Source organism: Salvia miltiorrhiza, chromosome 3 (assembly GCF_028751815.1).
Source record: "Salvia miltiorrhiza cultivar Shanhuang (shh) chromosome 3, IMPLAD_Smil_shh, whole genome shotgun sequence".
NCBI lineage: Eukaryota > Viridiplantae > Streptophyta > Magnoliopsida > Lamiales > Lamiaceae > Salvia > Salvia miltiorrhiza.
This window is the reverse complement of record NC_080389.1, coordinates 45,327,610-45,388,557: the sequence shown is the minus strand read 5'-3', so window position 1 is coordinate 45,388,557 and position 60,948 is coordinate 45,327,610. Positions and strand designations below refer to the sequence as shown.

Here is a 60,948-nt window from a genome sequence, read left to right as displayed (position 1 = left end):
TCCGTTATCTATGAGCAAAAAAACTGTTGTGTATAGTGGTGTTATCTATGATACGTATCATAGACAACGGTTTAAAAACCGTTATGTATGTGAGAATAGATAACGGTACGAGACGCTCATACATAACGGTATGAAACCGTTATCTATAATGATTATACATAACGGTTTATACCGTTATGTATGAGGATTTTTCCGTTATGTTTTGTATTTTTTTTGTTTTTTTTCCTATCATAGTTAACAGTTTTTTTCTATACATAACGGTATGAAACCGTTATCTATAATGATTATACATAACGGTTTATACCGTTATGTATGAGGATTTTTCCGTTATGTTTTGTATTTTTTTGTTTTTTTTCCTATCATAGTTAACAGTTTTTTTTCTATACATAACGGTATGAAACCGTTATCTATAATGCTTATACATAACGATTTATTACCGTTATGTATGAGGATTTTTCCGTTATGTTTTGTATTTTTTTTGTTTTTTTTCTATCATAGTTAACAGTTTTTTTTACTTTTTATAACGGTTTTTACCGTTATCTTTGATAGAAATACATAACGATTTTTTTGTACTTTTTATACTGTTATGTATTTCAACTACAACTAGCATATTTAATATTTTTTTCTAGATTTTTATGTTATTTATCTCAAGAAATAAATAAATAACTTTAAAACAACAAAATGATAAAATCACCAATAACAATATTATATATCATCCAAAATATTCATACATTACCATCCAAATGAACCAAGTATCAAGTACATATGATCATTGCATATTTCGATTCAAAATTGAAAGTACCAACTATCTTATAGCTAAAACAAAAATCTATCATATTATGTGTTCTAACACCAAGTCCTCATGAACTAGTTGACCTGCTATGATGAATTTGCAGCAACTAACTTAGGAGAGAACCCGACACACAAGCTCAACCTGCCAATAGAAAAATAATCCAAATAAAATATGTGAAATAAAAGAAAACTGGACAAGAAAAAGATAACAAACAATATGTTGACTTTTGTTTCACACTACATCATGAATCACATTAGACGGTAAAGGCAAGAAAACATTTCTTTCAAAGTGTCATTCATGACTCCCCGTTCCCTGCAACTTCAAGCAGCAGCAACAATTAGATTTCCTTTACAAGATCCAAAATTGCAACAGCAAAACCAAGGCAAAATCAGTTTCTTGCCCTGAATTTTAAAGTTTATGTTGCTAAAACAAAATGTAAAAGTTCAGGGGCTTCATAAAACTGAAAAAAACTAAGGGTCTAGTGAACAGTTCAGCCAAAATACTTCTTAATAAGCTCCTTAGAATTAACAGAGAACATCAAGCAAAAACTAGAGTATATGCAGCAAATGTTACAGAAAGCAGAAAGGCAAAGAGATCAGAGATGGGTATATCCTAACTGCGTACAGACACATAGCTCAGCTAACCAGATTGCATACAGGACAGGAGTTAGCAAAAAAATGAGAAGCAACCCTAGATATGTCTTATTCAGTACTCCCTACTATTTAAAACAAGTAGTCTCAAAGAAGTCTTGCTTTCTTTCTTTTTTTGGCAAACAAGTGTAGTTATACAATTTCTACCAAACTTTTTTTTCTTTTCTTAATTTCCCATTTATCTCCATTAAAGTAATTTGTAAACATGTAAAGTGAGATTTTTTTTGAACAGGATAGAGTATATACCAGCTAAAGGATGTCAAGAATAAAACCTTTAACCTTACCTTCACTCGAAGATAGAAGAGACGAGGCTTGATCAATCTCGAGACTCTGATTATCATATGTTGTTTCTGGTACTTCTCCCGACATAGAGCAAATGGATTAAACAGGCTTGCCATCTTTCTGGCACAATTCACAAACATAAGACCGATTTATTTCCTGCAAATATTAGTTGCAAACTTTAAATTAGATCCTCCTTAAGCAAAAGTATTTGAAAGCAACGAAATACATAGTTACAATGTGAGTGGAACATACCCGACAATGATCACAGACTAACACAAGCATCCTACAGTGAGTACACCGGCAACGTGAAGTGTAGTTATCAAATGACACGCCACAGAGGAGGCAAGTTCCCAACACAATAGGATCTAAGCTCCCAACAGAAACCCTGAAAGCAGAAATCCATAAGAGTACCTTGTAATCAAAATTGATGTCTTAACGGATAGTCATATGTTGCCTAAACCAGACTAAATCTATTGAATCCTGCAAAAAATAGCAGTATTTGCAGATAAAACTGACATGATCTTCCCAAGCTGTGCGATGCAGAAATACGAAAGGCAACAAAAAAATCATGCTAAATGGAAGTAAATTAGATATATGAAAGCGTACCGATGGTCAAAAACAAAATTTTTTCCTTTGAAGAAGCCTCCATCTGGGAATTGTTCCATATATCTTTGGATTCCACCATATAACTGAAAAACAGTCACACCATGAGTAACATCAGCATTCTTGATCCTAACATAGTTTCATGATTTTCATCCCTCAGGGAAAATTTGATTTAGTATTCTCACAATCAGGCTTACACAGGAAGGATAACACAGACAACATAACCAACAGCAGCCATGTAAGCACTAGAAGTTCCCATTACCAAGGAAAACCAACCAAAAACTTTAAGGCAATATAATAAAATGTCTTGAAAATGTACGATATTGATATTTTATCAAACAAAATTGACTTTTCCAAATTAGCTTTGTATCTCAAATGACAAAAAACGGTAGATAATCTCGTTATATGGGTTTACAGGAAAATTCGTTTCTGGAATTGATTTTCTACTAAATGCAATGTGGGCAATGCTCCCGGCATATAAAGCTTACACATAATACTTCATCTTCCTCATGATGCCAGATAATGCAAGAGCTTCCTCAACAACAAAAAGCTGTTGCACCATGGCAAAGGACAAGAAGACTTTTCTACAAGGTAACTAGACATAGGTAATTCTGGTGCATAACTTATAAATCCAAATGGGCCATTTTCGATTTATTCAATATTGTGGAAACCAAAAGTGCCCATTTAGCTTCTCAAAAAAGGTAATTCCTGTTGTCATTCTTCTAGTGCATGAACTCAAGTGCTAGTGCCCAAGCAATTAACAGATCAGTTTAATAATGCAATGTATTATCATGATATGTATAAGAGAATAAAAAGATAAATTCACTTTATCCAATTCAAAACTGGTGGTTTCTTCAATTGGAGCTAGTACTACTTTTTCTTGCTATGATGGTAATTAAGGAAAGTCAACACAAAACAGAAAAGAACGGGCCAAATATAAGTAGCTGCATTTCCTACTCAGAGGAGCTCACCTGAAAAACATTTTCAAAACCAGCACCTTTAGATCTGATATAGGCTGATGCCATCTCACATCTAATTCCTCCAGTACAGTACCTTTAAATGCCAATAAACAAACAATCGAGATCCTCAAAAATGAGTTTGCCAATATAATCGAGGATCATGACGTAGCAAAAAATTGAAATACCCCATAATCACAGATTCACAGCAGTTCAGTGCAATTACGAGGATACACACAAGGAGATCAGGGAGTCGTACAAAAGGCTAACTAGAAGACAACAATGAATGATACTCCTGATATTCCAAACCATAGAGATTAATATGGTGGTAAAAGATCATAAAATATATTAGCCAAGTACCATCAATGAGAAGTTAATCATACTGAGGATAAGAAAGGGTGAAATTCTTTTTATAGAAAATGAGGGAAAGGAAAGGAAGGATTTAAAGGGAGAATGTTTTTTATCCCTCATTTTCTTGTGATAAATTTACAACCCAAGTGACCGCACCCTTACTGATAGCTGCAAAACCATCTACTCAGCAACAGCAAGATGGACATGCACCATGCAGTTAGTTAGAAAAGACAAGGATACAGTGTATGTAGAGATACACTGGAAGGTAAAGCAGGCAACAATGTCAAAGAAGCTTAAAAGTAGAAACCACAACTGACATCTGCTCAACTGGAATCAAAAGAGCTAGAATCTAGTACATTACTGGTACAGCACAAGTACTCACATAAGGATATTATTCCCCCACAATTGCTCGGAATTGTCATCAATCCATGAGGGTAAGTCACTATACTGCCTGATCGCTGGATCCAATGTTTTGATATCTGGAGCATGAAACTTGCCTATTCTCGTCTCGTACAAGTTTCTTGCATCTAACAGTATCAGTTCCTTGTTGGAGCCACTACTTAACTCTTGACATTCACCTGGGAAAATAACAAGAAATTCAATAGTAGAAGACTTGGCAACAAGAGCAGTATAATGTCAACAATAAATGAAAGCTCAAAGTACACAAACCAATAAAGAGAGAATACCAGCATTCTGAAGAACAGAGTGAAATTCAGCTGCCGAGAGATGTCTCCCAGCATTTGAAATCTCCGGAGACTTCAACAAGGGATGAGAGCTTAACGTCACCAGTTCCTATGGACAGTATGATAGCCCGTTTCAGCTTGAATGTGAGGGAACGAAAGCAGATGCCTTCTACAATCCCAATTGATTTAGATATAGTGAAACACGGAACAACCTAGGAAGTTTACTACTGTCTAGAAACAGAAAGACCCAACCAGTTCATACTTTTGCCTTTGAAGTCCCTATAGTGGGACCTGCTGCAACAACATGCTCATGACTCATCCTCATTCAAATAAATAATATTATCAGGCGAATTAAGTTGAGGCCAACCTTGACTATCCGGATACAATTTAATCCATAACAATGAAACAGATTACAAGAGTCTGATGATAGAAAAACAATTTATCTTATAACACAAATAAAGGTAGAAATATACATTCAGAGATAAATGATAAGTATGAAACACTGATACGTCCTGAAAATCATCCAAAATGAGAACAAGGACACAAAAATTATAAGAGATGCTACAAGCACACAGCCAACATCTATCCAGATGCCTCTCCCTTCAAAGCATCAGAATCAGCCTGGTGTAGAGCTCCCACTGTAAGGACCTAAGAGTAACTTTTCAGCTATACGAAGCTTACAATCAATGTCAAATAAAGGGGAAAGAAACAAGCATAATTGTCTTTTGATTATCAAACAGTTAGCTGTGCAAAGAGTTTCGAATAAGTAACTAGAAGTAACAACAAACACCCAATTCATTGATGAGATTAACTGAAACAAGAAAACAAAGCAACATTCACATACTTCTTTTCAGAAAGCAGTGTTCAATATTCTCAATTCAGAATAACCAAGAACAAAAAGATGAGATGAACTGAAACAAGAAAAAAAAAACTAGCGAAAATTCAAGCCATAAATCCCTAAAATTCGAGTCCAAAATGCCCTAAAATTTGCTACCTTATGCACTCTTCAATTTCATTTAGTTGTTACCTGAAGAATGAGGGCGACTGTTGTCGGAGTCAGAGGCCAGGGGCAGTGGTGGTGCGATTGGAGCGGTGGTGGGCGCTGAGCCGACGACGGAGGTTGCTCTGCCCAAATTCAAAAATTACGCAAAGATAGAAATACATATAGAAAATGGAGAGAGATAGAGAGAGTATACCGTGGTGGTGGAAGCGAAAGAGAGGTGATGGGGATGGGGGGCGATGCCAGGCTGGAGAAGGTGGCGGCTAGCGGCTGCTTGCCGGAGACAAAGGCGGCACAGAGAGGAGGTAGAGAGAGGGAGAAGGGCTTTAGGTAGGAGAATTATCAACCTCATCCGCTCTCGATTGCAAATCGGAGAATTAGGGCTTTCCCCCTTTCCTGCCTCGATTATGTGGAGTTGAGAAGAGAACCGGCCGTAGAACACCATCAGCTCGCCGATCCTCGGACCACCAGCAACGATGGGCGGGCTCTAGGTCGCGTAGCTCGCCGGTCTCCCTGAGATGGCGACGGCTGCGTTGTACCGAACAGAGAAGAACTAGGGCTCGACCAATCGAACAGAGAAGAACTAGGGCGCGGGGCAGCAGCGAGGGTGGGCGGCGACGGGCCGGCGTGGGGCAGCGGCGCCGGTGGCGGAGTCGAGAGGGGAGAGAGAGAGAGTCGAGAGACAGGGAGGAGACAGGGAGGGAGGACGAACTAGGGCTGGTAGTTTTGGGGTTAATTTCTAAATTTTCTAAATAAAATCTATTCCTTTTTTTTCTTTTTTCTTTTTTCTCTTTTTTCACTTTTAATATTCAAAAATTGGTATTTAGATTTCTAATTTAGATTTTATATAAGTGTTACTTAATGATAAAACAAAAAAAATGTTATGATTTTTTTATTTTTTAAAATCTATATCTAGGAATAAATTCAAATTTTAGGATAAACAATTTATTTGTTATTTTTAATATAATATAATATAATATAATATTTAAAAAATTAATAAAAAAAATTATACATAACAATTTTTATAGACGCTCATACATAACAGTTCAAAAACCGTTGTAAATGACTCTTATACATAACGGTTCTTTAACGTTATGAATAAACCGTTATAAAAGATGGTCATAGATAACGGTGGCACAACGGTTTTGTAATACCGTTATGTATGCAACTAATAGATAACGCAAAAACATAACGCATTTGTTCAAACCGTTATCTATGCATATAGACAACACTACATAGATAACGGATTTTTCCAAAACCGTTATCTATTCCTAAAAGTGCGCTCATACATAACGGTTTTTGAAAAAAACCGTTATCTATGCACTGTTATGTATGTAAACTTTTGTAGTAGTGTCTCACGGTTCCTATTTAATAGATTAGGTGGCAGCCGTTATTAATATTAAGGCTATATAAGTATTTTTTTTTTTTTTTTATGTAACCATATCTATTTGGATCGTGTTGACCGAATCTCCTTTTTTTTGGGTGGAGTTATGAGATATTCATCATTTATTATTTTTTTATTTCCTAATTTAGTTTTATTAGTCATAATTCGTTTATGATTCTTTTCTTATATATTTGTTTCCTCTTTATTTATTTTACAACAATAAATTATTTAAGTATCAAAATCTCTAGAATTTAGAAAAATTATCTTCTATTTTGCGCTTATTCGAAATATTTTATGCCAACAAGGAAAATTTGTATATTTTATTTAGTTTTTCGCAATTTTATTATGCTTATTCGAAAAGTTCTTTGTCAAATATTTAATGTCAGAAAAAAATACAAATATTTTATTTAAATATTCGTAATTTTATTACGTTTGTTCGAAATATTTTATATCATCAAGTAAAATTCAAAAATTTTATTTAGATATTCATAACTTTTGTACGCTTATTTGAAATATTTTTATGCAAAATATTTTTACAATTCTCAATCAGATATCAATATTACTTAGTGAATAATCACAATTTTTCAATGACTGAAACATAATTTTTCAATGAGCATAATACAATGTATACTATCAAAATATTTAACTTTCATCACGGAACAATCATTATAATTCAATGAACAAGTCCCATAAAAATTTTGAATAATCGTATAATTCAATGAATAAGTCACATAAATATTTTGAATAATCGTATAATTCAATGAATAAGTCACATGAATATCTCTAAAAAAAAGTCACATAAATATTTTGAATAATAGTACTGAATAATCATTATCCTATGTTGAACAAGCTACACTAATATATTGAAAAATCACACCTTGTATCTAACACGACAACACATGATTATAAACTTTAATCTGTTCTACTCTGTGAGTTTGTATGAATAGCTATATCATGTCCAACTTTTGCCTTTTTGCATGCCTGCACAACGTCTTCAGAGTGCTTACTCATTGGTTAAATATTTTCAATCATATATTCGCGATCTTCTTTGTGGGATCAGCAACAAATACAATTGTATTATCATCCACTTTCCAGAAATCCTTGATCGCTAGTCCTAACAAAAAGAGAAAACCACAAAAAAATTAAAAAGAAAAATAGGAGAGAGTGTTGTTAAATTTTTAAAAAATGAAGAAGTTATCTACGTCTGCAGCTGTACCAGGCGTATCAGGATAATTTTGCGCAAGAACTCTCAACTCATATCTCGTATCCTTTTCAAGGGCAGCTATCTCCTGCGACTGGTTCCCCATTAAATTTTCAACAAAATTCGAAACATTAAAACAAGAGGGCACAATTATACCACAAACTGACTATGATTGTATACAATAAACTAAAAGAACGAATATTCAACAAATTTTGCCTTTGTATAAAAAAATTAAACAACTAAAACACTAAATCTTACAAAATACATACCTTTCGATTGTTGCGCGAAGCGTGTTCTTTAAACCTTTATTCGATGAAATTTGCCTCTCTACAAAAATTAGAACATACCTCCGTCGTTTGCCTGAATATTCGAACATACCTCCGTCGATTGCCTGAAAATTTTGCCCAAAAGACGAAGATCTTCAACATTCTTCTTCAATCTGCAGAAGGTTTTCTGGAATATAGATTGTGTCCGTTTGAAAAGCCCTAATCTACACCATAAGAATCGGCGAGAAGTTGAAGAGTGAAAGTCGGAACTTCCACATTTACCTTCGTGGTGAATTTCCCTAAAAACCCTTTGTGCAGTCAATTTTTGAAGCATTTAATTTCACGTGTTTTTGTTTGCTTAATATTTCAGTTATTCGAATTTATTTGGAGCCGTCGGATCTTGTAGATCTAATGGTACATATTAATTCTCTATTCTCTACTAAACACCAATTCTCCATAGATCCCTCCCCTATATATATATATATATATATATATATATATATATATATATATATATATATATATAGGGTTAGGTTCAATGAAAAAGGCCTAAATGTAAGAAAGAAGAGAGAAGTAATCTCATCCGTTGATCTTATCTAATCTAACGGACATGATTTGTTCACGCCATGTTCAACGGATTTTTTCGTTGAACATTCGTGAACATATACAATATTTTTGGGGGTTCTGGGTTTAGACCCCCCATATGTTCAACGAAAAAATCCGTTGAACATGGCGTGAACAAATCATGTCCGTTAGATTAGATAAGATCAACGGATGAGATTACTTCTCTCTTCTTTCTTACATTTAGGCCTTCTTCAAAAAATCAGCATTTATTCACGCCATGTTCAACAGATTTGATGAACCTTCAACGGAATAACGGGTATGTTCAACGGATTTGATGAACGTTCATCAAATCCGTTGAACATGGCGTGAATAAATGTTGTTTTTTTGGGGGTTGTGGGATTCGACCCTGTTTATGTTCAACAAAAAAATCCGTTGAACATCGCGTGAATAAATGTTGACCGTTAGATTAGATAAGATCAACGAATGAGATTTAGTCTCTGTTATTTGAATATTTAGTGGTCTCCATTGAACTCTTCCCATATATATAGGGTTAGGTTCAATGGAGAACACCAAATATTCAAATAACGGAAAACATTGAACATGTTAGTAATTCTCATTGAACGTTAAACGTTCGTACAAATAATTTTACTAAACGTTTGGGGTTTATGGGTTTCGAACCATGATATAAATCCGTTCAATGTTCAATAAAATTATTTGTACCAACGTTTAACGTTCAATGGAAATTACTGACATGTTCAATGTTCTTCGTTCTTTGAATATTTGTCTTGGCTACTTGTCTATACTAGTGCGTGTAAACGTATTGATAGGATCACAGCGAGACGTATTCTTCTATCTGAATTAAGTGAAAAATCAAGAACTTGGTGACTTAACGAAACCTGAATTCTAATAAGATCTCAGGTGTACATATAATCTTGTGTATCACTTTGATTTACTATGAGTGAGAGTAATGAAGATGAAGCGGCGCTATTGTTCCTGGACAAATACGATAACCTTCTTCTTGATAGTTGCAAGTCTTAGTTTCTTTAAAACTCATTTATAAGTTTTTGTAATTACTTTTTCTTAATAATGATTGTGGGTAACTTCACAATTGATTTAAGGTGTATAAATAAGGTTGCATTTCAATTGCAGTAAATGATGGATTTCTTGTGAAAATAAAGTCTTTTGTCTTGTTCTTTGATGCTCATTTGGTGATGTTAGGTCCGGAGGGTCTCGAATAGGTGTATGGGGGGGGAATACACCTATGGGCTATTTTTCAATCAATCCTCAATCAGAGGGATCTCAGTCAGAGATCAAAACGAAACTTTGCATGCAAACAAAGACGCCTGTTTTACTGAAATCAGTTTTGACCAAACAGGGTTGACGACTGATACTGAAAGCTCTTCAGTAAAGAGTTATCAGTTAAGTTGCTGGAACTTAACTGATGCAAGTAAGGGCTTCAGTCGAGTTTGCTAAAACAGAGACGATAACACTCTTCCTGACTATCAGAAGATAGATCAGTCAGACTGATATCGTACGCAGCGGAAATTAAACTTAGTTTCGAAATAGCCTCGGTGGAGCAAGTTGTTGGTTATGGTTTCTCTTTGCAGTTAGTCAGTGTTCAGTTTTATCAATTGAAATAACACAAGTAAGAATGTAAAATTGAAAGCTGTAAACAACACAGAGACTTTTACGTGGTTCGGAAAAACCCTTTCCTACATCCACGGTTGGTTGATCAGACCAACAATCCACTCCGCAAGTGCTTAACAGGTGCACTGCAAACCGAACTGTGTGCTTGCCGGGTGCACACAACTAGGGATGTCAATCGGGCCAGCCCACCGGATTTTCGGGCTAGCCCTATCGAGTTCCGGGTTAGTCGGGTGCGGGCTAATCGGGTTGGAGATTTTTTCGGGTTATAAATCTTCAACCCTAATCCTAAACTTTCGGGTTTCGGGCTAGCCCATCGGGCTAATCAGGTTAAAGGCGTAAAAATAAAATTACCATTTGTATTTTATTATTCCTAATGATCTAATGTATAATGTATAAAATATACATAGATATTAAAGATATAAATTATATAGCAAAGCATGAAATGCAAAAATATAAGATATTCAAGATTACATAAACAAAATTATATTAAAATGAGATAGTAAAATTTAACATGTATCAATGCACTAGAATCAATCTGGATTATTACTGAATAATTAGTGGATTTGTCATGCACGTCTCATTGACAGAAAAAAAAAACTGGTATCACTTTAAAATGAGATACTAATAATTAATTTCTAACTAATGAGATATTAATAATCAATTTCTACAAAAAATCCGTAATTAATTTCACTTTTTCTAATGAGATTGCACACACACACACACACACACATATATATATTCTAACTAATTAATTTCACTTTTTTTAATGAGGCTACATATATATATATATATATTTAAACAAATACCATAGATCTAAACATAGCAGAAGTTGTAACTGGATGCATTAGTCACAATTCCGTCAGCCCACCGGGCCAGCCCATCGGGTTTTCGGGCTAGCCCTATCGGGTTCCGGGTTATTCGGGTGCGGGCTAATCGGGCTGGAGGTTTTTTCGGGTTGCGATTTTTCAACCTTAACCCTCTAATTTTGTCGGGTTATTCGGGCCGGCCCACGGGTTTCGGGCTGCATTGACATCCCTACACACAACCGTACACTGAAGAAAACCCTTCTCCAGTACCCACGCTTCACTCGCGTCGGATTTCCCTTGCTTAACACAACCTGTGCTAAGACTCTCAGAGTCAGAAAACCCTTCTGACCTCCGAATCACTCAAAACACTCTTATGGAGGGGAGGTTTGAACGAGTGCCAACTATACTTACAAAGAACAAGTTCTTTGAAGCAAGTTTGACCTTTGGCTTCTGGGTAAACAGATATATGCCTAGGGTCTAAGAGAATGTGTGTAATCAGCAGTGACTGATTTTGGCTTTGGAATTCTCTTATTCGATTCAAGCTTTGGGGAGTTTAAGCTTAAGGCTGAGTAGCAATTTCGGCAGAGCTTCAGCTTATGTTGTTGAATCGGTGAAGGTTGAAGTGATCCTCGAGCGCTATTTGTAGGAGAACTCTTGAATAGATCCGTTGGCGTAAATCATCCTCAAGATTTCTTCCGTTGGAGAGCAATTCGAATTTGGGCTGAGGCTTCAATCTTCGAGGTTCCTTGTCTGGGTGGAAACGGCTCTCTTTGATGGACAGGAGATGTGACGTCTCTGAAAAGTAACCACCAGATAGGAATGACCTCTGCAGAGATAAGATCCTGAGATCTCTGCATTTAATGCGGCTGTACTTTGTGAGTACGTGGCTTCCTCTGAACATTGGAAGATCAGTCCTAGGAGGAATGTTCAACTGATACTTGACTTTAGTATCAGTCCTTTGCGCGCATTAAGTAATCAGTCTTCAACTGATTCTTCAACTGACACTTCAGTTGGTATCTGCAGTCTTCAGTCTTCAGTCCTTCGTTCTTCAGTCTTCAGTCTTCGACACCGCAAACTAAACTAGAAACGAACTCTAACACTTGAGTTCAAAACAATTCTAGTCTATTACAATTAAGTCATATGATTTTTGGTATCATCAAAACAAGGGTTAGGATATTCCACAAGGTTCCCAACAATTTCCCCCTTTTTGATGATGCCAAAACCACACAGCAGTTCTAGACAGCAAAAAGACTGAACTCACAGTACAAGTTCTAAACATGGGGTAAAAACAGTTCCCCCTTAACAATAGAACCTAAAAACTTGTACTAAGAGTTAAGAACGAAAACAGTTCTAAAACAGAACAAGGAGAAGACAGAAAAACCATAATCAGAGCCTGGACAAAGAGTCATTGTCTTCAGGTTGAGATAAAAAAGAAGTTATTTTCATTAAAAAAAGACTGATAAGTCATCAGTCTAGGTACAGAGCAAGACTTACAATGGAGTAAAATGAAAAACAAAAACATCATGGGAAACCCATGGACTCCAGCAGTCTGTTTGGCTGCGCTTTGAACTTCTTGATCTTCATCTTCTGTCTTCGTGTCTTCATGTTCCTAAGCTTGTTCCACTCTCACTTGTGTTCCGTTGATTTGAGGTCTTTACTAGAACGTCGTCCTTACAACTTCTGGTGATCCTTTGTTGTCCCATCTACAGTCAAGAAATAGAGGACAGGAGCAACGTTATCGAAAAGGAAGGTTGCTCACTGACTCCATTTCTGACTTTTCCCCCTTTTTGGCAACATTAAAAAGAGAGTTGATGATGGAAGCTATGATCAAACGGTACCCAACTCCTAGTCTCAGAATCTCGTGAGAAGATTTGAGAACAGGGTGAGTCCAGAAATGCAGAAGAGGAGAACGCCAGTGATGAGGTGAGGAGATGAGAAGAGACAGAGAAGTGGAAGAGGACAAGAAAGCGTAGAATACGAAAGATAGAAGAAGGCTGCCTTGGAAGGAGACGAGGGCTGCCTTATGAGGAGACGATCAGGTTGATGAATTGGAAAGAAAGGTGGAGAGAAAGATGGACGTGAGAAGGAAGAATCGCAGCGGTGGCAGCTGAGAAGACTAACACCGTCGATTAGCCGGCACTGGGTCTTTGAAGAATAGACCAGGTGCAGCTGAAGATGCCGGCCAACAACGAGAGAGGTCTCATTGTTTGTTGCAAGCCAGGGAGGAGTGCAATATATGCGATAAGAAAGATCTCCTCCAGAAGCTGTGAAGCTTCTTGGCGCCAGGCATGAGAATGGAAGACACTTGCTTCGCTGGATACAAGTGAGGGTAGAGCAAACTTTGACGTCGGAGAGACGTTGAGATCCAGTGGAAGGGTCTGGTGAAGACCAGGTATGTGAGCGTCATTCTTCCACTCCATGACTTTGCAGTCATAGATTTCTCCTTTCGTCGGAACAATTTTTCTCTGCAACTTTGAAAATATTGAAAAAAAATTCTCACAGTGAAGGCTGTGGAGAGTTGTTAGTTGATACAGAAAAATTGAGAAGACAACATGGTATAAATAGACAAGATGTGAACCATGTAAGAAGATGAAAAGTTTTTCGAAAACTGTGCCTAAAATGCATTTGAAGAAAAATTCACGTCCGCCGTCACTGCGAGGGACTGTGTCTTCAAAAAGTTGAAAGGCATCATTGCATTCTGTCATGTCAATGAGCTTCTCAAGAAATTTTATTGCAGAGGCAAAAGGTTGGAAAGATTTTTGGTAAAAGATCAGGACAAGTTCCATCAAAACAGATTTTCCCTTTTTAAAGACTTTTGTCCTTCTCGGATATTCCATTTTCCAACAATCAGTTAAAGTTTTTGAAAGAAACTGATTAGTTTGAGAAAAGTTTTTGAAAGAAAAACATAAAACTCTAAACTGAAATAACTGATTTTAAAAGTAAGCTTTAAAAAAAACTTACTGATCAACTGAACATTGTAGTCAGTTGATACCACTTGATCCTGGTTGATTCATCAGGATGTCTTCTTCTTCAGATGAGCGTTCAGACTTCATTGCTTTCCACGTCGTAGAATCAGCAGTTGGTGACCACCAGTCAACATGACTGTTTGAGTAAGTCTTCAAACACAGCATCACTCTTCAGGGTTGATGAGGCCGATCTTTCCACATAGATCAATGAACCTCTCTTCTGGAAGAGCCTTGGTTAGTAGGTCCGCTCTCTGAACAGCAGTGGGAATCCATTCCACAGAGATATTCTTCTTTTCGACATGATCACGGATAAAGTGATGTCGAATAGCAATATGTTTAACTCTGGTGTGATGAACTGGATTCTGGGAGATTGCAATAGCACTGGAGCTCTCGCAATAGATAGGAACTTCCTTTTCGTCGATCCCATAGTCCTTTAATTGATGGACTAACCACAGGATTTGTGAGCAGCAGCTTTCGGCAGCAACATATTCAGCTTCAGTTGTAGAGGTGGCGACTGAAGTCTGCTTCTTTGAAAACCATGAAATGAGCTTGTTGCCTAGGAATTGACATGTTCTGGAGGTTGATTTGCGATCAAGCTTGCATCCACCGAAGTCAGAGTCTGAATATCCGGTGAGCTTGATGTCGTCGTCTGCTGGATACCACAATCCTAAATTGGGTGTGCCTTTAAGATATCTTAGAATCCGCTTTGCTGCATCCAAATGAACTTCCTTTGGATCTGATTGATATCTTGCACATACCCCAACTGCAAATGCGATGTCTGGTCTGCTCGCAGTCAAATACAGCAAAGATCCAATGATTTCTCTGTACTTCGTCGAAGAGACAGATTTTCCTTCTGAACCTGGATCAACTTTCCAGTTTGTGTTCATTGGGATCTTGACTGACTTCATGTGCTGAATACCGAACTTGACTATCAGTTCCTTGGCATACTTGGACTGACTGATCAGTATTCCTTCGTTGGTCTGCTTGACTTGCAATCCGAGAAAGAAATTTATTTCTCCCATCATGGACATTTGAAACTTGTTGGTCATGATGTCAGCAAACTTCTTGCACATGTGTTCGGATTTGGATCCAAAAATTATGTCATCGACATAAATCTGAACAAGCAAGAGATCTTCTCCTTCTTTGAGAGTGAACAGAGTTCTGTCCACAAATCCTTTCTTGAAACCTTGTTCAACAAGATACTATGAGAGAGTATCATACCATGCTCTTGGTGCTTGCTTCAATCCATAGAGCGCTTTCTTCAGCTTGTACACCTTTTCTGGTCCAGCAACCTCAAACCCAGGAGGTTGTTCTACATAGACTTCATCTGTGAGCACTCCATTGAGAAAGGCACACTTGACATCCATTTGGTGTACCTTGAAACCTTTGTGAGCTGCGAAGGCTAAGAAGAGTTTGACTGCTTCCAATCTGACAACTGGAGCGAACGTCTCATCGTAGTCGATTCCTTCTTCTTGACTGTATCCTTTAGCTACAAGCCTTGCTTTGTTTCTCACAACGTTTCCTTCTTCGTCTTCCTTGTTCTTGAAAATCTATTTCAAGCCAATCACCTTTGCATCGTCTGGTCGATCCAATAGCTCCTAAACTGAATTCCGGTTGAATTCATTTAGTTCTTCTAGCATTGCGATGACCCAATGAGTAGACTTCAGAGCTTCTTCAATATCCTTGGGCTCTGTAGATGATAAGAAACAGCTGAAAATCTTATCTTCGTTGATGCAGTTCTGGTTGATGTCGAAGACGAGGTTGCACATTGATCTCCGAGTCTTGACGCCATCTGAGTGGAAGGTTGAAGTGATCCTCGGGCGCTATTTGTAGGAGAACTCTTGAATAGATCCGTTGGCGTAAATCGTCCTCAAGATTTCTTCCGTTGGAGAGCAATTCGAATTTGGGCTGAGGCTTCAATCTTCGAGGTTCCTTGTCTGGGTGGAAACAGCTCTCTTTGATGGACATGAGATGTGACGTCTCTGAAAAGTAACCACTAGATAGGAATGACCTCTGCAGAGATAAGATCCTGATATCTCTGTATTTAATGCGGCTGTACTTTGTGAGTACGTGGCTTCCTCTGAACGTTGGAAGATCAGTCCTAGGAGGAATGTTCAACTGATACTTGACTTTAGTATCAGTCCTTTGCGCGCGTTAAGTAATCAGTCTTCAACTGATTCTTCAACTGACACTTCAGTTGGTATCTGCAGTCTTCAGTCTTCGACACCGCAAACTAAACTAGAAACGAACTCTAACACTTGAGTTCAAAACAATTCTAGTCTATTACAATTAAGTCCTATGATTTTTGGTATCATCAAAACAAGGGTTAGGATATTCCACAAGGTTCCCAACAGGTGATATCAACGATTTGAGTGTTCTTATTGTTCTTCATTTGAGTGTCACGCTCGCTGCATCAGTTGGTATCACGTTGTCGATATCTGATCCTTGCCATGCCGCCTCGTCGACCACCGCTCGAGCCTGAGATCTAGCGATTGGAACAACGGATGGATTAGTTTATACAAATGCTCACTCAACAGGGTCAACTTTTCCACCAGTTATCCACACAAACCAGGGGCAATGATTGCCATATGCAGAATCCAAACCCTTCGGCACGAAACGATGGGGAAGGTGCCCATCAACACCACGATTTTGTCGATTCGTCTGATGATGAAGACACGATTGATAATCCCTTCGCCCCCCTAATGGGCCGTCACAATCGTCGCCCTGAAGATAGTCACAGATGGGATTACAGTAGCAAGATTGATCTCCCTGAATTTCATGGTGGCATGGATCCACATGTTTACCTTGCTTGGTTAGTAGCAATTGAGGATGTCCTTGATTATAAGGAAGTTCCAACTTATATGTATCTTAGCTGATAGCAATATATATATGACATTTGGTGATCTGTATTAGATAACAATACCCGATATAGGATGATAACTTCCCCTTAAGGAGCTCGAAAGGTTTATTGTGCTAAACCTTGCAGATTTATTAAGTTCGGGTGCAATAATAAGGTGGAGTGTTACTACTTAATTATTAATAAGAAGTTAATTAATAAAAGTTGTCAGAAGTTTTAATTAATTAATGGATGGTGGATATCTTAAATATGTGGGGTCTGATAAGTCTAATAGAAGCCCCGATTCATCTTCGACAATAAAAGGGTTAGTCAATATTCATTCTCTAGTTGAATGAATTAATATTTATGAATTAATTATGATCTGGGTTGATCATAAGAATTAATTCATTTAAGGCCTATCTTTATTCCTTGTGTTTGATCCCTATACTGGCCCAACGTATGCTGAGTTCAGTAGGAGAAAATTAAGCATAGCCCATTAATCAGATTTAATCAAATACATTTGGGTTCATTTTGGACCGATAGAGCCATAATTAAATTATTGTGATTTTAATTTTAATTATTGTATTTTATGTTAAGTTTGTATTTTATTTTAATTAATGTAATGTTGAAATTTAATTTTAATGAAATGTTGAATTTTAAAATTGAAGAATTAAAATAGAATAAAATTTAAATGAAAAAATTAGAGCCCATTTTAGAGCCAATGCATTGGAGAGTGGTAGCTCTAAGGTGGGGACCACCTCCTTAAGAGCCTTGTTTTAGAGTCTTACATTGGTGATGCTCTAAGAAATTAGGGTCGGCCCTAGGCAGCGAGGGGTGTGACCGCCTAGGGCCCATGGTGATGAGGCAGGGCCGGCCCTGACATTCTGGGGGCCTTAGGCGAAAGGAAAAAAAAGGCCCCCTAGAAAATGAAGCTTCATAATTTTATAGCAAATTTGAGATAGCTGCATATATAACTAACATTATTATAAAGTGCAATAAATCATAAATTAATGATCAAATAATTATAGAAATAAAGTAGATTTTTAATATTTTGGGAACAAAATTATCAATAACCTCTTCAAGAATACCCCATGTTTAAAGTATAAAATTGCTAATACATTTAACCTTTTTTTTGAGATATAGTATAATGCAAATATATACTATAATTTTATTGATTTTAATTTTAAAAAACTTCTTTCTACTGAAGTTACAATAACCAGTATAGTCTTTTTTTAGGGGACAATAACCACATTATAATCAACAATATTCTATATGTAATAAAAATATTAGAAAAATAATCTAAAATTTTTAATAGGATTAATATTAGTGGACTTGTATTTATTTTGGGGCCCCCTAAATTTAGGGGGCCCTAGGCCCTTGCCCCTTTGGCCCTATGCAAGGGCCGGCCCTGTGATGAGAAGTAAAATATGCACCATCGTTATGCACAACTGATAGGCAGTGCTATCACTCAAGGAAAGTAGATGCTATGAACCAGAGCAGAATGCTATGCAGAGCACTCAGAGTACACATGATGACAGATGATCAAAATAATAAAAATTTGAAATAAAAACTGGCAAATAATCAAAACAAGGGATATTCATAACATGAAAACAGCAACAGAATCGTGCTTGACTTCTAAAGTACGCGCACGACACCAGGGGGGTAGCTAGTAGCTTTAAAAGCAGTTCTGACATATGGTCAAACTTTGAAGAGATTTGTTTGACCACACCAGGGGAGAGTAGCTGATGAGGAGTAAAATATGCACCATCGTTATGCACAACTGGACCGGAATATCTCTATTTATTCTTATTATTATTAATACTGCAATATGTTTATTTTAAATTTTTGGTGCAGCTCTGAACTTGACAGGGCTGATTTGGCATTGTTTGACCCCACTTTCCAGCTATGATATACACCAACTCTGACCACGTAAGGCTCTCTCGCCCTGGCCAAGCTCGGCTCTACACCAGCTCTGTATTACTCTCGATGGCTTAGCTCTGTAATAATGATCTAGGCTTAGTTATATGGGTTAATGGGCCCTAGATACTAAATGGGCCAAGGCTAATTAGATGCTTATAAATAGGACTTCCATTATTAGGTTAAGGACACTCTCTTCCATTCTAAAACAAGGTACAATGTAATCCCATCCGAGATATAATGAAACTCGGGCAACCCCGTTGACGTAGATCATTTATGATTGAACCACGTATATTCTTGTGTCGTTTATTGCTTTTATCTATTTTCCAATTATTAGAATTATTTCTGAACTCATCACACGGCAAAATGGGGCCTCAATTTTTTACTTTTACTTTTATTATTATATAAAACTAAGTTTTTTTCAGTCACATATTGAGCTCCAATCAGTAATAGAAAATAAAAATAAATAAAGGCTCCAATCTTATTTATTATAATAACTGGCTCACGGGCACACAATCATATTCAATTAAAATGACCATTTTTTCTCATTTTGGCTAGGGCCCATGAAACGTGAGTCGTAAGAAATATCAATCACCAAAAATGAGACAATAATGTGTACCAAATGACTTTTAGGCCGTGCAGAAGTTATTTGGGGTAGGAGTTACCTTTTAAATATAATGATACCACATAGAACTTGATGAATATGTATTTTTCTTTGTTTCTTCGGACGTTGCGATGCTAAGACTGTTTGTAATTTTATGCATATTGTGTTGTTTGAGCAATTGAGCTTGATATGAATTATATTCTCGAATATACTACCGGTTGGTGTTCGTTGTTTTTGCGGAAAATCACTCTCATTTTGACACAATTATGTTTAGTAATTAAGTTAAGACTTTATTGTGTTACGAGTTTGTGGATGAACAGATCAAAAAGTGAACATGATTGGAGGAGAATGAAATCGAAGAAAAATGCGTGAAACGAGAGTGTGCACTTTCCAGAGATTATGGGTTATTGATTTGGAGAACAGAAGCAATTTTTATATAAATTTTCATTTGCAAACCTCATAAAAAAAATCGATTTCGGGTTATTTTTTGTTCAAGCTAGTCGATTTTTTTTTCCGGACTAAATTCTTTCGACCCTAATCCTAACGCACTCGGTTTCGGGCTAGCCTGTTCGGACTTGCAAGTTTAAGATTTTTTTACTCCGAACACGAGGTGTTTTTTATAGATAATCGTATTTTTAGAATAAAATACGCCGTGTTTTTTAAATCAAGATATATTTCGCCTTATTTTAGATATAAAAATTAGTGTTATTTTAACGTAAGTTTATATAATATCTAACTTTTACTTCGTTTCTGATAAAAATTGTATATAAATGACTATCTTTCTTTTACTTTTATATCATAGATGTTTGTTACTTCATCCATCCCACTATAAGTGAAACTCTTTCTATTTTCGGTGTCCCACCATAAGTGAGACTCTTTCCTTTTTGGGTAAAAATTTTACCCTTTAAACACATTTTCACTTTTTCACCTACACACAAAATGACAAAATACACACCTTTTTAATTCTCGTGCCCAAAAAAAGGGTCTCACTTATAGTGGGACGGAGAGAGTATTAACCGTTAGAAAAAAATCAAAATATATTGTTAGGTCCCGTAAGGTCTAGAATAGGTGTATGGGGGGAATACACTTAAAGACAGTTTTTCAAAATTAAACACAATACAACCTTTAACAGTAAACGAAAGGTTGAAGACTGATACTGAAAAACACTTCAGTAAAGGTATCAGTTAAAGTCAAGACTTTAACTGATACTCTCGTAGAGCTTCAGTCTTGGATTGAACAGAGAAGTGTTATGAATCTTACTGACTATCCGAAGAATTATCAGTTAGACTAATAACACACGCAGCGAAAAACTGTCTTTTGAAAAAGCCTTTGTGATTAACACGTTGTCAGGTTTATGTTTCACTTTGCGATTAGTCAGTTTCAGTTAAGAACGTTTGTGCACAGACAAGAAAGTAAAACTGAAAGCGATAAACGACAAAGGGATTTTTACGTAGTTCGGAATTCAATTCCTACATCCACGGTCAGTAGATCACACTGACAAACACTCTCGGCTTATACTTACGGGTGCACAACAAACCTTTAACTGAAATCACACGTTTCAGCACCAACAGACTGGGTTGGATTTCTCAAACACATTTAGCGCACACTGGGCACTAAGATCTCTTTGGAGTCAGAACACTGGTCTGAACTCCATACAACTTCAAACACTCTTTCGCTCAGTTGAAAGGAGGTTCGAAAACTACCAACTAGATCACAGAAAACACGCTCTCTGTAATCAGTAACTTAGGCTTTAGATAAATAATATTTTCCTAAGGTTCTAAGAGAATATATGTAATCAACAATGGACTGATTTTGGCTTTGTGATTCTCTTTTTCGATTCAAACTTTGGAAGGCTTTGCTTGCTGAGTTGCAATTTCGGCAGCATTTCAGTTTGTGTATTTGAATCGGTGAAGATTGAAGTGATCCTCGAGCTCTATTTATAGGAGAGGTCTTAAATAGATCCGTTGGCGGAGATGGTCTTCAAGAATTCATCCGTTGGAGAGTAATTCAAATTTTGCTGAGGCTTCAATCTTCGAGGTTCCTTGTTTGGTGAGAAACGGCTACTCAGGTACAGAAGGTAAGGTGCATCTGAAAAGGTAATCACCAAAAAGAAATGCTCTGCAGAGAAAGGATGATCCTCTGTATCTCTGCATTGAATGCGGTTGTAATTGATTGCGTGGCTTCCTTTTAACGTTGGAGTTTCAGTCCGAGGAAGGATGTCAACTGATACTTGACTTTAGTATCAGTCCGCTAATTCCACGTAGCCAGCATTAGATGAATCAGTCATAACTGATTCTTCAGATGAGAAACTCGTTCTAGTCAAATATTAGTGTTTGACTTCTGCATTTAATTGCGAACATCAGTTGAGTTCTTCAGTCTTCAGTCTTCAGTCCTTCGTTCTTCATTCTTCATTCCTTCGGTCTTCAGTCTTCAGAACACTAGCTAAACTAGAAAAAGAACTCCAACACTTGAGTTCACAAAGTTCTAGTCTATTACAAAGAAAACTTAAGGATTTTGGTATCATCAAAACTAGGGCTAGGATATTTCATTAAGTTCCCAACATATATTCTACAGGCATCAAAATATTATTATCGAATTAAAAGATAAAGTATTAAAGTTTAAAAATTAATTAATAAGAAAGTGTTTGGTTAAGCGGGACAACCCACTTGGTTTTGGGGCCAACTCTATCGGGCTCGGATTATTTTCGGTTCGAGCCATGTAGGCTAAATTTTTTTCGGGCTAAAAATTTTCAGCTCTAACCCTCATTTTTTATCGGTCTATTTGGGTGGATCCATCGGTTTCAGACTTTTTTTTATATCCCTACATGTGAGATTTTTTTTTGAAAGGGAAATCAATGTGAGATATTAATTAAATGCGAGTGTTTCATTTGGAGTATGGAATCATCGTTTTACATAAGTTTTTATCTGGTGAAATCTCAATAAAAATCAATATGAGATGTAATTATAGAGATAAATAAAAATGAATAAATATAATAATGCTTGAAGAATTAAAATAAATAATAAAGATAAAATACACGCTACAAAAATTCGCGAAAATACCGGCCAAAATTACCGGCGGTCCACCAACGGCGCAGAAGGCGACCCCCGCCTTTTTGAAATTACCGGCGGCATTACCAGCGGCAACGTCGCCACTAGTGATATCTTAAATAAAATAGTACTATATTATTATATATTGATTACCGGCGGCTTGCCACGCCGCCGGTGAACTGAACGCGGGTCGCCAATTAGCAGCGGGAAATTGTCGTCGCTATTCCCTAATTTAAATTAGGGCTATGTTCGAGTAGTATATGAGGTAGTCGGGTCCTCGATCCCCTACTTATTAGGCCTCCGATCCACGATCCATCGTCCTGAGTTTTATGTATTTATATTTTTGTTGAACATTTTATTTCATATTTTGAAACAACATTACACTTGCACTTTGTTTTTACATTTATGTTTTCTTGAACTATTTATTTCATATTTTCAAAAAATATTGCATTTACCTCGTTCTCCATCTTTTATTTATTGTGATTGTATAATTAAGTCGAAAGATATATATACTTAAAAAAAGGGTAATCTAGATCGAATTCAACGTATGAAATTGAATTCAAAATACATTACAAATACCAAATTAAAATACTTATTGTGTATAAACTAGATTGAAAAATAATAATAATAATAATAATAATAATAATAATAATAATAATAATAATAATAATAATAATAATAATAATAATAATAATAATAATAATCATCATCATCAATTAATTAATAAATATCTTTTCGACATAAAAATAAGGACGGAAACGAGACCGATCAATAATTAACGACATCTCTTGGATATCATCTCGACATATTCTAAAGTTATGAATGTATGCTATTGTATATTGAAATAGAGTTTAAATGAATTAATAGGTACTACATATGTCAATAAAACGAGTGTTTGTACCGGTGACCACTCGAAAGGAACTTCAAGGTTAAGCGTGCTTGACTTAGAGCACAACTAAAAAGGGTGACCGACTGAAAAGTTCGTCTAACATATGCACTAATGTATAAATACGGAAACACTTGTGAGGTATAAATAAATAAATAAATAAATAAAAATTTCGGCGCTAATTACCATCGGCGGTGGAACCGCCGCTAATCATAGGCGGCCATTGCCGCCGGTATTACTTCGGCAATGACCGCCGATCCAACGAGTGGCGCCACCGCCGTCCGGTCAACATTACCGGCAGCGGTATCGCTGCCACTAATCACCGGCGGCGCACGCCGCCGTTAAAAGTTCGGGCCGATCAACGGCGGCGGTCGTTTGTCGCCAGTATACGAATCACCGACAAGGAAATTATCGACGGCAACCCGTCGCTGGTATCGCCGTCAGTGATCTCAATACTGGCGGCCGCCCTATGTTTACCGACGGCAAACGCCGCCGGTAATCTCCATTTTTTTTGTAGTTAGATGAAGACACGTAGGACTAATCTATTTTCCTACTCCCTCCGTCCCTGAAATAAGTTTCTCTTTTTCCTTTTTGGGACGTCCCCCAAATAAGTTCCTCTTTCTTTCTTTCCATTTTTGGACACCTACCCCACCACTAATAATACTTTATTTATTCTTACTTTTCACTTTTTCACAACTCCCAATACTAATTATAATACTTTTTCACCTTTTCACCACTCCCAATACTAGTATAACATATTTTTCTCCACTATCAATATACTTTAATATTTTTCCTTAAAACTCGTGCCGTCCCCAAAGAGGAACTTATTTTGGGGACGGAGGGAGTATTACATAATGAACATAGTAGGACTTCATACCAAATTAAATCGCGACAAAATTATGAGTAGATTGAAATTTCCTTCACAGAAGATGATAACTTAGAATTCATTGACCACAAAAACCAAATACAACAATTATACATAATAATTCATAAACACAGCCACGTAGATCGACAACTTGTTTAATCAACAAAATCAGATGTACTATTAATTAGACAAGAATATCTTGGTAATTCTTGTGTTCCGAATTAACACGTTCAAGCCGGAATCTCTCCTGAACGGTGGATATATACTTTGCCGCCTTCGCGTCGACGCCTTCATCGGCGGCGGCGCCGTAGAAATTCTCCATCCGGCCGCAAGAATCGCGATTCCTCTCCGCCACGACGAACGATACTTTAGGCACCGGCTGCGGAAAAACCTTCTCCTGGTTCACGACAATGAAGCCGACGGCTGGAGAAGGGGCCATCTTCGGCTTGCTTGGCTGATTGGCGACACCGAATTCGTAAGGAGTCGGCGAGGAATTGGTGGCGGCGGAAGGTTTCGCCGCTCGATAGAGCGACTTGATTAGCTTTGATTTGGAGAAGCCCCGCCGCTTGGTGCGGTTAGAATCCATCGTTATAGATTTAAAGAGGAAGGGGAAAAATGGATAGAGAGATTTTGTGGGGAGCAGAGCAGATGATATTTTGTTGGTACTTCTGCTTTCAGAATGTCAGTATTTATATGCATGAGCACGTTGTAAGTTGTTGCTTTCCATGTCCGATAGTCATGCGTAAGACAGTCTCGTAGTGAGATGAATTCAGATTTAGATGAAATCCATATTTATTCCCCATTTAAATTGGTACATTTGTATTTACAAGTATGCAAGAGTATGGATTAGAAATCAAATATTGATTTTTTTTTTTAGGAAAAAAAAATATTGATCTTTTAACAATGAGACAAATTAACATAAACTTTTGTATTTCATTTCAAATTAAATTGAAAGTTTTTACCCTTGATGACCATGTCTAAATGTTATTACCTGACAATGTGACGGCGCTACGATATAAGTTGTGACGTACGTGACTATATATGATTCGTCTTTTATATACTCCCTCCGTCCACCAATTAAAGGCCTATATGAAAAAACACGAGTTTTAAGAAAAAATGTATTTTTATTAGTTGAGTGGAGAAAGGGTCCCATTTTTTAAAAAAAAGTGTATTTTTATTAGTTGAGTGGAGAAAGGGTCTCACTTTTTGTAAAGAATCTTTGACTTTTTTGATTAAATAATGAATAAAAATTTACCAAAAATAGGTAGGCCTTGTTTTTGTGGACAGACCAAAAAGGCAAGTAGGCCTTGAATTGGTGGACGGAGGGAATACTATTTATATGTTCCCTCTGCCTATATTATTATTTTTGTCTGTTTATATAAAAATATAGTCTTTTTTTAAAATCGTCTCTGATATTTTAAGCTTCATCCAAACTCAAAATATAATTTACAAAATAGTCAATTATTTAACACCTTAATTTTGGTGGGTCTTTTTCTCCGAGCAATTCTAATGGGTCCTCCTTATACACATCCATCAACAATTTAAAACACATGTCTTTCAAATCACATTATAATTTTTATGGACAGAGAGAGTATTATTTTATCGAGAAATATTATGCTAAACACATTCTATTAGCACCGCTGACGTTTAGCCCTCATTATCGTTATTTTGATTCTAATACTGAATATAAATTATTATTGAGATCATTAATTTTATAGATTACATAAAATCAAAGCTCGATTTGTTCATTATTCCTATTACTTCAAATAATTAATGAAAAGAACATGCCGAACTTTGAATTTTATGAAATTTATAAATTTAATAATCTCAATGTATAACAATTTCTGAAATATTAGAAGTACCAACTCTGGACCATACATTTTGTCCACCTGGCACACCAAGAATGTGACATGTGGCAGAGGCCTTACAAGCCAAAATTCATGCTTGAGTAAAATAGGAATAAATTTTTTGAATATTAGAATATATATATATATATATATATATATATATATATATAGGGAAGAGTTCAACAAGAACATAAATATTTGCAAAGTCTAGAGTCATAATCTCGTTAGTTAGATCGATTTTAATCAAGGACTGAGATTAAAAGCTAATATTAGTATCCCTTAAATTACTCACATCCCTCTCTCCTCTCTCTCTCTCTCTTCCGTCACTTTTTCCCTCTCTCTCTCGTCTCTCACACAGAACACGGACACACTGAACCCACGCAGCGGCAGGCAAGCCCACCGCCGCCGGCGCCGTCTCTTCCAACGCGTTCCAACCTCAGCGTGGCGCCGCCTCTTCGGCCGCCGCCTCCCTCCGTCATCTCTCTGTTCTCCACGCCACCACCGCCGCCTCCCTCCGTCATCTCTCAAGTTCAGCAATCGGAAGCCGCATCTTCGACCGCCGCCCCCCTCCGTCCGATCTATGTTCTTCACACCACCACCGCCACCTTCGAACGCCCTCAAGTTCAGAGCCACCGCCCTCCAAGTTCAGCAATCGGAAGCTGCCTCTTCGATCGCCGCCTCCCTCCGTCCGATCTATGTTCTTGTAATACCCCGTTTCCCTGAGTTAAATTTAGAATTTATTTTCGAAATTTAGTAGTAAGATGATTCACGCCGGATATAAAGAAAACGATTTATTTTAATTCCAACAAACGATTTGCAAAAATCATTTTTGTAAATGTTAGTCATTTAAATTCTTATGCATTTCATATTTATTTAAATTGAACATTAAGCATTTAGCATCTACACGAGCTATTTAGTTAAGCAAACACTGAACGATTATTACAGTTTTCATAGTACAACCCGGAAGACTTTTTATATTATTTTATTTTATATACTCACCTACTCCCTTCCACTACACCCACCTACTCCCTCCTTTTTAAAAAGTTAACATCACTAACCACTACCACCACCAACTCCCAGCCAAACCCACTGATATACTTCACCCATCCCCTTCCACTTTTACTCAATCTCCCACACAAATTGCCATATTTCACTTTCAAAAGGAAACCCAACGAACAAGTGCAGAGGTAAGAACTGCAATCATAATTTCATAATTTATTTCTTACAACACAAACTCTCCATCTCAATGAATATACGATATGTGAATCAATTTCAGCTGCCACACAAATTCAAACAAACTCATTCTTGAGTATCACATTCTAAAAATTTCAAACTTCATAAAACAAAGAATCATATGCATATATATGTTCACTGACCTTTATTATAACAAGCATTTATATGAATATACATATGTATACTAAGAGTTTATTTTTTTAAAAAAATGAATGAACTTTGGGGTCTTGTTGTCGTCTGTGGTATGAGTCTAGCGGCGTCGGGACGGCAACGAGTTTTCTGCCGATTGTCCGGCCGGATGTGTGCGAGGGTGATGGGCGAGCAGCTACTGCTGTTGGTGAGGCAAGAGAAAAATGGGAGGAACTTGAGGGCTGGAATCGGCAGGTGGCGACTTCTGGCTATCACTGCCGGAGTTAGAGAATAGGGGTCGATGGCGGTGGTGGTCTATTGACTGTTGTCGCCGGAGATCGAGTCTAGGGTGGTGGTTGAAGGAGATAGAGTCGAGGGTGATGTTCTGGTAAAGAGAGAGAGGGATGAGGAGGCGGTGGATGGCTTTCTGTTGATGCTGTTGTTGACGGTTGAATCGAGTCGGGGGAAGAGGGTGGCGGCCGTGGCACTGCCGCAGTTGCCGGAGTTCAGTGGTGGCGGTTTTCGCCCAAGAAAGAAGAGTGGGGTGGGCGGATCTTTCAACCGAGATGTAGTGGTTACCGCCGCTTGCTCCGGCGAGCTCCAGCAACCGTGAGTTCAAGCAGTCGAGAGAGAGAAGCCGAGGGAGGTGGCGGCGTTGTCGTCGTCGCCCAGGAGAAAGAGAGAGGTCAGAGAGAAAGCTGGTGGCGGCAGCTCGTCGCTGCTGCGTCTCCGGCGAGCGTCCGGCGCGAGGTGGCAGGGAGCCGAGAGAGGGAGAGGAGAGGTTGATGTTGTGTGTGTGAGTGTGTTTCTGTGTTATGCGTGTGTGTGTGCGTGTGTTTCAGAATGTGTGTGTGTGTGTGATTAAAAGAGGGGGAGGATAAATGGGAGTGTTGGGCTAGGGCTTAGTTTAGAGGTTTGGGCTTGAGGGACTTGGGCCGAGTATTGGGCCTATTTTTAAATAGTTTTGGGCTGCGATTTTTTTTAAAAAAAAACTTGGGCCGATTTTTTTTTTTAGCTGGGCCCGATTCATTTTATTCAGTTTGGGCCATTCCTATTTTATTGAGTTGGGCCTCATCTTTTAAATTTATATGGACTATTATTTATTTAAGCATGGGCTCTATTTCATCTATATAAATGGCTTCCCTATTTTATTTAATTAGACTATTAATTAGTTTGATTAATTATTTTTAAAGACTTTGGATTGCCTTCAATTAATTAAATTGGGCTTTCTTATTTTTAATTAATTGAACTATTACTAGTTTGATTAATTTATTTAAAGGATAATTTTCATAATAATATCATATTATTATTATGTGCATATTTTAAGTAAATTACTTATTATATGCTAAGCATGACATGAAGTTGTATTTATTTTGCAATAAAAGTATTTAATTGGTTTTAATTATAATTCCAATTTTTAAGAAAAGCGAGTAAGGATATTGTTGGTGTCCTTAACTCAAGAATTTAGTTTTCAATTATTTATTCATTAAATTTTGAAAACCCGGCTAAGTGAATCATAGAATGTTAAGCACTACACCATGACTTAAGATTAGATTCAAGGAGACCTATTAAGAATAGAATTTCTTGTAGGCTTTGTGGACCAAGGGGATTAGCACTGCTTTCCCAAGACAGGTTATGTGATTATGATCTTCAGGCTTTGCCTATCCAGGTGGGCATTACTTTTACTATACGTATATAGAGATCCCCTGCGTGTCGTAGGCCTCTTATACGAATATATGCATGAGATGATTTTAACTGTTAATTTCAGTTTATTATTATGCCCAAATGATAAATGACTCTTATGAAATAAAAATGAAATGTTTATGAAATGAAATGAAATGTTTATGAAATGATTGACTGCCAAAAATGTTTATGTTTTTATATGTATCCTATCTGTGTTGGTTCGCCAACTTTAAAGGAAATCCAATTGGGATCCTATGCTAGACAAAGGTCGCTAGCTAGGGTTAACGTGTACACTTATGGAGACCGCGAGTCGCTTGCGACCGGTCTTGGCGTCCGTGGTAAGGAGGCCTCCTTCCCGGCGCGTGACAGAAAGGAACAGATATGGATCATATGAAGGAAAATGATCGGCCGATCGACTTTATGAAAATGAAAGAAATATTTTAGTAAGCGCAGGTCATTTAAGAAAACCCCTGTGTGTTACTGTTATGGCAGTTCAATTTATATATGTATGCATGTTGTATTTTCGGCTATGCCACTGAGTATTTTTATACTCAGCCCTGCATGTATTTCTAAATGTGCAGGTTGAGCAATTGATGGAATGGAATGATGTTGAGCGGGTGTTCCTTTGACATTTCAAGAAATATAACCTTGAGTATACATCTTCATATGTATATCTCACACGTTTTTCCGCTGCAAAACACTTTGATTAGGATAACTCTATGGTATGAAGTTGTTACACGTGTTATTGGGTAACCCACCTTAATCAGTTCTCTTTTATGTGTATGTTTTATAAGTATCCAAATGATCATATATGATCCTAGCTTTTTATCTATAAGTGATATTTTCATATACTTTAATGTTAAGTAATTGTCCATTTCCATTTTTTTATTGTTCACCCCAAGTCATAACCCCTGTTAACCCGTCATTGGGAAGTGGGCTGTGACAGTTCTTCACACCACCACCGCCGCCCAAGTTCATCAGCCACCGCCGCCCAAGTTCAGCTACCGCCGCCCTCAAGTTCAGCCACCACCGCCGCCCTCAAGTTCAGCCACCACCGCCGCCTTCGAACGCCCCAAGTTCAACCCACAAGTTCAGATCCACCGCCGCCCTCAAGTTCAGAGCCACTGCCGCCTTCGAACCCCATCAAGTTCAGCCACCGCCGCATTCGAACGCCCTCAAGTTCAGCCACCACCGCCGCCTTCTGAACTCCGGCCGCCGCCCCCTTCTCCGTGCATTGAACATTCGCCGGAGAAGAGGAAGGGGGCGGCAGATTTTGTAAATAATTTTATTGAACTTATACGTATAATTCTGTGAACTTTTGAATTTGTGGTATTGAACTTCTGAACTTGTGTTGAACTTGAGAGAGAGGAGAGTGGGGACGAGAGAGAGAGAGGAGAGATGTGAGGGGTGATGGGAGAGGAGAGAGGAGAGAGGAGAGAGGAGAGAAAAAGGAGTAAATTAAGGGATATTATGAATCTTACCAATTTTAATTATATTAACTTCTAATCTCAGCCTTTGATCAAGATTGATCTGACAAACCAAATTGCGACTCCATTCTCCATCTAATATTGTGTTTTCGTAGAATGCAACCCTATATATATATATATATATATATATATATATATATATATATATATATATATATATGGAGAGGTTCAAGAAAGAATCACTAAATAAAAGAAGAACGGAGAACCATTTTCAACCATTCGATCATCAAGATCTACGGTGGATACATCATCTTGTTGGATGAATGCAGATCCTGGGTTCGAATCCTGAAGGGAGCAATTTTTTTTTTTTAGTGCATTAATTTTAACAGCAAATGCATTAATTTTTACAGTGGATGCATTAGATTTGATGGTTCTCTTCTCACGTGCTCACAAATAATGTAGTTCTCTCTAGAACCACACCATATATATATATATATATATATATATATATATATATATATATATTATCTGATATTTTTTTTTTGCATCGCCCGTCGCCTTGATTTTGCATATAATGCATATAATTGAACACAAAAATGCATACATATAAATGCAAATATGCATAATTTTCACACTAAAATGCATTGTATATTTTGTAGGAACATCATGCATATTTTTGTGTGCAATGTTATGCATATTTATTTTTATATATATGCATATTTGTGTTGAATTATATGCATAATTAAGGTGGCTAGAGATACTTGACGGGTTGCCTAGTGCAATGCATTTTTGTGTGCAGTGTTATACATACAATAGTGTAAATGTATTTCTATTTTATACTCTAAGAGATTTTTTAGCCTAACCCTCCCACATATATATATATATATATATATAGGGAAAAGTTCTATTGAGAAGTCTAAATATATTGAGAAGTGAGAATAAATCTGGAGCATTGATTTATCAAATCCAACGGATGGTGATGCATCTCAATTTATGCATGTGTTTAAAGTCAAAAGGATGTAATAGTAATATACTAATTTTTTGTAACCGATGGCTTCTATAATTATGGTAATCACATTCATTTGGATTTGGAAAGATATATGCATATCTATATTTTCATTATTTCTGACTATTTTTTTCTTTTTTGTAATTATACTTTCACATACTAGTTTTTCATCAGTTTCAACGATTTTTTATTTTTTTATTTTTTGCTTCACAACAGTGGACTCAACACCAAGCCACAACACTAAATAATTCTTTTGAAATATTGGATTGAACGTAATGCATAATTTAGCTGAACATAATGCCTAATTTGTTGAACATAATAGACAATATTCATTTTATCTTTCATTTTTCTTTTTTGTTTTCTCTTTCTTTTTATTATCAAATGCAAATCATATGTAAGTATTAATTCTATTGTTGTTGTCGATCCTTTCGTTAGTATGGATTCTACATGTTTCTTTTTCGTTTTTTGTTTTTTGTTTTTTGGTTTTTTGTTTTTTTTATTATTTAATGTTTTAGGGTTTAAGGTGGATTTTAGTTGAATAATGTGCTTAATAATGTTGAATATTGATTAATTGTAGGTTTCATTGACATATTAAATATTTTTCGAAATTTAGAATCATTGATCACATTAATAATTTTGATGAACAAATCAATAATATTGTTGAACAAACTATTTTGTAAAATTTAGAATTATTGAACATATCAGTAATTTTTAATATAAATTTGACATTATTTAAATGAACTTGCCCTGATTCTGCTCAAAATTAGTACAAATTATAAGACCATTGATGTTGAGTTTAGAAATTTATTTTTTGCCCGCTATAATGTACTTCACACTTAATTTATTGAACTTTTCGCCCTCTGTAATGAACACCTTACAAAAAATAATGAACATCTTCAAAATTGTAATGAACTTACATGAATTACTAACTGAACATTAGGTTCATAAGAACAATTACTTAACAAACAATTATTAAAACTAAAGATCTCCTTCGTCTCACCCATTTTTCTGCTGCTGCTTGAAACTACAGATCGTCTCAAAAATCTTTAAACATCCTACTGGAACAGCAATTTTCAGATCTCTAAAACCAATTATTTTCAAGGCTTTTACTAGCTAATAATTTGTAGCGACAATAGAAAACTCTGAATATCATCTTCAGGGGAACCGAAAGTTCATTTTGGAGGAGAAAATTTGAAGAGAGATGCAGGAACAATACCATTAACTAATGAGAAAATCCTTCAGATCTGCGTTGGCAAGATATGTTATTTCACCCTTTATTTACTATAAAGCCTATCTTTCAAGATATGCACAGACTTGTGTTGGCAAGAAGAGCACTATGACAGCGAAACACACACCTCGCCCACTGGTACATCATGTGTTCTTTCCATTCATTCTTTATTTTCTAAGGCAAAAATAGGTAGATTAGAATGAAAAACTGTTCTTATAAGTATCAAAACCGGAGGATAAAAAAAATATGACAAGAGAAGGGAAGTGAAATCGGTAAATTAATAATTCAACAATCCATTAAAGATAAATTATACCTTGAACAGATCCATCCCCTTCTCAACTTTGGCCTGCATTTCACGAAGCGTAGCCGCTTCCTCTTCAATCTCCTCCAATCGTTTCTTTCTTAAACAAATTCAGAAGATTAGATAACAATGAAAAGAAAAATGGTGTAGGCAAAATACTCAAATATTTTCTCGTTCGAATCGCCATTTCAATGGAAAGAGAGAAATTTGTGGGATTTGATTTTACTCCAGCTTCTCACAGCAAACAAAATGACAAACCGACCCTTATCGCACTTAAACTAAAGATTAATTCTTAATATGATAATTAATAAATCAGTATCATGAATTGATCTGGGCCGTTCGAAATGTTCAAATCAAAGGAGGTGATTTATTCTTTCTTCTCTATATAAGGGGGCTTCTCTATTGAAGCTAACCCTATATATATATATATATATATATATATATATATATATATATATATATATAGGGTCGCATTCAATGGAGACCATTTCTTATATAGAGAATGAAGACCAAATCAAGGTCATTCATCTCAATCCAATCAATGATCCAGATTATTTCCTGATTTGATTTTTCATGTAATTAAATAATGGTTAATTACATTTATTTAATCCAAAAAGGGCAAAAACGTCCACTCAAATCCACGAATTATGGCATCTGGTTGAACAAATCCCGAAAATTACTCTCTTCCAATTCTGGGACCTGATTCGTCAATGAACATAATAGATGAACATTAGTATGTTCATTGTTTTCCTACGAACATTTCGATGAACATTAGTATGTTCATTGGTTTTTCTACGAACATATCGACGAATATCAGTATGTTCATTGGTTTTTCTACGAACATATCGACGAACATCAGTATGTTCATTGGTTTTCTACGAACATCAGTATGTTCATTGATATTTTCTGCGAACACTTCATTGACGATATGCAGATTTGCAAATCCGGCGACGGCGCGACGGTCGCCACCACAAGCGTTCTACCATCATCGTCTTCATCGGCTTCACCCTGACGACGCTGGGGCAGCACAGCCTCGAGAATCCCTCTGCCTGCGACGCCGGCGGAGCAGCAGGAGGAGGAAGAAGAGATGGATGCGATAGGGGAGGGAGGCGGTGGAAGAGAGAATGGAGGGGATGGCGGCGGAGCAGAAGCGGCGACGGCGGGGAGGAAGGCAGTGGAGCAGCAGGGATGGAGGCGGCGGGGAAGGGGGGAGAGTGATTGAGAGAGAGAGATAGAGAGAGAGCGTGAATGAGAGAGATTGAGTGAGATTAGGGTTAAATAGAAAATGACATGCTTAACCTTTTGATTATAAAATAAATGAAAATTAATAAAATTAATCAATTAAATTACCACCATTAGATTAAGTTAGATCAAGGAACCAGATTTGGTCTTCATTCTTTATATAGGGGAGTGGTCTCCATTGAACTCTCCCCTATATATATATATATATATATGGGCGCGCTCCAGTGAGACCCCCTATTTTTCGTGTAACATGAGTACAATGAATAAGACATATAATACTAATGAACAAAACGTATATCTAATGAACAAGATGTATATACTGATGAAAAATAAAATTTAAAAAATTCGTAATGAATAAGACATATATACTGATGAACATGGCCGTATATACTGATGAACAATGCAGTATATACTGATGAATAACAAAATTTAAAATATTCTGCTCCCTCTAGGATTCGAACCCTGCGAAAAAAAATCACCCACTAGATACAATATCAGTTATAGGATTGATAAAATAAACGCACCAGATCGTGCCCTAGATCTCACTAAAATTAGGGGGTCTCATTGGAGCGACCCCATATATATATATATATATATATATATATATATATATATATATATATATATATATATGGTTCAATTCTACAGAAAATATCTATAAGATTAAGAAATAAGAAGTAAGAAGTAATCTAGTCCATTAATTTCACAGAATCCAACGATTCAAATTTCAATCACAAGATCATTTCACTAAATAATAATGTGCTTGTAAATTAATTTGAAATTCGTCAGGGTTATATACGTCAATCTTATTTCATCATATTAAGGAAACGTAATCAAATCCCCCTATTTTTTCTATTCCCTAGTACATGGCGATATGATTTCGATTTCAACGAATTTATGGCATTTCTCTAATCAGTATATCATTTTACCAGTTGGTGAATTATAAATGAACAGGTATGGAATTAATCGGTGAATTGTCGTTGAATCGTGAATTATACCTAGTGTTTGATCGGAAAAGTGAGAGAGAATTGCTAAATTGCTGAGAGCACAAGAGTAAATTGCAATTGTATTGAAAAGTATTGAGAACGTAGTTTACAGAGTGTGTGTGCATGGGTATTTATAGATTACACGCTAGGGGTAAAATAGTAATTTCGTCGCCAAAACATGCTCCCCGCGTGGTCGAGGGCATAGTGGTAAAATCGTCCATAAGCGGGCGATTCCTCTGCTCTGGCATATGGACAGATCGCCCTTCTATGCTTTGATGACTTCTCTGGCGAAAGCCATTCCTCTGGCGAAAGCCATGCCCCTGGTGCGAGCCATTCCTCTGGCAAGAGTGTCCTTTCTGACGAAGGCCATTTCTTTGACGACATCCGTTCCTCTGATAAAGATCATTCCTCTGCTCTGCACATATTACTCCTCATCACCAGTCGTTTTCATTTTCATCCTTCTCTCTGGTTCGACGAAATTCGCCATGGATAGCAAAAGAGTTGAAGGTTTCATTTCATTTCCGTCCTCCTCTCTGGTTATATGGCAATCTGAACTAGTTCGAAAGAGAAATATTGCAGTGATGGCCTGAAGAAGGTAATGTTTTTTAGATTTGTTGGTTTTCTTGTTCATGTGTGATTGCTGGGTTTCTCTTTTTTTAATTTCCGAACAGGTTCGAGGAAACAAAGGTGGGGGGTGGGGGATCCTGGAGAAAGTAATTTTCTTGATGAAATAACACGGTGGGTGTGGGATTTCTTCATCTATAAAAATTTAAATATGTTTTTTCTGGGTTTTTTTGTCCAATTTATAAGTTTAGTTCTTTGGTTTTAGTTAATATAATTAGTTTCGTTCGAAAGATTGCTACTATGGTTTCTTATGCTACTTTCTATATTTTGGCCATTAATGAGAAATTATCTATATATTCTACATGGACGTTCAATAAGCTGAATCAATAAGTTCGTTGCATATTATTATGTTGCTCGCCGAGTGATTTTCCGGTCGTCGTTTCGTGATGGTGTTCGGCCATGGAAGCTCTCAGCTTAGCCATCTGTGTGCGTGGAAGAATGGACTACATGATGGTGGTTTCTCGGCTCTCCATTACAGTAGGGAGAGAGAGAGAGAAATAGAGGCCGTAAATCAGCCGGTTGCTACATCAGGAATTCGACGTTGGTTGCCGAAGGATGTTGCGGCCGTTGGTTGGGGAGATGGAGAGAGTATTTCGGCTTTTTGATTTGTGATAGTGGTAGCCTGAAGAAGAAGGAACGGCTACGTGTTGACGGCTTACGGCCTAGTGGCCGGTCGGGGCAAAAACGAGCCGGCGAAGGGAGCCCACTTAGGCTACTGTTCGATTTTCAGAAAAAGGAAGGGAGGTGTTCCCGTCATTTTTCTTGCTGTTCGACAATCTCCTCGTCATGATTGTTGATTTCAAAAAAAAGGTGGCCATTAGATTATGAAAAATCAATGAACAAGATTGCTTTTCACTTCTCACAACATTTATGTTTCTCAATAGAAATTTTCCCTATATATATATATATATATATATATATATATTGAAATGAAAACCTTTCTAAACCCTTCGATCGTGAAGATCTACGGTTGGTGCATCATCTTGATGGATGAATGCAATATTTAGCTGTACGAATATTAGAGAAAGAGAAATATTTTATTTTTTCCAAGTATAGTAAATTTCACTACGAATGCAATAAATTTATATATCCAATAAAATCTCTCGTGTTCTCACAATAAATGCATACAACTCTTATAATAACCATTCTCAACCTGATATATATATATATATATATATATATATATATATATATATATATTGAAAAAATACTTATCCAGGAATCATGTGCCTCACATGCATTTGAAGTAAGAACACTTATAAGAACTTCAAACAAAATCGTGTGTAGAAAAATAAAGAACACATGAACACCAACAATGGTTACTTAGTTCGGTGATAACACACCTACGTCTGGGGGGCCACGCCCAGTATAAACGTTCACTAGTGAAAATAAGATATACAAGGACTTACAAGCGAATAACCAATCTTCCTAGCCTCTATATCTTCTCAAACCCTCACCTACGTGAACAAACGAGAGCAAGATAGAACTTACCTCCTAGGCGTGATCGCTACCCAATCCACACACAACACCAACACAATATATCACTCCAACAGGCTGGAGAAATATGTAGGAATAGAAAACGAATTCACGCTTACGCAGAGCGTAATACAATAGCACACCCTCACAAACTGTATGCTCTCAATATGCACGAAAATACTCTCACAAAATAATCAGAGTAACAAAAAACGCCGCAACCACCTGTCATCTTCATGAACTCAATAAATACGTAAACCCTTGAAAAGATGGGTAAAGCCCATGGTCTGCCATAAAGAGAAGCAAGGGCCCAAGTAGGGTTTACATAAGACGGCGCATACTAGGGTTCAAAGGGACCCTAACAAATCGGATTCCCAAGCCAACAAAAGATCCGGAAGATATCTGATCAAAAATAGAGCAAAAACCCGCAAGGAAAGAATGCAAGTAAATCTTCAGGAACTTGCAACTGTAGTAGCAACTCAACAAGAAACATTCTGTGAAACTCCTGAAGACACTTCATTTGATCTACACAATGACAACTAAACATATAGTATATAAATACTCTAACATATATTATATGGATTGTTGCCGAAAAATATCTGAAGTTTGTCAATTTTGTGTTTTCTATCATAACCTCTTTTTTTTCGAAAAGATACAGGAATTTAAGATTGATTCGGAATGATCTTACGGACGACAATTTCGCCCAAATCCAATCTGAACAATCCACTTATTAGAGGGTTAAAGCAACGATGTATACCACTATTAGGGCGGATTTGTGCAATTTTGCCCAAATCCAATCTAAATTGTTTCATGAGTTGCAATTTTCTCACTGTGACATCAGATTGAATTTGCGCAAATTGTCGTTCATGGGATGATTTAGAATCAATCTTAAATTTACGTATTTCCTAGCAAAAAACAAAGGCTATGTTATAAATCAAAAAATTAACAAAAAATGGGTATTTTTCGGGAATAACACTATGTGTGTGTGCGTGTTAATATTGCACTGTTGGCCGTATAGGTACATTAATATAATGAATCATTTTCAAAATCTCAATTGTTGTTGCTAACACTACCTAATATATATATATTGCTATTGAAACGTCAATGAGGCATGCACAGTCTACTAATTATGGATTAGGTATATGTGCGTAAGAGCAATATGTTCTATATGCGAGTTATTTGATAAACGTGCTATCTAGAGTGGATATCAGTATAGAAAAGCATCTTAGCATGCAAACTAGCCAGCCACTTATAATTAGACAGAAATTAATAAATTTATAGGAGGATAATCCTTTTTAACAAATTCTTAATGGTTATCTGATCAAAAAGTTTCAGTAGTAAGCCACGGTGCAATCATTTGTCGAATCTGTTTCTATATTATATGAAGATATGGGGAATGAACTCTATTAGATGATTTGGCGACCACGCGCAATTTAGTAAGACATATTTTCCCTCTAATCATCACGAAAAATGAGGAACCCATTATGATATTCCTTTTAAAATATATATATATATATATATATATATATATATATATATATATTAGATGATTTACACTGAAAAGTACGAATAACTTTTATTTTTCTAGTCGTAAAACACTTTAGCTTTTTGAAATTCTTGACTAGATAAATGTGATAGTTCATATGCAACAGAGATGCCTTCTGAAACAACGTGATTCTCGACCTAGATATAATTTTCGAGAAGGCTTGCTAGCTCCTGTTTTGTAGTATAGAGTATATTTATATGAAATCCTATATTAATCTAATTTTGTTTCAAATTTTAGTATTATTAATTAGTAGAATGGCACGTAAAAGAATTGGATTTATATATATAATAATAAATATATACGAAAACAAAATTAAATTTATCAAAATTTTGAAGAATTTTAGACACGATGATTCATATCTCTCAACTTAAATATATAAAACTTATATATATTAAAATACTAAAACACCCTTAAAACTAAAAACTAAAAACAAAAAAAAAACTAAATAAGTGAGGGTGTTACAAGTGTAATAAAAATTTATGAGAATACTCACTTTGATAATATATTAAAGATAAACGATGTTTTACAATAGGTAGAAAATCATATCACTAATATTTATCACATGTATACAGAATAATACTCCCTTCGTCCACAAAAGAACACAGTTTTAGAAAAAGGTTGTTGAATGTATTGAGAGTAGAGAAAATTCTAGTTGTTGAGTATATTGACAATGATAAAAATATGTTTTAATTAGTATTTGAGAGTGGTGAAAAGTAAAGGTAGATGAGATATTTATAAGTGGTGGGATTTAATCCAAAAAGAGATAGAAAGTTCTTTTGTGAACGTCCCAAAAAGAAAAAGTAAAAAGTTTTTTCGTCGACGGAGGAAGTACTATATATGACGATATCGTAATACAAATCTGGCATGCGTTTGTAAAATGAAATATGAGATATCGTAAATTATATTTTATTATATAATGTTTAAAATATACGGTGATGATAGAAATACAAAATAAAAAACACTATTTCCTTAATTCGTTCTTCAGTTTCATACTATTTTCTACTTTTAGTAAAAGGAGTAATAGCCAAAAGAATACGCAGGTTTTTTCATTTTCTGGTTTGTATCACCACCTTCTAATATGACGACCAAATATTAATTTTTTATTTGTTCGCAATTTTCCCACGGCGACGACCACTGGCCAAATTAAAGTTGATGCGTCACTTACGTGGCAAAATCGAAACTGATGTGTCAATTACTCAAATAAAACGACGTCGTTGCATTAAGAATTAAAAATATATTTTATTTAATTAAGAATAAAATTAAAATTAAAAATTCTAAAATCTTAAACACACACACACACCGTTTGAACCATCTTCTGGAGGGGGGCATAGGACGGCGGAGCCTAGGGGTTTTGCTAGGGGAGGAGGGACGAGGGCGGCAGAGCCATGGAGAGAGGTTAAGGCGACGATTAGGGGGTTTGATGCGGGAGGAGGGCGGCAGAGAAGGAGCCGTGGAGACAGGTCAAGACGGCGGAAATCAAGGCGGCAGAGCCTAAGGGGTTTGCTAGGGAACGAGGGCGGAGGGTGATAGAGCCGTGGAGAAAGGTCAAGGCGGCATATCTGCTGCCAGTCCGTCGAGGGAGAAAGAGGGTCTCTGGTGGTGGTCCCGAAGCACAACGGCAGTGATTAGAGGCTAAGGATTTCTTTATTGGTCGAGGGAGAGCTGGTGGTGGTCTCTGGCAGAACCTCGCCGCCACCGTCGATTTGGGGTGGGGGACGAGACTGCTGAGGTGGGGAAGAGGGAGAGAGAGAGGGAGGGTGTGACGTGTGTGTGAGAGAGAGAGAGAATCTGACGTGTAAGAGAGAGAGGGTGGAGTGTGTGTGTGTGTGTGTGAGAGAGAGATAGAGAGAGAGGGTGGACTGTGTGTGTGTGTGATTTGGCAATTTTGGCGGCCACAACAGCTTTAATTTAGGTGAATTTACAATTTGTGGACAATTGTGAATAAATTATAAATTGATGTATTAATTGATTAAATTAAAAAGTGATGATATAAATTAGAAAATGAAAAATGGGAAAATTGCATCAAAATACACCAACTTTGCCGAAAATCCATATTTGACGCGAAGTTAGGAATTTACATTTTAATACACCAATTTATTTAGTTGTTCAATTTTGACACGATTTTGAATTCCCCCAATTTAAGATCATACGTGGCGCACACGTGGATCGTCGGCACGCGCTGTTCCGGCGGCCAGAGGATATACAAACGGTGTCGTTTTATCCAACTTAAAACGATGTCGTTTTACACTGATTCAAACCTAATAATAATTTAACCCCCAATTCAAAAAGCCGTCCTTCACCTCCAACCCAAAAACCCGTCACCATTTTTCACCATGCTTTGACTCCAAACGCAACTGCTCGACTCCATCTTCACCTTCGATTGATTGAAGCGCTTCATTTGAGAAGTGGTGTGGGATAATAATGTCTACATCTTCGTCGTAGACGACTGCTTCAGAGGACACTGTGATTACTTGTCGGTGCAAATTACCGGCGAAGGTGGAGACCTCAAGAACTTCAAAAAATTCTGGAAGAAAGTTCTATCGCTGTCAGTATGGAGACGTAAGAAGACCCTTCAATTGTTTTCTCTCCATGAAATTTTCGATTTCCCTCTTTTAATCTGCAAATTCATATAAACCCTAATATTCTTCACATCTCTCTCATTTTCAGTGTAAGTATTTCCTTTGGGTGGACATTGCACAACAACTAGGGCTGGGAATCGGGTCGGGTTCGGGTACCCTACCCGAAAAAATCGGGTACCCGAACCCGAAAATACCCTAAAATCACTACCCGAACCCGACCCCGATTGTGAAATCGGGTACCCTAATACCCGACTCGGGTACCCGAGTCGGGTAATCGGGTACCCGAAATTACCCGGTCAAAATTGTCTATTTCAAGTCAACTGCTAAATTTGAAATCTGTATTAAAAAAAAAAAAAAAAAAGAAGAAGAACGGCGGGGCGGCTGCTGCTGTCTAAATTCGAAGCTGTCGTCGGAGCTCGAGCACGGCTGCGGCGGCGAACGGCGGGGCGGCTGCTGCTGACTGCGGCGGCGAAATCTGGGCGAGAGTCGCGGTGGGAGTTGCGGCGAAATCTGGACGATGGTCACGGTGGGAGTTGCGCCGCCTCCCACGCCGGGCTGGAGACTGGAGTGGCGAGTGGGGCGGCGGGGCGGCGGGCGGGGCTGAGTTTGGGAATTGCCGATTGGGATGAATCGGATGATTTGGGAATTGGGGACTGGTGGGGATGGGCTGGACGAAACAGAACAGGAGCTCGGCCGCTGAAATTGGGGACTGGTGGGAATTGGGGATTGGTGGGGATGGGATGGGCTGAAATTAGGGTTGGGGCCGCTGGGCTGGGCTGGGGTTACTTTGAAATGGGAACGGGCAGTGGGCTGGGATTAATTTGAAATGGGAATGGGCAGTGGGCTGGGATTAATTTGAAATGGGAACGGGGGATTGGGAGTAATTTAAAATGGAGTATTAATTAAAAAATCGGGTAATTCGGGTATACCCGATACCCGATCGGGTATACCCGATACCCGATTTTTTCACACCCTAAATACCCGACCCCGACCCCGATCCCGAATTTTTCGGGTATAGGGTACCCGATACCCGATTTTTTCGGGTCGGGTATCGGGTACCCGATTACCCGATCCCGAAATTCCCAGCCCTAACAACAACAGTTGAATGTAGTTTCGAATGCCCAATTTGGTGAATTTGTTGAGAATTGTTTAGCTAGAGTGATAGAGGTTGAAGGGAAAGTTGCTGAATTTGATAAGAAGATGAAGGAGTTGGAGGATTTGAAGATTTACTGTGGGAAGAAGATGGTTTGGATGTGTTGGCTGATTGTAATTAAACAGAGGGAATAACAAGTAGATGAATAATACATGTCATCCGCCATGTATCCGCGGTGCACCGCCACTTCTTGCGACTATCCAACTCTCGCCGGCGTTAGAATAAGGCAGGATGAAGAATGATCTGAAGCGAGAAATGAATGATCGGAGAAAATAGAAATGAGAAAGAAGAAGGTAAGTTTTGATTAAAACCCTATTTTTAATTCAGAGAACAAAACGACGTCGTTTTGTTCTGAATTGACACGTTAATTGACACATACGCAAAACGACGACGTCTGAAGCCACGCTGGATAAGTAATAGCCACGTAATTGCCATGTCAGAAAATGTGGTCGCCGGAATTCAAAATCGTGTCAAAATTGAACAACTAAATAAATTGGTGTATTAAAATGTAAATTCCTAACTTCGCGTCAAATATGAATTTTCGGCAAAGTTGGTGTATTTTGGTGCAATTTTCCCATGAAAAATAGTTGTGTATTTTATGGCAATTACTATTTTAATAAAATTACTTGACAATCCTATAAAAGGTGAGATCTTTACTTTATTTTAATTATTTTAATATTTTTATAAAAATGAGACTTCTATTTTATTTACAATACATTAAATTATTTTATCAAAATTCGTAATATGTTTGAAAGGGCATGAAATATATTCAAGGAGGGAGAGAGTATTCTATAGCACACCAATGCGCATGGATGAAGTGAGTTACAAGTTCTGATGGCTTTTGCTTTTTCAATTGAAAAGTGCACCCACTAGCTAAATCGATTATTTAATTTGAGCATATTTCAGAAAGTTAAATGATGTTTATTATAATCTATTTTAATTGCTCATATATATTTGATTCTTTAATGCAACTAGCTAGAAAAATCATTGTTTTAAGTAGATATGGCACGTATCAAGTTATGGATTAATATAACTGCGCGCGTGTATATATATATAGTGCTTTTAAAAAAACCATTTTAAAGAAGGAAACACAATATTTGATCACTAATTAAAAAAATACAAAATCTGACTATTTATTACATGTAAAGACTATTTTACCTTTAATTAGGGCGGATCAGATTCAGGTTGAATTCGAGTTTGCGTGCGGGTTAGCTAGGCACATATGGTACTATTAGTGCCATATGTGCCAACTGGAAAAAAAAAATCAGTATATGACACTAATGGCACTAATATAGTCATAAGTATCATTCGTGATTAAATAAATAATTTAAACCCTAAAGGGATCGAATTTTGGAATTGCGAAAATTTGACCATTATCTTAATACATTATTCATGCATTATAAACAGCTTATTCATATATTTATACTGGCTTATTCTATATTTTCATTTGTTAAGCAACTTATTCGTAGATTTATAGTGATTTATTCGTAAATTCATATTGGTTTATTCGATATTTTCATAAAAACACTATAAATTTGAATAAATTAATATCAATCATAAAATTTGAATATCAGATGTTTCAAATTTATTTTCATTTCTCACCACATCCGGTCATTTTCACTTAATTCTTTATCTATCTATATGGAGTATATTTAATTAAGTGGCTGGCAGTGCTGTAAACAAACCAAGCCGCTCGCGAACTATTCGGAGCTCGGCTCGAAAAAAATTCGTTCAAGTTCGTTTAGAGAAGCTCGATAAATAAACAAACCAAACTTGAGCTTAGTAGTATTCGGCTCGTTAGCTCGTGAACATGTTCGTCAAGTGATTCAGTTAGAAAAATATAAATTATTAGTAGATACAACTTATATTTATCCATTAAAATTAATAATAATTGTATTAAATCTCTAATTAATTTTGTTAGTTATAAGAAAATAATTATCATATTTATTATTTTGAATAAAATAATCAATATTTTGAATATAAATATAAATTTAGAAAGTTCGTATAGGCTCGATTGAGCTCGTGAACTGCTCGTGAGCCTCAAAGTATTCGGTAAGTATAGTTCGGGATTCGATTCGATACTAAACAAACCAAACTTGAGCACACCACTATTCGGTTCAGCTCGATTCGATTACACCCCTAGCTGGCACTAATTAGAATTAGAATGATAATTAAAGCACTGTGTTAGTACGAATGTCCTGCAAAAGATGCTCGATTATCCTCTTGCGCCAGCTTGTTGATTGAATGATTTTAAAAATAAATATCATCTCTAAATTTTTTAATGATAATTGCCGAAAACAACACATATTTTACCAGAAGTTGCAAACAACCTTCAAAACGTTGTGATTATGGCATTCCCTTGTTTTTTTTTTTTTTTTTTTTTTTTGCAATTCCCTATTTTTTTAGCAATAAAATTATGCTGTTTAATTTTAAATTTCAGATCTATGGGGCAAATTTCATGTGTGTGTTGGCCTAGCAATAGGTAGTTAATGCTCAAGGTCCTGAGTTCGAATTCATCGTCGTGCAGTTTTTAAATTTATTTATTTACTTGTGTAATTTATCAAAAAAAAAAATAGTTCACTCGTAAATAGGGTTTTATATACAGTATCTAGCCCACTGAATCTTTCCAGCATTTTTTTAATCTTTTGTTTTGATAGTAAAAATATTAATTTGTCTTCGCAAAGAACCAAACTGAGCTATCTGCTCACTCTTGATCTACATGAAATTAAAATCTATCAGATGCATAAATAGTATAATGTGGTATCATGAATGGATAAGATGCACATCATTTTCTGGCTAGATTCTTCATTGAAATACTGACGTGTAAATAATGAATTTTTAATTAATCTTTTTTGAGGAAAAAAGAGATTTTATTATGTGTACGAGCATGATTAATGGACAAGACCCTCCACAAAGACAGAAGTGTTAATTCTTCTCTCTAATCTCACTGCCAAAGAACATCAAAAACTGAAAAATAGTTATAAATTCTAATTGTTTATAATAAATCATAACTTAAAATTAATTACACCACAAGACATTGAAATGAACAAAAACTATAAATAAAAGAAAATTAATAAATTTGATAGTTGGATACATGAAAGGATAAAAAAAATAGTGACATTCGGTTTGCTTTATCCAGACATGTACTGGACATTGATAAAGTTTGAATGCATATTTGCTATTGTTGTAAGATAAGATATATATTCTGTGATGATTGATATATAGCATATATATCGCACTTATTGCACCTTTTTTTTTTCCTTCCTTAAGATTCCATGCAAATACATATCAACTCCTTTTTCGATCTCTATTATTTCTTCTTTTTTTTTCCAATTTATTCTTTCTTGTTGAGAACATTCTAAATATGTTAATCTACCTAAAATTCTTGCACCAAGTCTATAATAGATAAGCGATGTTGAATTTAAAGAAACTTCATATATATATATATATATATATATATATATATATATATATATGTATGTATGTATGTAACGTGTGACTCAAAGTTCGTACGTGTTTGTCTTTGCGTTAGGCTTTAAGATGAATTTTATTACTTGATACCAAATATATTGGTTATTGAAGTTGTCAGCAGAGATGGGAACGAAAAAAAAAACTTCGGTCGGTTATATATTTAAATTTCAAATTAAAAATTTATGGAATTGAACTAGTTTTTTCGCAATTCAATTTGGTGATCAGAACTTTTTCACAGCAGTTCATACAAGATATCCCAATAATTTGACTATTTTATAAGAATAAAAAAGCAAAAAAAAAAAAAAAATGATTGGTGAGGGCTGAAGCCTCCTCTACTGGATCCCCCGGTGTTTATATATAAGCTATTCAATGTCCATTATAGTTGTGCATAATACTCTCATTAATTAATTAACCATGTATGTGTTTGAGTATTATTCTAGAATGAATCCTACACAGATCAAATTGCAAAACTTATAAGCATTTTTGCATTGATGATATATCATATGGTATATATACTATTAAACAAAAGTTTGTAGGTTTATGGGTTTGTTAATTTGTTTGAAGATGGATGGATGTGGTTCTATTATATTCTATGAGATGGTCATCTTCGTCCGGATTTGATAAACACTATACGCAAAAGCTGCCTAAAACAAAATTGAAAAATGCATGACATGAGAATATGCAAATGCATATCCTTACAAAACATGCATGGATACGTATCTTTCTTGGCCACCATCAACTTTATATTTTCATTTAAAATGACACATATTACCCTTTGATAGTTTTTTTCATACCTTTTATTCTTGAATTTCAGTTTCACATCTTCTGCCAAATTAAGATTAAAATATATCTTTACTTTGAGACATAGAGTTGGTCGTGATTATATAATTTTTCTTTTTAATTTGCCAAAAATCATGGTCGGGTTTAAAAAATGGGATACGATGGATAGTGGATCTTGGATCCAGTCCAGATCTGGGGATCCATATCATTTTTCTTGAATCTGGACCTCGCAAAAAACGGATACAATTTTTTTTAAAATAATAATTAAAAAAACGAATACAATTGACCTGGATTATTCTTAAGAATTCTGGATCTAGATATGGAGCAAGAGTTTTGAGACCCAGATCCAGCCCACAGATCCAGTTATATATAGTTTTATTTTTAATTTTATTTTTATTTAACTCTACCCTAAAGATCTATGGCTAATCTATACATCTTTTTTCATAAATAATTTTATTAAATGTAATATTTTATTTTATCTTAATATAAATTTCATTTATTATTATTATAATTATTATTATTATTATTATTATTATTATTATTATTATTATTATTATTATTATTATTATTATTATTATTATTAGTCACAATATTATTATCTCTTTTGTTTAAGATTAAGTGTTCCTAACCTATTTTTTTTCAAACCGACGACCTTGCCAAAAATAAAATAAAAAAAGTTGAAAAATATAGGAAAAAGAATTTACGAACATTACTACTAAATATGATATGATTTTATGATATTATAAATTTTGTGTAAAAATAATGAGTGAATAAGAATATTCGCTATCTATAAGATTTGAACCCAATACTATATACAAACAATTAGAAAATTCAATTTAGCCTGAAACTGACTGGTTAATCTGCATAGATCGAGAAAGATGGTTAGTGTCAAAAACTTTAGCTCGAATGGCCATAACGAAAAATAGTCCAAGCCCGATAAAGCTACCCCGGAAATCGAGTGAATTGATCCAATTACCAAATATTCTCTTATTACTTATTTGTCAAACTTCATTACTTTATTTTGAATTCGATAATAAAGTTTTAATAGAGTATATTTTTTTTCCAAGGCGAAGTAAAAAAAATATGCGTAAAAAGTAAAGAAATATAATCATCTACGTTAAATGTGCGTCAAATCCTTGCATCTCATGAAATTAGTTTTTATACGTCCGTTCATCAAATGAGTACCCAAATATTCTTTTTGGTCCGTCCACCAAATAAGTATCCATATTATTTAAGCAGATGTTAAAATGACAATTACTTTTAATTATTGTTTAAGTCGATGTGAAGATGACTCATTTATTAAAAAAAATACAATTCATTTTTTCAGTTATTTTTTCCGTAACCTTTTCGGTCAGATAGGCTAGCCCCAAAACTAAAAATTTAAAATTTAGTTCAAAATATTTTAATCTAAGGGTGTGTTTACTTTGGTAGTAAAATTTTCATTTAAAAATGATGGATAAGAAAATGTGAGATAATATAATCTTTTTCTCCTTTTTTATCATGTGTTTACTTTGTTAGAAATAGATGGATAAACAAATTAAAATGTTGGAAAATATTTTCACACCCTCTCAATAGGATAATATTATCCAACATTTGTGAGAAAAGGAGTGAAAAGGGGTTGCCTGAATAAATTCTCCAACCTGACCGGAGAAGATTATCCATGATAAGAAACATGTGAAAATGATGAAAAATATACTTTTTCTAACCTTTTCTATCAAAGTAAACACACCCTAAATAAAAAAAATCCGAATGACTCGATGCAAAATCGAATGCATTGGGCCGAATGATATCCCTACGAACAATCAACAATGAAGATCCATCAACTGAAAAAGATAATCCGCAATGATCCATTAAAAAAGAGCCGAACAAAGAAGGATTAAATTAGCCCAATAAAAAGTAGCCTAGTAGATAAAACGGGCCGGGCCCAAAAATGATTCCATCAAAAATTCAATCTCGCTTCTCCCCCAATTTCTTCTCCTCCAAGAATTTCTCCTTCGTCCAAAACCCTTGAAATCGAATTGGTTCTGATAATCACGTCACGAGTCAATCTTTTTGTGATCACGAATTAATCGTATCGGAAAGAAATATGGCGTTGACGAATTTCATACTGACTGTGGCCGGAGTGAGCGCCGTCGTGTTGCTGCTGCGGAGTGATGTGAAGCAATCCGCCACCATCTTCCGCCGCAACGTCCGCCAAATCCGCAACTGGCTCGAGGAGGAATCCGCCTCCGCCGCTAAGTACGCACCTTAAACGCTGCATAATTGCTTTATTTTCTACGAATGATTTCTGTCGTTATTGTTAGATTCGTTTGCAATGTGACAATGTTATGCCGTGTCTGAGAGCTGGGGCCGTTGTTTGCTATTTTGATCTCTATACCGTGGAGTGAGTGAAAAGATTCTGATTTTATATGGACTATTAAGTTTAATGAAGGTGAACAAATTCGAATATATCTTAATTCTGATCGTTTTAATTGGTTCTTAATTTTTTTGTATTGATGCAATAAAATGCTGATTCAAATTTCGGAACAATATGAGGCTAGTTTTTCGGCAATCTGATGCCGACTGCATTGATTATCATATTTTTTTATTTGTTTGCTCATACTAGGCAGCTATGATAAATTACTGTATGCTGGAATAGAAGTGTTGGAATTAGATTAGGGATAAGCTCAACTTCCATTATGAAAAGCCTTTCGATCAATCTCAGTTGCGTTCACTAGCATGGATCCCAGTATGCTACTAGCTGTTTTGTTGTAAGCCGAAGCCAAATTTGTTTTTAATCTTTTTTTTTAGATACAAGATACATATTACAATGAATTAACCTCAAATCAACAACTAAGCTAGTAGTATAAATTAGACCAAATAACTAAACAAATGAAAATATAACACCCCGATGTTGGCGTTTGATCTTATTGCAGGGAGATAGAGAAGAAGGCGAAACCCAAGGAAATTTCAGACAAGGATACCCCCAAGAAAGACTAAGCACTAGGTTCAATGTATGCTAGTGAAGGCATGTGGTTGATTCTTATTTTATTTTATATTTCGTTGTAGTTTCATGTGAAATTTTGATAAATCTTATGTAGTTTGATGTGAAATCTCAATAAATCTTATGTAGTTTGGTGTGAAATCTCAATAAATCTTTATGCAGGTCTCCAAAATGAATATGATCTGTTTAAAAGAAACCTTTGATCTGGTTCTTGCATACTGTTGCTTAATATTTTTTTTTCCTGAGGTAGGATTATCTGTTGTAATACTTTTTTCAAGGAGGGAGAAAAACTATTACTATATGGAAATACAGCTCTCATCTTTTGCTGATCTTTGGCTGTTATGTGTAGAATCTCTGGCAGGGGAAGTGGAGATTTGGTGTTGAGAAATGCAATCTTGTAACTAGTACCTCTTTTTTCCAAGTTGGTTGAGTTTTGGTGTTTTAAAATTAGATTTGCTGATGGACTATGACTTCATTCATGGAACTACCAGAATATAAGTTTTTGTTATGTAATTGAAGGTCTGGTGGGGCAGCAAACAGTTCATCATATTCTCTCTGTCCATCAAAATAATGGTGTAATTTGGAAAATACAGGTTTTAATAAATAATTGTGAAAATGTGTATGAAGTGGAGAAGGGATCTATTAAAATTGATTTATTCAGTAATTAAATTAATAAATGATTTATTAGATAATATTTTTATATATATTGAATATGCATGATGTTGAATATAGGAGTATGTGTATGAAAAGGGAAACACCATATGTATTGTAGATAGACTAAAATAAGGAAAAGACCGTGGGCGAAAGGTGTAATATATATGTGCAGCAGCGCAGGTATAACACAACATTTTTGACCAACACGGACCACCTGTGTTGAAAGCACTCTGTATCTGTAACATAAAGTTGAGAATACTTTTCCAAATACATTATAAAAGTGCATGGCATTCTCTAGAAAAGTATGAAAATGAATTATTATGCTTTTGATGTAAATATTTAAATAGGCATTTTACTTAAGTAAACATTAATAATAATTGTAAAATAAAAATATATTTATTATAAATTCTCTTATTAAATAGCCTTTTAATATTTTATTTTAATACTACTTATTAATAATTTAAAATCTAAATTTTATTTTACAGAGTTGAAATCTGAAAAGGAAAAAAAAACATGACTCGTTATCTAAAACTTCGAATAAGTGATGTATTCATAAGTGAAGTGAGCGTTCTCTGCAAGGATCTACAAGAACTGCATGAGAGTTTGACGCACTACACATAGTTAATAAACGTTCGATATATCTTCTAGTATAGTCTTATCACATAATATAATATTTATATATGTTGTGTGAGTAGTATAATTAATTTGATCAAAAAGGAGGATAAATCTGCATCTGGCTGAGAATTTGTTCGAAATTGTCGCTTGGTTTTTCAACGGGATGTGTGTGCTTCCCTTCATACGTAGTTACGACGACGCTCTCGTCTCTCGATAGCCGTTGAACTTGCTTCTTCACGTTGCACCCCTCACGAGTGCATCGATAGTAACTTCTGCATATCATCAACAACACAATCTATCACGTCAATAATGCCTCACTTCATCTCTTTCCGATCACACTATATATATACAGAGAGAGAGAACCCTATATATAGAGAGAGAGAGGCACTAAAATAAAAACACATTTTAAATATAAAATAATTAAGAATCATTTTCAGCTCTTAGATCATCAAGATCTATTCATCACTTTGTTGGATGAATTCATGATCCTGAGTTCAAATTCCAAAAGTAGCAAAAAAATTTATTTTTGCAATTCTGACATTTACACAACAAATTCATATGTAATTATATATACATAGAATTCATACATTTTAGTTGTTTCGTATTTTTTATATTAAGAGTTGATTTTAGCTTAGTCCTCCCCCCCCCCCATATATGGTTAGATTATAGTGAAGATGTTATTTTCCGTGAGAAATTAAAATAATGAATTCCAGTATAAATCCATGATCGTAAGCTTGTAATGCATGAATAATGTAATTAGATAATATGATGAGATTTTCACTACTTTCATGATTCGAACCTAGGTTCGAATGGTTATTCATGCATTACAAGAAGTTTATTCATGGATTTTAGTGACTTATTCAAACAATTTTCATTTTCACAAAAGATATATAGCATTCTAACTGAATCATATATATATATATATATATATATATATATATATATATATATATATATATATATATATATATATATATATATATATAGGGCCAACTTCAATGGAGACCACTATATATACAGAGAATAGTGACAAAATCAGAGCCATTGATCTCACCAAAATCAATGAATCAGATTCATCCGAATTCTTCAAGTTTAGGAAATCCCGTAAATTCCTCATTTTCCAATTCTGGGAACCAACGAATATTATTATGAACTTACGAACATTTGTTTTTATACGAACATATTGACAAACATTAGTATGTTCATTTGTCTTTTATACGAACGCATCGACGAACATTAGTATGTTCGTAAGTTCATAATAATGTTCGTTGGTTCCCAAAATTGGAAAATGAGGAATTTACGGGATTTCCTAAACTTGAAGAATTTGGATTAATTTGATTCATTGATTTTGGTGAGATCAATGGCTCTGATTTTGTCACTATTCTCTGTATATATAGTGGTCTCCATTGAAGCTGGCCCTATATATATATATATATATATATATATATATATAGAGAGAGAGAGAGAGAGAGAGAGAGAGAGGGAGAGAGAAAAAGTTTCATGGAGAATGCTAAATATTTGGTGAATGGAGAATGCGTGAGAAAACATCTAACAAATCAATAATTTCTATGAACAAATCAATGTAACGTACGAACAAGCATTTTGGTTTGGGTTCGAATTTTGGAGAGGGCGAAATTTTAACTATATTTACTAGATACATCTATTCATGAGTTATTGATTTATTCGTTATTCTCCATTCTCTCGAAAAATATAACTCTCCATAGAATCTAAGCCTATATTTGCATATTTGTTTTTAGAGGTAGATGTATGCAGTGGGAGCCAGAATTAATGGGGTTCAATTAAACATAACTTTAAAGAGCCAACAATTAAAATTTCTAAAGAATTGAAAAAAATACTAATACAATCGTAATATATATTTCCTCCGTCCCACGAATCTTGACACGTATTTCTTTTTGGGCCGTCTCACGAATCTTGACACATTTTCAAATAAGGTAATAATTAGTCTTATTTAATTACATTATCTCTCTTACTTTCTCACTTTATTACATTTTATCTCTTACTTTATCACTTTTATACTTTATTACCTATACACTTAAAATACTCCCTCCGTCCCACCGTTTAAGTCCCTTATTCTATTTTGGGATGTCTCAAAATGATAGTCCACTTCTTAAATTTAAATTAAATTAAAATATTATTTTACTAAACTAACCTTATTCAATATTTCACTTAATGTAGTCAAACATAGGATTAAGTGAGATGATTAAATACATGCTTCTTCCTTAATGTTATCTACATTAAATAGAATAAAGGGAATAAGAAAAGAATCGGCCATTAATGTTTCATCTCTCTACCCATAAACACTCTATTTTATAAATACTCTAACAAGATTTGTTAGACAAATGCAATGGCAGATCTCATATTGAAAGAAGATTTAAATCAGGTTGCAACTACCAACAAGAGTGGTGCGAAAGCTCCAACAACAAATGATGCTATCAAAACAAGCATGAGGCCATTACTTGATCTCAATGCCGAACCACAAGAAGAGGTTTTCATTTTAGCAGGTTAATTTAGCAGCAAAATTTTGCTTTGAAACTGTAGTGCGTCAAAAAGTTGAAAGAGGGGAAAGATGAAAGGAAATTCAGGAATCTTAAGTAGTCAAATGCACAAAAGTTGAGGATAAAATAAAAACTACGAAATAAATAAAGCTTTGACCACTAAGTAAGTCATATAGAAAATCAAACTTCATTAATAAGGGTATAATAGACAAAAAACACATAAATTAATATATCTAAATAAAATTAAATGTGTTTTCTTAATATGTGTGAAAATTGAAAGGGGACTCAAACGGTGGGACGGAGGGAGTACTAATCTACAACTCTTTAATTCTTGTGCCAAAACCAAACGTGTCAAGATTCGTGGGACGGATGGAGTACCATTTAATTAAATCACAATATTAAAAATATAATGAGGTATTTTCTTCTAACTTTTATATTATAAAAATCCTGTATAATAGTATTACTGAAAACTATACCAAAAAAATGAAGACAAACTCTAAAAATGTGTTAAAAGCTTTCGTAATAAAAAAAGATCGAAGAATTTTTTATAATATTAAATTAATTTCGCCTTTATACGCCTACATATTTTATATTCATATTCATATAAAATAATATCAGGGTGTTAAAGCATATATCTACAAAAGTAAAATAATATGATTTGTTATAAAACAAATAATCAGTAATAACTACAAAATTAAAACAGTTCATACTAAAAAGTAAATTATTAATTCAAATTTAAGGAATAAAAAAGGCCTGAGTCTTGATTTTTATATATCCACTAATATCCACAATAAACCTTAAACCTGGAAATTCAATCTTACAATGTAAGATAAATATATCAACTAAAACAAATGTTATAATATAATTTTATTCTAATAATTAAATATTATTGATACATAATTTTTTTAAAAACCTCTCTCTCTCTCTCTCCCAGCCCCATTGTGGCTCCGCCATTCATGTATGTGTATTGTGCATTTTTGTGATTTATATATAGTATAGGAAAGAGATTATATAGATTATGTTGGAGTTAATTTTTAACTCCAGAATTATTTTGTTTTGCCTTTCATCACGTTTTTGCAGGCCTTAAAACAAAGTCAAAGTCACTTCCTACAAGATAGGAAACATGGAGAAAAAAAGAGAACGGGTTGAGGGAGTTAGTTCCTAAAATCATGGATAAAACCCTAAACTACTTTCACCTCCACTACTCCACTTCTTGCAACCACGTTTTCAGCCTTGAAGAGCAAGATTGGAGTTGTCTATAAAAGCTGAGGAAGTTCCCTCAGTCTGTCGAGAGCTTACAGAGAGAAATCAAGTCATGTAGGGCAATTGTGTACGAGTGTGATTATGTATGTTGGGATAACATCCGAGTCAACACTCACTATTTAATTTTGTAAGGTTTCGGAGTATTACTCTTGAACCGAGTTTTGTTCTTTTGTGAGAGTGTCATATGTTCAATGCCTAGGCAGGGGCGTAGCCAGGGGGCTGGGGGGGGGCTAGAGCCACCCAAATTTTGATTTTTTTTTTTTAATAATATGTCTAAAAATGTTGTTATTATTATTATTATTATATTTGTATTTTAGTAAAAAATGTCTAAAATGTATTGAATGCCCCAAAAAAAAAATTAGTAAATGTTTTGAACTATATTATCTATGAAAATGTTGTTATTATTATTATTATTATATTTGTATTTTAGTAAAAAATGTCTAAAATGTATTGAATGCCCCAAAAAAAAAATAGTAAATGTTTTGAACTATATTATCTATGAAAATGTTGTTATTATTATTATTATATTTGTATTTTAGTAAAAAAATGTCTAAAATGTATTGAATGGCCCCAAAAAAATTTTAGCAAATGTTTTGAACTATATTATCTATGAAAATGTTGTTATTATTATTATTATATTTGTATTTTAGTAAAAAATGTCTAAAATGTATTGAATGCCCTCAAAAAAAAAAAACCGGGGGCTACCGCCCCCAAACCCCCGTAACAGTTCACCCCCCCCCCCCAAAAAAAATCCTGGCTCCGCCATTGTGCCTAGGTCATTGTAAATGTATTGAACGTGAGTTGTTCATTCTCTATTTAGTCTTTTTGCCATGAGGCATCTTCAAGTTATATATTTTATAACTTGAAGAATTTTTGTATCGCTTGTGTCTTTCCATCCATTTTTATTTCCGCTGCAATATATCTCTGTGTGCACTCTCGTGTTGCCTTAACACAGTGCAATACATCAAGTTGGGAGGAAGCAACACTAACAAATTCTTTAGTTGATCGCGATATTTCTTAACAATGCATAATATTAAATACAAATATATACAAACACAAAAGAGTATATATGAATTTAAGAGCACATAAATACATTACTTCACGCATTATTGCATATATGTACACATAATGCATTATTGATGAATACATTATTATATATATATAAGGATTATTAGTACGTACCTAAATACAAAAACTTTTCATATAATTTGATTTTGCATATAATTTTGAAAGGTACAAATAAAAATACTAATTTTGTGTTTATTTTTCCAAATATTTCTATTCGCATGTTCATTTGTGGCGCTTGAGATTCGGGCAAGAAATAATTCATTGAACAAATTAAAGCCAGTGGGGTGTTACGGGTGTATTTCATACTGGTGCTACAACTCCATTTCATGTGACCCATTTCTTGAAACCATCACCTTTTAACTCGTCTCTCACTTTTGTTCAATTGTGGAAAATTCATTACAATTAATGCTAAAGTTCGTGTATTTATTCGCACCTTCTAATGTTGATGTGCAAATCAAACTTCACCCAAAGTTGGTGTAGTTAATTAGCGCCAATAATCCTATATGTAATAATGCAGTAATATGTATGCAAAAAGGCGTAACATCTTATGCTCGCCTTTCAGACAATACTACCCTAGCTAGCTACGTTCCAATTAGGATCATTTCATTTACTAGTATATGAAAATAATTAATTCTATATATAGCCGCCGCCGCCGCGGACAGCAGGTGGTGGCGGGGGTTGGTGGAGAAATGGAATGTTTTTATTTCCCTGATTAAGGAAAGTTTTCATGGTCAGAATTAGACTACTTAATCAAGAATATTCACTTCCTAATTACCAACAATAGCTATCCAAATACAAGTCAAATTCTTACCTCCACTTTAGCAGCATCTGTTGAGATGTACTGATTTTAATTTTCTTCTAGAAAAGTTTTTTGATATGAAAGTGTTTGACTAAATTTATTTTAAACATCTTATAAGATGTTTCAATGCACCCTCTCTGAATCACTTAAGGTAGAATATTATTACTCGCTCCGTCTCATAGATAATGACTCATTATTTTTTGACACGATTATTAAGAAGATGAGTGATTAAAGGATAAAAATGATAGAAAGTGAGATCCACAACTTTTTGTGAGAGAAGGTGGTTTCTTTTTTTCGAACACGCTATTATCAATGGGCCAGACGAAAAAGGAAAGTGACCATTATCAATGGGAGGAATCATGGTGATACGCACGCAAACAGATAATCGCGATATACCTAGGAAATTTGTTGTTCTTGACTGCTTTCTGGCCGTATTTTCGCCATCGGTAGCCATCATCAAGAATATCAACTTGGCTTCTTGTCTGAAACGCAAATCTGGGCTTCCTCACTCTCTGCTCGCTCTTCTTCTTCCCGCTCCCAACACTGCCAGATATCTTCATCCGATCACAATTTTCCTCCGACAAGAAGCTCTCTGTCTTAGGTTTTTCAGCCACGTGCGACGATGCACCAAAGTCGAAAGCTTCCAAGTTTCCGGTCTTGTACAAACTGGTGGGCGCCATGTTTGAACTGGGAAAGAGCTTAGGAGCAAGATCCTCCATTATGCAGAGATTTGGAGAAGAGAGATGTGTTGATTTTGGTGGAGAGGGGAAAAAATGGAACAAGGTGTGGTCCAAATATGGAAAGATAGGGCGGCTTCAAAGCCAACAAACAATTATATAAGCATGGAATAGTAGTAGCCTACGTACTATGAAACCTACGGAAATATTCCGAGCTGTACGTATATATATACATACATGTGCCAGATGTCAGCTCCACGGACCAGTCTTTTACTTAGTTGAATAACATCTCTCTGTATAAAAAAGGGCTGATGTCAGCTCCAAGGTCCATTCTATATAGATTGTCTTCTTTATTTAATTTGCAGACCAACCCCTCTGTTATGTGTTATGTATAGGGGTGTAATCGAGTCGAGCCGAGCCGAATAGTGTCTTGTTCAAGCTTGGCTCGTTTAGCTAATCGAGTTGTTTGATTAATTATCGATCGAACTTTAATCGAGTCGAATACAGTGCCGAGTCTAATCGAGCTTTTAAAATTTTAGTTATTTTCCTAATACATAAATTAATTTTCAAATATACAAGTTATTTTGATTCACAAAAATAGTATATTTACTATTTTCTTGTAAATAAATGATGTTAATTATATATACTTAATCCAAATATTACTACATAAAGTATAAAATATTAAGACATTTAATGAATAATCTTATGTTTTTAAGATAAATCCCTTCACGGGCTTGTTCACGAGCTAACGAGCCGAGTATCGTCATGCTCAAGCTTGGCTTGTTTAGCTAAACGAGCTGTTCATTAAATTACCGATCGAGCTTTTATCGAGTCGAACGTCGAATAGCTCACGAGTAGCTTGGCTCGTTTACAGCCCTACTTATGTATGCGCTACATTTTCCAACATTTAATGATGTAATACTTTCTGAATTTTCACAAAAAACGATTTTCGTAGATTCCTTACTTTCCTTCGTATTTGAATAGTATTATTTAGGTACGTGTAGTATAGGAGACGTCGCATGATTATGGATTGACTTTGTTTCATGTTTTGTCTATCAATTTTTTTGGATCGAGTGTGAAACATTTCAGGTTCCAAGATTTAATGATTGGAACGTAGTGAATAATTTGAATTCCATAATGTTTTTAATAATGTAAAATAATTGAATTAGGGTGTACATATATAGAAAATTGCATATATGTATTTTACGTGATTATCAAAATGCAAATAGTAATTACCATTTATTTTATTTATTGATTGGGTTTTTTTAAGGGGGTGGGGTTCTCTAGATCGTTAACAAGAAATGTGCATATCCACCATGTATATATAGCTTAAAAAGTGAAAAAATGTAGAAAAATATATAAATTCTATCAGACATGTAGAAAAATATATAAATTCCATCGGACAATTAATCTAGAAGTATTAAAACAAAAAACCGCGTAGGGTTGGAACGGTATGGCATACCTTACTAAATTCTCAATACTTATACCTTAACTCTATCTCCGGTATGGAGAAATCGCATACCTTTATCTTACATTTATTTACGTAAATAAAGTACGGTATACCTTAAAATACGGTATGGAAAAATCTTATACTTTTACGGTAGTATACCTTACCGTGTTTCTGTATACCGTATCATATTTTAGTATACTGCATTTTCACGATGTCTCAACAATTTCAAACTAGAACAATTCTACAAAATCATATTCACAAAATCATATTCTCATACATATATATTAATATGGGGGGGGGGACAGTACATCAGAAAAAAAAATTATTATTGTCAAATTGACTTGATTACTATGTAAAATTTAAAAAATCGTAGAATACATTAGGAAAAAAAATGAAACTTCGCGAATTTACAGAAAATTGACTCGATTTATAATTCTAAAGACTTATTGTCAAATAATACTATATATTTAAATTAAAATTATAATCCCTTCATCCCCTATAAATATGCATAGTTGACCACAACACGAATTTTAATACAAAGTTATTTGAAGTATTGATAGTGGAGAAAGGATCTCACATTGAGAGTATTATTAAATAGATATTGTAAATAAATAGTGTAAGTTACAAGGGTAAAATTGTGAAAATTATGTGTGGTGTAGTGTCTAAAAATAAAATATGTATAAATTTAGATGACGTACTAATTAAAAAGAAAAAATATACATAAATATGGGGACAAAGTGAGTATCAATTTAGGTCTCAAGAGGATAAAGTTATCAATCTAAACTTTTTTATCCCCTCTTAAAAAACACTTATACAATTAATTTTAAAATTAAAAAGAACAGAAAATATTTTAATTTTTTATCCTTTTATATCAGTAACCGTTATTAAGCACTAAATTAGTAGTAGCTTTAAAAATATATTGAGGCAGCGTAAAGTGTCTTTGGTTCCAAACACGTGATCAGATAAGACTAGATCATTAAGGTAAAAAAAAAGTCATATACATGATTTTGTCTAGATACATGAGAAAAGTTGTGAGATTTAGAGAAAATAGGGGTGGCGGCTTCATCGTGGTTAATAAACCACCATCATCTGCGCTTTGCTTTGAAAAATTACTAATACTAGGATTGGGTAATTAATGATTTTATTGTGTAAAATATGTCTTGATCGATCGACGTTATAAATTTATTGTCAGAAGTGATCAATTGAAAAAAATAGAATTTTCACCATTCGTTTATTTGAATTAGGACCATAAATTCATTAAGCAAAATAATGTTCTAAACATATATTTTTACATAGACGTATATTAATTGCACACGACGTATATTAATGTTGCACACGAGGTATAATGAATACTACGTATATTAAAGTTGCACATGATGTATATTGTAATTGCACACGACATCTATATATTGATTGTAGCAAAAATTGTTTTTATTAGTTGCACAGAAAAATTGAGAAAGTATTAATTTTTCATTATTATGAAATAATTTGTAAGACCACCTTTATCCATAACCGGTTATGGATGGTCATCACTATAAGACAAAAAAGAAAAATTTTAAAAAAAATGTTAAAATGTAAGTAAAGTAACAACCGATTGTGAATTAAGTTGCAGACCAATTTCACCAATTTTTAGTAACCTTTATTGTTGGGATGACAAGTGGCACAAGTGTCATAATAAATAATAATATAAGTAAATATATTTTAGGTTGAAATAGGTCATTGATAAAATATAAAGGTTGTTGAATTATATGTTGTGTTTGTGAAGAGAGAGAAAGAAATTTTTTATTAGAAAATTGGGTTGGTGTAGATTGTTGATAAAGATAGTCTAACGAGTTGTGTTTGCTAAAGGGGTTCGCTTAAAGTGTTGTAGCATAAATAATTTATATTAGTTGCTTAGAAGAATTCAAA

At 35.1% G+C, this 60,948-nt stretch overlaps 2 protein-coding genes and 2 long non-coding RNA genes across 5 annotated transcripts; 1 reads left to right on the top strand and 3 right to left on the bottom strand.

The window, feature by feature from the left end:
• Positions 1–1,801: 1,801 nt before the first annotated feature.
• Positions 1,802–4,637, bottom strand: LOC131018868 (rhodanese-like domain-containing protein 6). Its single transcript, XM_057947565.1, has 7 exons — positions 4,581–4,637; positions 4,322–4,427; positions 4,018–4,213; positions 3,300–3,381; positions 2,332–2,414; positions 1,978–2,110; positions 1,802–1,881 (listed from the first exon to the last, which is right to left on the bottom strand). The coding sequence occupies exons 1-7, from the start codon at positions 4,635–4,637 to the stop codon at positions 1,825–1,827; spliced, it is 714 nt and encodes a 237-aa protein (XP_057803548.1). The 3' UTR covers positions 1,802–1,824.
• A 27,897-nt stretch (positions 4,638–32,534) lies between these two features.
• Positions 32,535–33,457, bottom strand: LOC131016030 (uncharacterized). Its single transcript, XR_009098824.1, has 2 exons — positions 33,174–33,457; positions 32,535–33,034 (listed from the first exon to the last, which is right to left on the bottom strand). It is a non-coding gene; the product is annotated as an uncharacterized LOC131016030 (long non-coding RNA).
• Positions 33,458–48,891: 15,434 nt separating this feature from the next.
• Positions 48,892–50,624, top strand: LOC131016027 (uncharacterized). 2 transcript variants are annotated; one of them, XR_009098821.1, is made up of 3 exons: positions 48,904–49,253; positions 49,931–50,244; positions 50,348–50,624. It is a non-coding gene; the product is annotated as an uncharacterized LOC131016027 (long non-coding RNA). The 2 variants fall into 2 exon arrangements; XR_009098820.1 differs by lacking the exon at positions 50,348–50,624 and having other exon boundaries at positions 48,892–49,253; positions 49,931–50,194.
• A 545-nt stretch (positions 50,625–51,169) lies between these two features.
• LOC131016017 (probable WRKY transcription factor 75) lies at positions 51,170–57,727 on the bottom strand. Its single transcript, XM_057944570.1, has 2 exons — positions 57,310–57,727; positions 51,170–51,539 (listed from the first exon to the last, which is right to left on the bottom strand). Exons 1-2 carry the CDS (start codon positions 57,630–57,632, stop codon positions 51,362–51,364), a joined length of 501 nt encoding a protein of 166 aa, XP_057800553.1. The 5' UTR covers positions 57,633–57,727; the 3' UTR covers positions 51,170–51,361.
• Between the last annotated feature and the right edge of the window lie 3,221 nt (positions 57,728–60,948).

Coding starts and splice junctions, on each gene's coding strand:
- LOC131016017 (XM_057944570.1), bottom strand. CDS start 57,632: ATGGAGGATCTTGCTCCTAAGCTCTTTCCCAGTTCAAACATGGCGCCC. Junction 51,540..57,309: donor AAGAACAACAAATTTCCTAG/GTATATCGCGAT, acceptor GATGATATGCAG/AAGTTACTATCGATGCACTC.
- LOC131018868 (XM_057947565.1), bottom strand. CDS start 4,637: ATGAGTCATGAGCATGTTGTTGCAGCAGGTCCCACTATAGGGACTTCA. Junction 4,428..4,580: donor TAGGGACTTCAAAGGCAAAA/GTATGAACTGGT, acceptor TACTGTCCATAG/GAACTGGTGACGTTAAGCTC. Junction 2,415..3,299: donor GTTTTGAAAATGTTTTTCAG/GTGAGCTCCTCT, acceptor ACTGTTTTTCAG/TTATATGGTGGAATCCAAAG.